At 46.4% G+C, this 71,035-nt stretch overlaps 2 protein-coding genes across 2 annotated transcripts in view; both read left to right on the top strand.

Moving 5' to 3' along the window:
- The first annotated feature begins 14,573 nt into the window (after positions 1–14,573).
- WNT6 (Wnt family member 6) lies at positions 14,574–43,847 on the top strand. The gene is made up of 4 exons (XM_056808273.1): positions 14,574–15,180; positions 39,337–39,557; positions 39,863–40,206; positions 42,862–43,847. The coding sequence occupies exons 1-4, from the start codon at positions 15,104–15,106 to the stop codon at positions 43,321–43,323; spliced, it is 1,104 nt and encodes a 367-aa protein (XP_056664251.1). The 5' UTR covers positions 14,574–15,103; the 3' UTR covers positions 43,324–43,847.
- A 7,711-nt stretch (positions 43,848–51,558) lies between these two features.
- The window catches only part of WNT10A (Wnt family member 10A), a 21,591-nt gene continuing 2,114 nt past the window's right edge, over positions 51,559–71,035 (top strand). The window contains exons 1-3 of the mRNA XM_001364515.4: positions 51,559–52,262; positions 53,599–53,861; positions 68,425–68,804. Of these exons, the coding sequence (XP_001364552.1) occupies positions 52,144–52,262; positions 53,599–53,861; positions 68,425–68,804 (762 nt within the window). The 5' untranslated portion in view covers positions 51,559–52,143. The remainder of the gene's footprint in view (positions 52,263–53,598; positions 53,862–68,424; positions 68,805–71,035) is intronic.

Genomic DNA, 71,035 nt, shown 5'->3' with positions numbered 1-71,035 from the left:
TCCTTGGATACAGTACACAGAAGGCCCTTAATAAATGCTTGTCAATCAATCCAGTAATTGATCATCAATTAATAATCAATCCAATAATTTAAAAAATCAATAAATATTTAGTAAGTGCAAAATAGCATCTTCAACCATGGAACAAATAACTTTAAAAGTTTCATTCTATTCAGCTCTAGAGTCAGAATGAACCCTAGATTCATAAAATATGAATTCCTTTCCAGTGGGTTCCTAGAATGAGGCAGACAATGCCCTTCCCATCTGCTGGTCCCTACATTCTTTCCTGATTCTCTTCCTCCCTTCTCCAGAATTTCCTTTGTTTTATTTTTATCATCATGCAAAACACACATTCATATTGGTCACTGATGTAAGAGCAGATTCATACAAAAACCAAAATCCCAAATACACTGTTACAAAAGAGAGTAGGCTTTGATATACATCCATCTGATTCCAACAGTTCTTTCTCTGCAGGTGGATAGCATTCCCCATCCAAGTCTTTTCAGAATTGACCCAGATGATTGCATTGCTGAGAGTGGCTAAGCCTTTCACAGTTGATCATTGTACAATATTGCTTACTCTGTACAAAGTTTATCTGGTTCTGCTTATTTCACTCTGCATCAGTTCATGTAGGTCTTTCCAGCTTAAAAAAATCATCCTTCTCATCATTTCTTTTTCTTTTTTACATTTTATTTTTATTATCATGCAAAAGACTCCCATATTAGTATTGTTGTAAGAGCAAAGTCATACATAACCAACCTCCCCAAATAAAACCATAAACACACTGATGTGAAAGATAGGAAGCTTTGCAATAGCACTGCTGGGTTTATACCCCAAAGAGATAATAAGGAAAAAGACATGTACAAGAATATTCAGAGATGCATTGTTTGTGGTGGCAAAAAATTGGAAAATGAGGGGATGCCCATCAATTGGGGAATGGCTGAACAAATTGTGGTATATGTTGGTGATGGAATACTATTGTGCTCAAAGGAATAATAAAGTGAAGGAATTACATGGAGACTGGAACAACCTCCAGGAAGTGATGCAGAGCGAAAGGAGCAGAACCAGGAAAACATTATACACAGAGACTGATACATTGTGGTACAATCAAATGTAATGGACTTCTCTGCTAGCAGCAATGCAATGATCCAGGACAATCCTGATGGACTTATGAGAAAGATGCTATCCACATCCAGAGAAAGAACTGTGTGAGTAGAAACAGAGAAGTAAAACAACTGCTTGATCACATGGGTCAAGGGTATATGGCTGGGGATGTAGACTCTAAATGAGCATCCCAATGCAAACAACAACATGGAAATAGGTTCTGATCAAGGACACATGTAATATCCAGTGGAATTGGGCATCAGCTACAGGAAGGGGGGGGGAAGAATATGATTCTTGTACTAAGGAATAATGCTCTAAATTGACTAAATTAAAAAAAAAAGATAGTAAGCTTTGGTCCACATCCATCTGACTCCACTTTCTCTGGAGGTATATAACATTCCCCATCTTAAGTCTTTCAGGATTGCCCTGGATCATTGCATTGCTTAGAGTAGCCAAGTTTTCACAGTTGATCATCACTCAATATTGCTGTTATCATGTAGAATGCTCTCCCAGTTCTGCTTATTTCTCGCTACATCAGTTCCTATAGATCTTTCCAGCTTTTTCTGAAATCATCTTGCTTATCATTTCTTAGAGCACAATAGTATTCCATTACCAACATGTACCATGAGTTGTTCAGCCATTCTTCAACTGATGGATTTCCAATTCTTTGCCACTACAAAAAGAGCAGTTATAAATGTTTTTGTACAAGTAGGTCCTTCCCCCTTTTTATTATCTCTCTGGGATACAGACCTAGTAGTGGAATTGCAGGATCAAAGGGTACACACAATTTTATTGCCCTCTTGGCATAGTTCCAAATTACCCTCCAGAATGGTTGGATCAGTTCATAACTCATCCAGGATTCCCTCTTGAAAGATATGTTGAACTTTGGCAAACATTTTTCTTAGTCTCCTTGTTGAACTATTCAGTCAACAGTTACAAAGAAACAATTAAAGATATTTTCAAAGCAACATACCAAGAAATAGCATGGTGACTTAGAAAGAAAGAGCACTGGAGTAGTTTAGTGGAAGCACTAATTGTTGTGTGACCTTGGACAAGTCAATTACACTCTGATGGTTCTCAAATTCCTCACCCATATAGAATATGCATCTCTACCACCTTTGTGACTTTGAGCAATCCACTTCTTTTTTTTTGAGTCTCAGTTTCTCTTTTTGTAAAAATAGAGGGTTGTGTTAAATGCTATCTAAGATCAATTTCAGCTCTAGATTCTATTATCCCTTGATGAGATCATCCTCAGAAGGTCAGGGAGGGGGTCAGATTCTCAAATATGTCTATCTTCCCCCAAGTGAGGACAACTCATCAAGAATCATAAAGAGAGTTAAATGGAGTCCATCTTAGAAAAGAGGTATCTTGATTTGGGTTTGGAAGGAAGGAAGAAACAGTGGCTGGAAGAGAGGAAGCAGGGGAAGATATTTCAAGGATGAATGGCACAGATTTCCTTCCAGATGTTGTTTAATTGTGCCCAACCCCTTGTGGCCCTATTTGGGGTTTCCAATGCAAGGCTGCTGGAGTGGTTTGCTCTTTCTTTCTTTAGCTTGTTTTGGAGATGAAGAACTGAGGCAAACAGACTTAAGTGACTTGTCCAGGGTCCCCTTGCTAGGGAGATGAATGTTTCTGATTCTAAATCCAGCGCTCTATCTATTATACCACCCACCTAGCCGGAGGTAGCTCTGAACTGAGCTGATGGGGAGTTGGAGGACTCATAGGATCTCTTTGGCACTGCCCAGTTCTTCCCTACATCTCTTTGCCTACTGGTGAACTATGTGGGAGCTGTGGCAGGGTTTGGATGCCCGGAAAGATTTAAAGGAATCTCTCATTTTCACTCAGAGACTGAACTGGGGGCTCAGATCAGAAGTACAGTGAGGTGAGTACAATAATACGAGGCCAAAAGGGGAATGAATATAGGATTCATCTTCCCAGGACTTCAACTGGTACAGGGTCCTTTGATCTATGGCCCTTCCATTCAAGTTAACTAGGAATGGCCAAGTGGAAAATAGAGGATTTAAAAGCAGACAGGGACCTTAGAGATAATTTAGTGTAATCCCTTTATTTTATAGATGGAAGAAAAAGAAAGTAAGAAGAGCTTAGGCTCCCTCAAGGTTACATAGCAGCAGAGAGACTGGATTTGAAAACCTTCCTTTCAAAGTATTGTTTTCTTGGAGCAGCTAGGTGGCTCCATGGACTGAAATCCCAGCCCAGTGACAGAAGGTCTTGGGTTCAAATATGACTCTAAAATGGAAGGAAAAGTTTTTTTTTAATAAAACAGAAACATCGTCTTTTTGCCAGGACTTCTTTTGGATCCTGTTCATAGTTCTGTTCAGAGAAATTGGGTAGTATTCTGGAAATCAACAGAAAGTCCTTCTTTGAGCCAGTTTCTCCCAGCTGGGTCTGCCTTACACCTTTGAAGATACTAGGGAGAGTCCTTTCTCTGACCTCCTGTGATCTGTCTGTATTCTTTTTTTCTCCCTTCTTATAAACCCTTCCTTCCATTTTAGAATCGATAATGTGCATCGGCAATAGGGGTAAAGTGACTTGCCTAAGGTCACACAGCTGGGAAGTGTCTGAGGTCAGATTTGAACCTAGGATCTCCCAGATCTGGTTCTCAATTCACTGAGTCAACTAGCTGCGACCCCCTCTCCATCTGTCTTTTAAACCCCATCTCCTGTCAGGTTTCAGAGGAAGATGGTATGCTTATCATTGGTTAGCAAGAGCTAGCTTATATTAGATTCTCTTACTAGATTGTAAAGTTGCACAACAGCCAGGACAGTCTTATCTTGTCTTACTGTTGTAGATCTCTCATCATGGAGTCACATGCTCTACAAACAATAGATCTATATTTTGGTCTGACTAGTGATTACACTATTAAAGCTCCCAGGGAGGAAGCTGGCCCCTAGCAGTGCTAATTTGTAACTGCTCTGAAATCTTGCTGTTCATTCTTCCTTTCAAAAAGGATATCATGGAGGGATTGGACTTAAATGAGGCAGAGATCTAAGTCATCTAAGTCCACTGGCAAGACAAAAAAATCAGAGGACAGCTAGGTGGTTATAGAGTCATGCTTGGAGATGGGAGGTCCAGAGTTCAAATTTGACTTCAGACACTTCCCAGCTGTGTGACCTTGGGCAAGTCATTTAACCCCAATTTCCTAGCCCTTACTGCTCTTCTGACTTGGATCTGATAGTATCAATTCTAAAACTACAGGTTTAAGGTTAAAAAAAAAAAGGACAAAATTCAGGACACTGGGCAATGGCTCAGGATGTGGTGTGTCCTTGACCAAGTGTGTGTCCTCTGACCAAGCTTTAGAGAATTCATAGCACTTGCTCCTGTCATCTTCCTGGCTGTTAGAACAAATTGTCTGCCCATTCTTCTGGGGAAAATCTTCAAATGCTTGAAGTGGACATCCCTGTAACTCACTGACAGTCTCAACTCCACTTAGTTTACTTATCTGCAGAGACCGTTTTGTTTTTGTTTTTAGCAGGGTGTGGCCTTTGCTACAGCTTCTTGGAGTCAGAGGGGAGAAATCTACAATCTGAGAGAATTCCTGGGAACCTGGAGAAGCTGGATAATTTGCCCAGGGCCACACAGCAAATACAAGACAAAGAAGAACTTGCATTCAGGTATTCTTGACTAGGAAACTAGTTTTCTTTTTGCAATGCCTCTATGTACAAGAAGTATGTAATATTGATTAAGTAACAATAATAGCTAGCATTTATAGTATGCCTACCATGTGCCTTAAGCACGTTACAAATTTATCTCATTTGATCCTTACAACAACCCTGAGAGGAAGATGCTATTATTGACCACATTTTACAGTTGAGGAAACTGAGGCAAACAGAAGTAGGTGACTGGCCCAACTCTACCCAGCTACTTAAGTGTCTGTAGCTGGCTTTAGAACTCAGGTCTTCCTGACTCTAGGCCCAGTAGTGTCTCCACTGCTCTACTGAGCTGCCAATAATAATGGGTCAGCAAAAACCAGAATCTTACTACATGTTGTGTGAAGATTGGATTTAGCTATCTCCTGATTGTAACAAGGAAGGTACTTAGCTCTTCCTTTATTGGGAAGATTGAATTGTAATCCACAATCTATTTTTAGATTTTAATCCCCAAAAGGTGATAACTCAGCATTTTAAGTAGATCTACCCAATTTAACTACACAAAGGTGTTAAGTAACTACAAAAGGGGAACTAATCAAAAAAGGTGTTAAGTAACCCCAAAAGATATAATCTAACCAAAGAAGGTGAGAACTAAAGAATGGGCAGTCCTGGAGAAAAGCGTCTGCTGTGATTGGTAGATGTGAAACTTAGGGGAGGTGGCATAAGGGAAAAAGATCTTAAAAAAAAGAGGACCAGAGGCCAGAAGAGATATTTGAAGAGCTCTCTGACTCAGAGGAGAGACCATGGAATTGGACCCCTGAATGAGCCTGTGCAGGAGACCTCAGACTTCTTTCCATTTAGATGGTCACTGTTGGTGAGTGAAAGGCTGATTTAGTGATCCCACCTTTCTGGAGGCTTGAAGCCTCCAATCATCTTGAGACTCTTTTCCCTATTTAGGGCCTTAGTATTTCTACCTGGCTCAGAGGAAGGGGAAGTTTCCTCTCTCTCTCTCTCTCTCTCTCTCTCTTTCTCTCTCTCTCTCTCTCTCAATCTCTCTCCCTCTCTCTCTCCCCCCCCCCATCTCTCTCTCTCTCTCTCTCCCCCCCATCTCTCTCTCTCTCTCTCTCTCTCTCTCTCTCTCTCTCTCTCTCTCTCTCTCTCTCTCTCTCTCTCTCTCTCCCTCATTCCTCTATTGTAAATAAACTACCATAAATTCAATTTACTTTAGTAATTTATTTTGGGATTTAGAAAATTAAATCCCTGGTGACCATATATATAAATATTCAGAGTCCAACCACAATTAATTTTCACAGCTGTTTACAAGAAACATATCTGAGACAGGGTGACACACACACAGATTAAAGGTAAAAGGCTGGAGCAGAATTTATTATGCATTATCTAAAGTAAAAAAAAAGCAGGAGTAACAATCATGATATCAGATAAAGCTAAAGTAGAAATTGATCTGAATAAAAGAGATAAGGAAGGAAATTACATCTTGTTAAAAGGTAATATAAACAATGAAATAATATTAGTACTTAAAATTTATGCATCAAATGGTATATCATCCAGATTTCTAAAGGAGAAACTAAAGGAGCTTAAGGAGGAAATAGATGGTAAAACCATGTTAGTAGGGGACCTCAACCTTCTCCTATCAGAACTAGATAAATTGAACCAAAAAATAAATAAGAAGTAAGGAAAGTGAATGAAATGCTAGAAAATCTAGAGTTAATAGATATTTGGAGAAAACTGAACAGGGATAAAAAAGAATATACCTTCTTTTCAGCAATAATAATGGGTCAGCCTAGGGATATAAATTATTGGGTAAGTTATGAGGGGAAATTCCCTTGGGCAGAATTATTTCCCCATATTTTAGTTTCCTTCTCATTTCCTCTAAGACTACAACTTCCAACTGTGGTTGTTTTAACCTGGCAAGGGAAGGAAGGAGAAAGATTGCAGAGAGGAGAGGAAAGAGGAAGAGAATCCAGATGAGAGATCTTGGGCTGAGGGTGCAGAATGAGACACATTTTTTAGGATGCAACAAATGAAGGAATTTGTTGTTTGACTATGCATATGTATGTATATAAGGATTTTGTTTTTCTTTTTTCCCCCCCTGTGGAGTGGGAGAAGGTGAAAGGGAAATAAGTTTTTTGTTCACTTAAAAAATAAAAATTTCATTTTAAAGAGAAGGAAGAGGAGATTGGGGAGGAAGGAATTGAAAAAAGGGAGAGGAGGAGGAAGGAGTAGAGGGAAGGGAATTAAAAAGGGATGAGGATGAGAAAATGCCTGGAGCTTCTGGTGCCCTTGGGCTAGCTAAACCTTGGGCACTTTTCTAGTTTTGCCACAAGGTTGCGCTGTGACTCTGCTTAATTTCCCAGGGAAGGGTGGAAGGAGGAAGGGGATGGGTTGGGGTGGGGGATCCTTGACTACCCTCAACTGCTCTAGTTACCAACTGGACTCAAGAAGGGCTTACTAAGTGATTAAAGCCCACCATGATCTCCCCATGCCATCTCATATCCTCTTTCCAGGGCAGAGTCCTTTATACTTTGCCAAATTCCTTAATTTCTACCTTCCCTGGGCAAGAAGCTCCAAGCCTCAGTTTCCCCAGATCTGCTTCTTTCTACCTTCCTGACACCTGAGATGATGTTAGGTGTTTGTCCACATCACCTTCAGTGACCCCAGGAGTTAATCTCAAGGGAGAAATCTCTAGAGAAGCTCCTTGAGTTCAACCGCTCCCATTCCAAGCCTGCTGGAAAGTGAGTTAAGCAGAAACAAATGTTCCCTGGCTCCCAACCCAACCCAGCCCTGGTGGGTGGCCCCTCCCTCCCTTCTCTGCAAGCCCTTTCCCTCAGCCCCTGCCCCACTCTCTCTTCCTTCTCATCCCCCTCCCTCCTCTTTCATTTCCTCCTCCCTGAGACTAGCTAGGTATAAGATGATGAGAAAGGGATAAAGAGTTAGGGGAGACTAAGTGAAGGGGAAACTGAGTCTCCCACTAAGGTCTTCCACTGGTTTCAGTGGGTATAATGACAATAATAATAGCTAACACTTCTATAGCACTTTAAAGTTTGAAAAGTCTTTTATAAATATTATCTCATTTGAGCCTCACACCAACTGTGGGACGTAAATGATATTACTCTGTTTTATAGATGGGGACACTGAGGAAACCAGAGGTCAAGTGCTTGCCCAGGTTACACATCCAGTAGGTGTTTTAAGAGCAGACCCTAGTGTATTCTACCCCAGCCTTCTTCTGGTTTGAGGCCTTCTGATAAAGACACATAAACCTAATGAGCAGGGATAAAATGATGGCCAACAATAGGCACAGAAATCCGCATGTCCCAGTTCCTGTTCTTGGCTGGTGGGGTCACATTTGGGGATTTGGGGGGACCAGACCCAAGGCATACACTGACACTGGGCTGAAAGTGGTGTCACTTGTGATGAAGAAAGGGCAAACAAGTGAACTCTTTCTCCTTCTCTATTCCCTTGGGATCTAGAGACCCAGGATCCCTTCAGAATTCCCAAGCCCTGTCTAAAAGCAAAGAGAATTAGGGCCAGTCACAGGATGGAAAGAAAGGGAGGGAGGAACAGAGGGGGAATATTGGGAGGAGAAGGGTCACAGACCCAAATTCCCAGGCTCTGGCTGCCTTAGGCATTCTGGGAAATAGAGACAGATTGAGAGCCCTGGAGGCAGAAATGGGAGCAGAGAAACTGAAGAATTATGGAGACCAGGAGACAGAGAAGCAAGAAAAGCATCAGAGAAGATAAAAAGGAGAAAAACAGAGAAGAGAGCTCTCTAGAGAATGAGCCTGAGGGTTTTACTTTCAGCCTGGAGCAACCCTGATGTTATCTCACCCCTGCCTGTTGGCTGCTTTCCCTGAACTGGCCCTCCTCTCCTGCCCTGCTATCCATCCTCCTGGCCTTCCCACTGCCCTTTCCTTCCCACCCACCCTCCCAGGAAGGATGGACAGGTTCCCAGGGAGAGGGGCAGAGAGTAGGGGCTGGACTCCCGAGGTAGAGACTCAAGGGGGTTCGGAGCTAGCCTGTCCAAAGTTCCCTTCTGGGCCATTCTGTTCCATGCTTGCTCCCAACCTTCCCTTCCTCCAGCTGCTGAGAATCTGCCCATGTGGTCAAGGGTGTGAGTGTTTATCTCTGTGTGACCCACTCCCATCTGAGCATCTGAGTGTCCATCCGTGTACATTCAACTCCATTTGACAAAAAGTGGTTTTGTTTGTATTCTGTCTGATGCCTCATCCTGGAATGGAAGTGGCCCTGGGTCCTTGATGGCAATGCCAGCCCAGGACAGGCTCTGATAGGTCCTGCCAAGCTTTGCAACTCCCCTGAGGGTCTGGTGACAGGCTGTCACTCAAGGACCAGCTTCGAGGGGTACATTACCGGGAGGTGATGAAACTTTTTGGCTATTTCAACACATGAAACCATCTACAGAGGTTTGGAGGGGTTTCAATCTGACTCAGTGAAGGGAGTACCCACACTGAGGAAATTAAAAAAGCCTTTCTTAACCTGGGGTCCATGAACATGGTTTTTCAAAATACATTTTGATCATTGTATTTCAGTATAGTCCATTTCTGCTGTAATACTAGATATTTTGTCGTTTGTTTAAAAAGTCTTAACAAATTAAAATTTATTTTATTTATTTAAAAAATAGAATGAATTATTCAAAGAAGTATATAGGCTTCATTGGATTCAGGAAGGATCTTTAATACTGAAAAGATTAAGAACCTAATGCAGAGAGCAGCTAGGTGGCTCAGTGGGTAGAGAGCCAGGACTGGAGGTGGTAGGATCTGGGTTCAAATTTGGCCCCAGATACTTCCTAGCTGCATGACCTTGGGCAAGTCATTTAACCCATTGCCTAGCCTTTACCACTCTTCTGCCTTGGAACCAATATACAGTATTGATTCTAAGAAGGAAGGTAAGTGTTTAAAAACCCCCAAACTTCCATCTTAGTCTACAATACTGTGTATTCTCTTGGCCTGGCTCTCAATCCACTGAGCCTCCCACCTGCCCCTGACTTAATATATTCTGAATATAGCTAACATTTATACCATGCTTTAAGGCTTACAGAACACTTTCTTCAGGATAATCTTAGACATCAGAGCTGTAGGAAAGGTTCCAAAAGGAAAGGATTCCCTCTAGCTGGGGGAACCAGAGGGCAAAATGGCCCCTGAAGGCAAAGAAGGATATCCAAAGGGGATTGTTGGAAGTGGGGGAAGCCATAGGATCAGCCACTCAGAATCAGAAGGGACCTTAGAGACCAGGGAGTTGTTAGCCCATTCTGCGGATGAGGAACTCTTCAGGTGAAGTAGCTTGTTCAAGGTCACACAGAGAGCCAATAGCAGCTGGAGTTTGATCCTCTACTTCTGTGCTTTCAGAGGATTCACAAAAGCAGGAGAGGGCTGAGCTGTGTTTACACATGGGTTAGTGGAAATGTCTGACTCAATGTACACTCTAGGCTCTCTTCATCACTCTGTGGGCATCACTCTGGGGTTTTTCCCCATCTCCTTTTTTTTGCACTCAGAGCCAAACATCCTTGTTTCTTCCTGGCACCCCCTGCCTCAGTTTCTCTTTCCTAGTCCACCTGGTTAACTGGTCCTGGATCTGTCCTCTGGGGTACATTTGAACTTGGCTCCCTGAAAGCTTTGGGGAAGGAAGTGGAAGGATACTAGGCAAAGAAACTCATGATGGTAAAGATGGTGGGGAAGGATCTCCCTGAGATCAGGGACTGACTGACTTCTCTATTTGTATCCTCTGAATCTAGCATAGTGCTTGGTATACAGTAAGTGGTTAATTGATGCCTTTTCATTCACTCATTCATTCATCGGGGTCTGGAGAACATGGATCCTCGCCCACCCTCTGGCCAAGATCCTTTCTTTCTCTAGGCAGATGAGTGAAAACACTGCAACAGGGACCCTGGATGGGAGAATGAAGAGCAGGAACTTGAGTGACCCGGGACTACTCAGGTCTGACTTCTGGAATGCAGTCCCATACTCCTGACCCCCCTCCCCAGCCCCCTCAGCCTCCCAACTCTTCTGCTCTAAAGCCTAGCTCCATGTGCTGCCGGACTGGTGCAGTGTAGCAATGTGTATTTTAAAGGAAGGGGTGGGGGAGAAAGGGGCAACAGAAAGGCCCCCTGCAGAGGAGAAGGCTTGTTGGCAGGAGCCCCAGTTTCCTGAGCTGATCCCCCTTCCCTGCCACCCTCCCCCATCTTTGTTGTTTCAATAACATCATTTCTGTCCCCCCCCCCCCCACAGAGAGGCCTGAGAGCCGGAGAAGGAAGCCGAAGGGACTCAGTGGTGGTGATGGTGGGGGGCAGGGGCTGAGGGTTGTTGGAGGTGAACAGGGGATTTGGGCCATTTGGAGTTTTGCTCTTCCCTGGGCAGGTTTGGGGTGCCCTGCTGCTCAGATTGGGGCAGGGCAGTCCCTGAGCCCTGGTCCCCTGACAGCAAAGACAAATATATTAAAATTCTTGCCGAGGAGAAGAATGCAGAATGGGGAGAATGTTTCATAATCTGCAATAACAGCGTCAGGGTGGGGGCAGGGGGCAGGCAAGGAGGACTCTGGACAGAGGGAGGAGGCTCAGTCCACCTGGGGCCTTCCCTTAGGGGTGCTGGTGCTAGTAGGGGCCACCCCCCAATCCCCTCCCATCCACCTGCCCTTCTGTCTGGGTCTATGTGCTCCTTTGTTTATGTCTGATTGTTGGTGAGTGTGTGTGTGTGTGTTCTGGGGCATGCATCAGGCTGTCTCTTTCTGTGGATACTGCCCTACCAGAGCAAAACATTTGTTAAAAATAATCTGTCCGGGTGGGTTATTTTGCATTTCATTTGAATTCTGTTCATTAAATGTTAAAATTCATCCCTAGCTGCCTGCCTCTTTCCCCATGGCCCTCCAAACTCCTGCCTTTTCCTCTAAGTATCCACTAGCTCCTGACTCGTAAATTTGCCCAGGCTTGTGCACCTCTGCTTTGGTACCCCCTTTGCTTCTTGCTTTTCATGTCCTTCTTTTCCCATCGTTTCCCTAGTCCCTGCACTTATGATTCTTGGCCTCTGAACTTAGTGATCATCAGCCTCTGCCCCTGGGCCTCCCCTTTAGCGGGCCCCAACTCCTCTCATGCTCCTTTCCCAGTGTCCCCCCCCCCAGCTCCCACTCAGTTCCGTTTGTAAGGGAAAGAGATTTTGCATGTATTAAAGGATGATTATGTGCCTAGTATTTTGCCAAGAGCTTTACAAATATCTCATTTGATCACTTGTACAGTGGGGTGAAATCTTCTTGGAGTTAGAGGACCCAGGTTTAAATTCTGCCTCTATTGCTTTCTACTGGTGTGACCTTGGGCAAATTACTTAAGTCCCTCCCCTCCCACCTTAGTTTTCTAATTTGTAAAATGAGGGGATTGGGGCGATGATTTCTGAGGTCTCTTCCATATGTGACCTTGGACAAGTCCTTGAATATTCTTTGGCCTTATGAAGGGATTGGATTGGGTAACATCTAAGGTCCCCTCCAGGTCTAGACTTATAGTGCTCAGTCCCTATTTGTCTACCAGTCTTCTCTCAGCTCTTCTCTCTTCAAAGTCCTCCAGAGGTCGGGCTTCTTCCTTTGGTCTCAGTAACTTGTGACCCTTTTTCCTAATGCTCTTGTCAGTCTCTGCCCCTTTCCCCTAATATTCACTGTCCCTTTATCTGCCCCTTGTCTCCTCATTCTCATGATAATTGTAATAATTTACCTGTCCCTTTGCTCTAGATTCCCCCTTTCACTGATATCCTGCTTTCTCAGTTTCCCCTTGGCTTCTACTCAGCCTCTCAGTGTCCCCTCAGCCCCTCAGCCTCCTCTATTTTGTTCTTAGCCCTTCTCTTTCTATTGCTTCCCCACTTTTCCCCAAGGATCAACCCTGAAGTACCTATTCCTCTTCTCCCAGAGTCTTCCCAGCTCTTGAATCTCTTGAGTTCCTAAAGAGCCTTTCCTTCTCCCCCTCTATCCCTCCTTGCCCCTTCCTCTGACCCCCCAACGTTCCCCGACCCATGATCCTTTCCCTTGGTCATCTCCCAGGCCTCATACCTTGCTCCTCTTCCTCTGTGCCTAACCCCTGTTTCTTGTTTCCCAAAGTCCTCCTGGAGCCAGGTGATACTCCTCCCACATCTCCATATCTTCCCAGGGTTCTTTCCCCTCCCTATCCTTTGTGCCTCCCATTCTTTTGCTCTTTCCCAGTTCATTAAAAAAAAATGGTACTGGGAACAAGCTGCTGTGAATCCAGCCACCCTGTTCTTTGCTTTTGTCTTTGTTGTCTCCTTCCTCTTCCTCCCTCCTTGTGCCTGGTCTTCCCTCATTCTCCAGCTCTCTCTCCTCCCTAGTCATGCCTTTCCCTCCCACCTCTTCTCCTCTGGATTGCCAGTTCTTCTTCACTGAATTCCCCTTTGCCCTATAGAGTTCTCTGATCTCTCTGTCCCTAGGCCAGTGGAGGTATCTCAGTCCTTCCCACTCACGGCTATTTCTTCCTCTTTCTCTAAATGAGCTGCAGAGAGTTCCTCACTCCTCCCCTCCCCCACTGTCCTTCCCTCCTGAAGCTGCAATGAAGATTCCCTGGATCTTCCTCCCACCCGTGTTGGCTGAGGTCTCTCCTCTAAGGGCTCTGAGCTACTCTGCTTGTCTCAAACAATGCTTCCCGTCCTGAACCCCGCCCCCACCCCCAAACCCCAAGGCACCTTAAAGTTGGGGTCAGGGCGGACAGGGATTGCTGTTCCCTTCTTGGAATCCTGATCTCCATCCGTCTCTCGGCACCCGTCGGGGGGCAATTTGAGGGACCCCTGCCTGCAGGGGGAGGAGGTGGGTCCTTCAGTGCCCTCTCCTGAACCTAGGTGTGATGAATGGTGCTGTCCCCCCCTCCTCGCTGGTTGCTGGCCCCCTCCCCACAGGGCCCTTTGATCTCCCCCAGTGGGGAGGGGGCCGGGGGCATCAAAGGCATTTTTGTGGCATTAGAGAATCAGATAAACGCGGTCTCACCTGCAGCTGGGCTCCCCCACCCCCACAACACCGCCCAGTCGCTGCCAGGGGCGGATGCTGGGTGGGAGAGGAGGTGGAGGCAGGGCAGGCTCGGGGAACCAGAGACCCGGAGGGGCTGAGCTGGGGTTCACCCCAACACTACTAGAGAGAGTGGGAAGAATGAGCTTTGGGCTACCCCCTAGCCTCTGGACGACCAGCAGCCCTTCCCCTTCTTGAGTGAAGTCGGGAGAGGGCAACGGGGCTATCAGGGCATGGTCTCAATTCTCAGGAGGGAGGGAAGTTAGGGGAACTTCTTTGGCAGTGAAGACCGTGGAACTGGTTGCTCAGAGGAAGCTGGACTTGGAGCTCCGGGAATTGAGTTCGAGTTCGGACTCTGTTACCCGCTTTCATGTGATCTTGGACAATCACTTCATTTTTTGGCCTCGGTTTCTTCATCTGTAAAATAGGGTGGTGGACGACTAGATTATCTCTAAATTCTTTTCCATTTCTAAACCTATGAATCTTTCTCCCTGGGGATGCTTCTGCAGGGGGAGAGATTTCTGAGTCTTGCCTAGCAAAGAGGTCAAAAAGTCTGGAGGCAGAGGGAAGCCGCCCATGACCTCGGCAAGGAACAGCTAGCCTCGGGTGGTCTGCGACTCTAAGTTAGGCACCCCCATCCTGATAGGCGCCCCCCCCACCCCGTCTCCTCTCTTGGCCCCTGAGGCTGCATATGCTTCTAACTCTCCCCCCACTCCCCCCCACTCCCTCATTCCTGGGAAGTTTTCTCTCTTTACAGTCAACAAACCTGTCAAACTTCTCCCCCCCACCCCCCATCTCTCCTCTCCCCTTCCCTCCTCTTCTTGGCTCTTCCCCGCCCCCCTTCCCACACAGTTTTATCCCGAGCTCTGAGCTGGGGGCAGACAGGGCAGCTCACGGAACCAGGAGATAGCCAGCGCTCGGGGTGGCGGAGGAGGGACCTGCCCCACTGGACCGGGAATTCACCCCGGCCCCGCCCAGAGACCCCGGCTCCCCGCCCCTCTCCGCCCGAAGCCCCGGGGCGCAGGGCTCGGGAGATCTCCGCCGCCTGGCTGTCGCAACTGCCACCCCCCCCCACTCTTCCCCTGCCCCTGTCTCCCGCCCCCGCCCCGGCCCCCCTTCCCTCCCACCCCCGCCCCCGGCTCTGATTTCGTCTCGGGAGTTCTGGAGAAGGCAGAAGCTCTGGCTCGCCCCGTCCCTCCGCCTCTGCCTCTCCCTTCTCTCCCGGGATGGGGCCGGGAGCTGTAGCCGCTGCCGCCGCCGGGCTGCCCCTGCGCTCCCCTTGAAATCCCGGGCTCCCCTCGCCCCGGCAGCACCCACTCGCCCTCCAGCTGCCATCTTTCCCGCCCCTCCCCGAAAGCCAGACCCTAGCCGTCGAGATGCTACCGCCCGCTCCCACCGGACTCGGACTCGTTCTGCTTCTACTCTGTCCCGCCCACGTCGGCGGGCTCTGGTGGTGAGTGGCGAGAGGGTTGTAGCTGGAGCTCTCTACGAGACCTGCCTGGCTCCCGCGGAGCGCAAGGATCGGAGACAGGGGGACTGGGGACGGGAGGGAGAGTGGTTGGGACTGGGGGACAGGGACTGGGGATCTCCGGAGGAGAGGGGCAGGAGTGTGTGTGTGTGTGTGGAATCCGATGTGGTCGAAGGAGGAGGAAAGGTTCAGAACCCCTTACCCCCTTGCTCAGTCCTTTGGCGAATCCTTTCTCATCTCCCCAGCCTTCTCGTGCCTCCCCGAAGGCACCCAGGCTCCATGTCTCAGCGGAGACCCAGAGGGATGAGCTATTGGTGAGGGAGGAGAAAGCAGCAGGGGAGAGAGAAACCGGGCGAAAATCGAGATGGGAACGATGAGAAGCCTAGGCACATTCTACAGCAATTGTGGATGAGCTGCTATGTAGTTGTCATGTTGTTTCATGTATGGTTTTTATGCTCTACTAAATTGGACGTTCCTTCAGGGCAGAGAGCAGATCTCATTTCTTCCATCTCTGTACCCCTCCTTCCCCCGCCTCCCACATCCCTCCACCCCACATACTCCCCTCTCCTCCTTCTCTCTCCCAACACTTTGTCCAAAGCTCCAGTACAGTTGGGATTCAATCAATGGCACGGAAAAGAGAGGTGAGGAAGCCATCCGACAGGAAGGAGAAGATGGTGAGGGAATGAGAGCTCAGGAGAGGGTTGGGGGAGGAGCACCTTTTTTTGGGAAAGAGATGAATGGGAGGAGCTAGGAAAGGAGGGAGAAGGGGTAGAGGAGCCTAAGTGGTAGCAAACAAGATTCATTCATTCATTCTGCAAACACGTATTACCATTAATAAGAGTGCAGCGTGTTCTGCTAGATAGATGTTGGGGCCATACAAAGCTTATGTAAGGCGGCCCTTTTGGAGTCAAGGAGGGGAATGAGACATAAACAGATAGAACAGTACATCTACTAAATGGGTACAGAGTTTAAAACCAAGAACCACATTTGAAGTCAAATTAGAATAGCCCTCTACTGTAGTGTCTTTGATGTCCCACTCTGGAAGGGGAAATAATGGATTTCTTATGACTTCACCTGCTTCCCTTAGACTACAGAAGACTGCTTGCACACTATTGGGGAGGGAGAAAGGCATAACATAAGAAATTTGGAGCTTGGAGAGAGAATCTCAACAATCTAGTCCAAACCTCCCATTTTTGAGATTGCAAAATTGATGTCCAGAAAGGTTTAGATATTATTCCAAGGTTATATAGATATGACAAAGATAGGATTTGAACCCAAAGTCTCTAGACTCAAAGTCTAGTGTTCTTACCAATGGTCCTTTCTTAAAAAAAAAAATTCCCCGAATACAAAAGAGCAAATCATAAAGGCATTCCTTGGTCCAGATGGATTTACAGTTAAATATTACCAAATGTTTAAAGATCAATTAAAAAATGTCACAAATTATTTTCAATAATTAAGAAAGAACTATTAAATTCCCTTTATAAGACAAAAATGGTCCTAATCCCTGAACCAGGGAATGATAAAGCAGAAAAAGAGAACTGAGAACATAGTATGGTACAATGGAAAGTTTATCAAAAGGGTGGCAGTATGCCCCAGTAAAGAGATTGATGGCCTCAAGATTAGGAAGATGTAGATTTAAATTTTGCTTTGGATAGATACTGGCTGTAGGAAAGTGACTTAACCATAGTATTTTTCTTTTTCCCCTAAATACTTGCTTTCTGTCTTAGTAACAACTATAATATAGAAGGGCAAGGACTAAGCAAACTGGGTCAAGTGACTTGCCTAAGGTCATACAGCTGGGAAGTATCTGACTCAGATTTGATACCAGGTCCTCCTGACTCTAGGCATAGCTCTCTATCTGCTGTGCCATCTAGCTATCCTATCTCTTATTATTTTTTTTTTTAATCTTTACCTTCTGTCTTATTGGTTCTAAGACAGAAGAACAGGAAGGGCCAGGCAATGGGAGTTAAGTGACTTGCCCAGGGTTATACAGCTAGTAAGTATCTGAGGCCAAATTTGAATCCAGAACCTCTCAATCCACTGAGACACCTAGCTGGGCTCCACCTCCTTCCCTCCATCAATTCTCTAAAAGCAGATTCTGATCTACACTGGAAAAAATTCCTCAATAGAAACAACATGATGAATCATAAGTCGGTTTAGGAAAAAAGGAAGAAAAAAAGCTCTGGAGTAGCCCAGAGTCAGGGGACCTAGGTTCAAATCTTGCTTATGATTGTTCCTCTCTGTATGACTTTGAGCAAATTGTTTAGCCTCTCTGGACTTCAGCTTCCTCATCTACAAAAATGAGGTTGGAATAGATGATTTCTAATGTCTTTTGGCTTTTTTATCTATGATTCTATTATTAATGAATATGGACACAAAAAGGTTAAATAAAAATCCTAGCAAAAAGACTACATGTAAGTATACATAGCATGTACATACGTGTATGTAGAAATATAAATATATTCACTATGACCAAGGATTCCCTGGTTCTTTTTGTCCAAAGAAGACAAACCATTCAGGAAAAGAACCCAGATCACAACCTAGGGCAAAGGATCTAGAGTCAGAAGACCTGTATTAAGATCCTGACTTTGATAGTTATCTAGATTTCAAACTAGGAGGAATCTAAGATAATCTAAGGACCTTACTAGTTTTAGCATCTTGATCCTAGACGTCTCCTCCTGGGTTTCCTTCCTCAGCTCGTATCCTATTACCCCCTTGGAGTTTGAGGTCAAGAGGCAAAGCTAAAAGGCCAGAGCCAAATCCATACCAGGGAGCATCGTGTCAAATAATCATCCAATCCTGGATACGCTTTTAGGGATCAGGAGTGTTAATGAGGCTAGATTGGCTAGCTAATCTCTTGGGTCTCTTCCAGCAAGAGTATTCCATGCTCTCATGTTCTGTGTTCCTTGTTGCCCCAACATTCTGTGTTCTGACATTCTATGCTTTGTTCTTTAAGGGTTCCTTTTAGCTCTTCAATGCTCTCTCTACGTGTTTTCTTTCATGATCTATTCTGAGACCTTGGCCAGCTCTGATATTCTAAGAGTAAGACCGAGTCTAGATTGTATTTCCTCTCTTACTGCTTTGCGGATTCTTGGAATGGCTCTCGAAAGTCAGAGGAAGCTTCTATCTCTATAGTTCAGGGTTAGTCAGTCTCACCCTGTGGAGAAGGCTGAGAGATTAGGGGTCCTGCATCAGTTTGGTGCTGTGATGAGGACATCTCTGAGGTTCAAGAGGATTTTTCCTTCTTCAGTGGAAAGGGGACAGTTGAGTTTCTAGTTTGAAGGGCTTCTAGGACACAGTAGGCCAGTCCATGGACTATAAGCTCTCATTCATTTGTAAACCACCCTGTCATTGGTTGGAATGTGGTTCTTTTTGACCCTCCCACCCTCTACCTTGATGGTTTGGGGTTGAGACAGGGGCAGATGCTCCTTTGGGATAGAAGTCTGCAATGCCCCAAGGGAGAGCTCTCAGGTCTGTGACCCCTCTATGATGCTATAAAGAGTCCTCTCTTTTGTTGGGGGGGAGACAAGGTTACAAGGGGGTAAATTAAGGAAGACTCAGAGGCCCAGAGTAGGGAACAAGAAACACAATTCATATTGGTATAGTGCTTTTAAAAAAACAAAACCCTTTCTGTATATCTTAGAATCAATACAATGTCTTAGTTCCAAGGCAGAAGAATGGTAAGGCCTAGGCAATGGGAGTTAAGTGACTTGTCCAGGGTCACACAGCTAGGAAGTATATGAGAAAAGATTTGAACTCAGGACTTTCCATCTCTAGGTCTGGCTCTCTATCCACTGAGCCACCTAGTTGCCTAGTTTTATGGTGCTCTAAGGGCTACAAAGCCATTTCTTCATAACAACTTTGTGAAGAAAGTGGTGCACGTATTTATTACTTGTATTTTACAGATGAGGATACCCAAGCAAAGTCACTACATCAGGATCACAGCTGCTTAATTGTTAGAACGGGGACCTCAGCTTGGGTTTTCTGACCTTTCTGCTCTTTTCCTTACACCAAGATTCCTGGTCAGTGCTTTGGTTCTCTTCTTAGCTCAGCCACGGACTGTGTCTCAGTTTCCCCCAAGATGATCTGCTCAGGATCCCCAGAGGCTAGGCAGGATATGGTGATATAAATTTAAAATCCAGGACTCCAAGAAAAATCTTGCAAAGGGACTTCTCCCTCCACCTCCTTAGAAGGTAGGCTTTGGAGCATAGCCCCCACCCCCACCCCATTTAGCAGAAAGGACCCGGAAGTGAGAACTAGGCTTGTGGAAGGGAGGAAACCTGGTTATCCAGAGGGCACAGAAACCTTAGTGGGCTCCTAGTCAGGGGAGCAGAGCTCAGTCTGGGTAGCCTTATTTATCCCTGAATGCCTGGAAAACTGGAGGAGTTGGGGGAGTGGAAGATGATTGGGAGAAGGGGATGTGGGGGAGGGTGGGATGAGGTAGGAGAGGCAGGTGTGGGGAGAACAGAGAAACCTTCACAGCTGCAGCTGCAGGGAGAGAATGGTGAGGACAGAGGGGCTGTGGTGATAAGGGGACTGGGCTAGGGAACTCAGACACTCCTCAGAAAAAGAAAGATCTAAGAGAAATGGCCTGCCCTCCTCCTCCCCTTCCCCCCCCAGAGCAGCCCTCTCTGTCTCTGCTTTTTCTCTTTCTGTCTTCTCTCTTTCTCTGTCTTCTCCCTCATTTCCTTCTTCCTCCCCCCCCTTTTCCCTCCCTCTCCCTCTCTGTCTCTGCCTCTTTTCTTCTTTCTTTCTTTCTTTCTTTCTTTCTTTCTTTCTTTCTTTCTTTCTTTCTTTCTTTCTTTCTTTCTTTCTTTCTTTCTTTCTTTCTTTCTTTCTTTCTTTCTTTCTTTCTTTCTTTCTTTCTTTCTTTCTTTCTTTCTTTCTTTCTCCTTCCTCTCTCTCTCTCTCTCTCTCTCTCTCTCTCTCTCTCTCTCTCTCTCTCTCTCTCTCTCTCTCTCTCTCTCTCTCTCTCTCTCTCTCTTTCCCCTCTGTGTATCTCTTCCTTCTCTCTCCCCCACCCTTGTTTTTCTCTATCTTGTCAGTCCTTTGGGGAGAGCTTGGCTTCCCTTTTTCTCTGCTAACTGTCCTACCCTAGCATCTTTCGCCCTTTCCCTCCAAGATCATTCCTAGGCCAAGTGGCAGTCTCCATGGTACTTGATGGCCCAAGTTATCCATGATGTGACACCCTATACTGCCTTGTTCCCCGCCCCCCCCCCAGGTTCCAGGGTGGAGATAGGGAGGCACCTCTCTAAACTACAGTCAGGACACATTCGTCTGTATGAGTTAGGGGGAAAGTGCCCTGGCCTCCAGTGGGCTCCTTCCTCATGGCTTTTGGAGTTCGGGACTTAGGTTTGAGCAAGGAGCTGAGGAGGACAGTGAAAGGTCATCTACAAAATCTAGAATGAGACAGATTTGTCTGGGTTTGGTGGAAAGAAGCAGTCTTAGGAAACGGGTCAGCTCTGGGGCGATGGCCCCCTGTGGATGGCCTCATGTGGGAAGCCTCGGGGCACATTCTCAGCCCGACCTCCAACCACCTTATTTCCCACCCAGCTCGCCCAGTAGTATGATTCAGCCTCAGGGACTGTCTGCCTTTTTCCTCTGTGACTCTATCTCTGTGAATCTGAGAATCCCAAATTCTGGGAGGCGGGCCAGGCCACAGAGGGGTCATTTTATCCAGCTCCCTGTCTCCAAGCTGGCCTGCCCAGACAATGCCTCTCCCCCACCGCTGAGAGATGGGTCCTAAGGCCTGGGTGCCTTGAGTTCCCATCCCATCCTCCGGAGGCTCTTGCCCCGTTATCTTTGTGAAGTACTTTCTAAGGTCTCAGTTTGAATGCTCAGGCCATTTCCTTGAGCAAGAATGATGAATTTCATTGCTGCCTCCCAGAGGAGAAAGAAAACAGCTTATGCTCAGAATATCCTAACTCGCTTTTCTTCCTCTTTCCTTCCTTCCTGATTCCTTCCTTCCTTCCTTCCTTCCTTCCTTCCTCTTTGCTTCACTCTTGTTTCTCTGGTACAAACTAGCCCTCTCCCTATGCCACCAGAGAAAACAGAGAGGCTGCTCGAGTTCCCCTCTTCCATCCTCTTCCTCCTTGATTCTCTTGTGAGAAGAAAATCTGAACCAGAAATACAGAAGAGACAGATCTCATCTCTGGCCTTCCAGGGAGCAATGGAGAGAAGCCAGGCATCCTTGTTCTCCTCTTCTCTCCCCACCCCTTTTTGTCATGCCCTTAGTTTTTCCCCTGCTTGACCAGGCCTGGTCATCCCTTTCATATCCTGTCCCAGCTTGGGGCCCCTGGCACGGCATGGGTAGCACTGGTGTTAGCCCCACCCAGCCTGGATGGTGGGGGAGGTGGCCATCCTTCCCCCCCTCCCAGCATTGCCTTGGCAGCTTCTCAAGGAGGGAGACAATGGGGCTGTGAGCAGGAAAGGGCAGGGTCGGGAGGGGGCAGCCAGAGCCTGGCCAGAGCTTGCCCTATGCCCACTAGAGGCCTGGCACTGTGACATTGCTAGAGGGAATGGGCTGGGCCCCCTCTCATGCTCCCCCAGCCCTTCTCGGAGGAAGCTGTGGAGGTGGCTGGAGGGGGAAGGCCCCAGGGTGACAGGAAACACCAGGGCCCAGTGAGGGGGATTCCAGAGTATGGATATCAGCCGAGAGCTGCAACTGGGTCTGAGGGGCATTTGGGGGACTTGGCCAGGCTGGCTGGATGACTCACTGCTTAGAAGCACACATGGCAGAACAGGGGAAGACACATTTCTTGCATCCTCTGCAAACACATACATTAAAAGTTTGGGCTCTCAGTTTCCCTAGTCATAGGAGGAGTTGGGGCTGCCCTTCCCAGCCAAGGATTACATGGACCAGAGGGAAAGAAGATGAGGAAGAAGACAGACAGACAGACAGACAGAGGCAGAGTCACACACAGAGAGAGAATTGTTCTGTTCCTGCTCTCCCTCACTGATTTTTGGTAGTTCTAGGACCTTAGACCGGAGCCCGTCCCTTCTATTTGACTTGTTAAGGGCTACATGCTCTTCTTTCTAGAACAAGAGGAAGTGGTGGGGGGCTCATAAGGGGCTTCAGATTTCTGTGTGACCCCGGGGAGAGAGCAGCTTCTCACTGTACCTCATCACTTCAGGTCATTTCGGGAGGCCACTGAGTCTAATTGACCTCTAAAGGTCTTCTTGGCCTTTCCTCTGCCTCAGGGACAAGACTGCTCCTTCCGGTGTGTCGGGGATCTTCTCTTCTGGGGTCACAGACCCCTTAGGCCATCTGCTGAAGCACAGGGACCCCTCCTCAGGATGTTAGTGCCTGTACTTGTACTTACAAGAAATATTAAATTTCAGTTGGACGATGATGAAGATAAAAGGGTCGTTTTCTCCCTCTCCACATTCACAGACATCCTGAAATCAATCAAAAGGCCTCTTGGGTCTTGGGTTAAGAACCCTGGACAGGTGATCTCTCAGGAGGTGGCCAGGGAAGGGGACTGGAAGTCCCGGAGCTGGAAGTTGACCCATTTCTCCCCAAGTCAGCTGAGTCTTGTAGGACATGGGATGCTCCCCTGGAAGAGAGAAGGGAAGGACAGAAGAAGAGTAACAAGGACAGGGGCAACGAGTGACTGTACTAGGGGCATCATGGGACAAGTTAGGCTTGGGGAGGATAAAGGGAGGGAGAAACTATTGCCAGGCAGGTGGGGAGGCAGGCAGGGGTTAATGGAGTCCGGGGCATTCCTGGCTTTAATGTGGTGGTTGAGGTGGGAGTGGGGGGGTATTGAGGGGCGTGGGGGAGGGGGGCACTAGGGAGCAGTAATTACTGTGTTACTGAGCAGGACAGGATGGGCGGGTGGGCACAGGCCCGGGCCCAGCCTTCTACTGCCGACACTGCTGCTCTTACTGCCTCCACAGCAGTCAGGCAACATTTTTCTGCCCCTTCTCCGCCCCCCACCTCCCCCACCCACACCCAGCCCCCACCCACAGCCCCGGGGCTCAGGGCTCCCTCTGCTGGCTCCAAGTTGGTGGGGGCCAGGGAGGGGACCCTGGGAGGAGTTGGGGGGAAGGGGAGGAGGTGGGCAGTTGAGTTCCTGGGAAGATTATAGATTGAGAGTTGTAAAAAACCTTAAAGATCATCTAGTCCAGCCCCTTCATTTTATAGCTGAGTAAACTGAGGCTCAGAAGGGAGAAGGGATTTGGGGAAATCTGAGTCAGTCAGTGGTATTTGGAAGAAGAGTGCCCACCACCTATTTCTTCATCCTTCTGTCTTGAAAGAGAAGGGAATGAGCCAGGGACTGTGCTAAATATTTTTCCAATATTATCTCATTTAATCTGAACAACAACTCTATTATTATCCCCATTTTATAATGAAGAAAATGGAGGCAAAGAGACCTTAAATGAGTTTCCCAGGTCACAGCAGTAGGAAGTATTTGAGGATGGGTTTGAATTCAAGTCTCCTTGACCCCAGGCTCAGTGCTTTATTCCCTGAGTTAATAGCTAATAGTTTCTAAGTTGTTAATGGGAAGAAGAAAGAAGGGAATCAGAAGATCTGGGCTCAAGTTTGGGCCATGGAACTGTTTGAGTGGTGTGACCTTGAACAAGTGACTACTTCAAAAGGATTCCGTTTAATTGTCCATAAAATAAATGAAGGGGCTGACTGGAGAAAGGTGTCCCAAATATCCCATTGCTCTTGGTTCTGGTGAAGCCACACTTAGAGTGTCATATACAATTCAGGTTGTTAAATGTTGTTAATTGTTAAAAATGGAGGAAGACAGTCAGGATGGTAAAGGAAGGGCTCTAAGCCTGGGACTGGGGACAATTAGCCTAAGGAAATGGCAGTGTTCAGATCGTGACAGAGAAGACTAGGGAGTTCCCAGTAGATACTTGAAATAGGAAGGGCTCTCCCATGGAAGACAGATTGTAAGATTTATTCTGCTTGGCTAGAGATGGAGGCACTAGGAGCAATGAGTGGAATTTGTATAGAAGCTGGAGTAAAGAAATACTTCCTCACAATGAGAGCTGCCCAGAAGTGGAATGAACTGCCTCAGGTTCCTATTTAAGCAAAAGTTGAATTTGAACTCAAGACCTGAGGGGCTCAAAGTTCAGTGCTCATTCTATTCTACCAGGCTGCCTTTAAGGATATTATGGTCTGTTTGGGAAGATAAGGCTCAGATACATAAAAGTAAATATACTGGGTTGGAGAGGGGGAAGATGGGAAGACTCTTTCTTAGGTATTGTTGACTTGGATAGAGTAACTTCTGAGGTCCTGACCCTCCCAGAGAATATATAGTTTGGGGATTCTCTATGATCTCATTCATCTTCAAAATTATAGTATTCTGAGAGTGTGTGGAGGACACTCTCCATCACTGGTATCTTGGCAAATGATGAACAATGGGCTCTCCAAAATGACATAACACAGGTTTAAGTTTCACCTTCATTATTAACATTTTCTTCATCACTTTCTTCATTCTAGATAGGCAACAAAATAGTCAATCAAGTCCCAATTTGTAGCATTTGCTGACTTCCAAGATGGAAATGCTCCCACGGAAAGTTCAACCATGGGTGGTTCAGAGCCTGTACAAACTGGCTTCAGTTTGGCCCGTCAAATGTTCTCCTTCCCTTGTAGGGAATACTTGGCTGGATAGGAGAAGTGGAAAAAGAGAGATGAAAAGATCTGCTCGAGAGAGGATCTATCAGAATGACTTAAGTATTCACTTGTATATTATAATTCCTAGCAACAAATATTCTTGAACTGCCTACTGTGTGTGAGATACTCTGCTAGGCAGGTGTGTCTGTGTAGAATAAAAAATCTTGGCCATAAAGCCAGAAGGGACTTTAAAAGTCATCTAGTCTGAGTCCTTTGTTTTACAGATGAAGATGTGGAAGCGCACAGGTCATACATTTTGCCCAAGGTCATACATGTAGTATGTGTATGAGCTCATATTTAAACTCAGGACCCCAGTGACTCTATTCTATCATGCTGCCTTTAAGGATGTAATGCTCTATTTGGGGAAATAAAAATGAGATATATGAAAAATTGATACCACAAATCCCAAATTTTGTTAATTTATGTTAAAATAATTTCCTGAAAGGGAGCAGTTAGGTGGCTCATTGAATTGAGAGCTAGGTCCAGAGACAAGAGGTCCTGGGTTCAAATCTGGACTCAGATACTTCCTAGCTGTGTGACCCTGGGCAAGTCACTTAACCCCCATTGCCTAGCCCTTACCACTCTTCTGTCTTAGACCCAATACACAGTATTAATTCTAAGATGGAAAATAATGGTTAAAAAAAACCATAAAACTTCTGAAAGGTGAGAGAAAGGAGAGGGCAGATTAAAAAAAAAATGTTTTGTTGCTGCTTCTTGACTTTACATGACAGTTATTTCTGGGGGGAAAAGTTCTCTTCCCCTACCAGATTGAACCCTCTCATGTAGTAAAGATAAAGAAATAAAGACAACAGATACAATAACATCTGGGGGTGTGTAACAGTCTTCCCTACTAGCCTCCCACCTTCCTGCTATTGGTTTTCTAGGACTCTTTGGTTTTTCTTCAGCTTCCTTTAATCATTTCTCTCTCTGCATTGTCTAGGCTTTGTATAATATTGGTCTCTAAATTTTAGGGTACCATCAATTCTCACTCTTCTCCAGGGAAGATTTCTTAGAGAAATGTAGATTGAGATGGGTTTGGAAAGATGGGAAGAATTTGGATAGACTGAAAGCCCTGGAGAAGAAAGGAAGACATGGAGAGATGGAGTAGATAGGAGAAGGAAGGAAGGAAGAGATGGAGGGAGGGTAAAAGAAAGGAAGGAAGAATTTATTAAGCATCTACTATATGCCAGGCTCTGTGCTTTGTGAAGGAAGAATGAATTTATTAAGCACCTACTGTGTGCCAGGCATTGTGTTAAGTACTTATTGAAGGAAGGAAGAATGAAATGATCAAGCACCTACTATGTGCTAGACATTGTGCTAAGTGCTTAGTGAAGGCAGGAAGAATGAATTTATTAAACACCTATTATGGACCTTGTGTTAAGTGTTTTGCAAATATTATCTCATTTGGTCCTCACAGTAATCTTGGGTATGAGCTACTATTACTTAAAAATTGTGTAAACTGAGGCAGACAGAAATGAATTGGCAAGGTCATAGTTTGAGTCAGTGTCTGAGGCTAGATTTGAACTAGATTTGGAGCAAGTCTTCCAACCTGGAGGTCCAGGGCTCCATCAACTGTGCCACTTAGCTGCTAAGCAGGAGAATGAGGATGAGGGCTGGTAGTGGGCATGAGAGCAGAGGTTCAGGTTCAGGGTTAGGAAAGCACAATTTCTATCCTGGAGATAATGAACAGATCAGAGTAGCTGGAGGGGAAGGTTTGGGTTCATAATCCCTTTCTACAACAAACATTCTTCTTACAAGTATTAGAGTTCTCATTCCAGAACCCAGAAGGCTGGGGTTGTGCTCACACAGCAGTGCTGGAGCAGGATTTGGACCTGGGTCCGACTATGCCAACTTCTCCAATACACCGATTCTCATTTTAAGGACTACCAGGGGTAGCGTGATCTCTTAAACTCTTCTAGATGCCTATAAACATCTTCATTCAGCTACTTCCTACGAGCAATTTAGGATGCCCAGGATTCATATTTCTTTTCTCTTACTATCCCTCTCTCATGTCTCTTACAAATAGCTCCCTGTCTCTGGGTCTCAGTTTCCCACAGTATTGCTGTTCAGGCATAGACTGGAGAAGGTGGCCTTGGAGCTTCTTTCCAGCTGTGCTCTTCTGTGACTCGATGACTGATAAAGTAAAGATAATCATCTCTTTAGAGCTAGAAGGCATTGTAGAGGCCATCTAGTCCAAGACTCTCATTATAGAGATCAGGAACCAAGTCCCAGAGAAGTCAAGTGATTTGCCTAAAGTCACCCAGGTAGTAAATAGTTGAACTGGGATATGAATCCAGATGTTCTGATGCCAAACCTAGAGTCTTTCCACTGTTCTGCACTGTCATCTATGTCTAGATTACCTCCAAGTTTCCTCTATCGATTAAAAAAAGCACCCTTCCCTTCTGTATTGTTATTCATTTTAGATAGAAGAGCAGCAAGGGCTGGGCAATAGGGGTTAAGTGACTTACCCAGGGTCACACAGCTGGGAAGTGTCTGAGGACAAATTTGAACCCAGGTCCTCCCAACTCCAGACTTGGGACTCTATCCATTGTCTACCTAGTTGTCCTTCTTTCTGTTTTATGACTAAGTGTGGGAAGTCATAAAGGAAAGCAAATTGGTGACCTGTGAAGGGCCTTGAACACTGAGGTTAGGAAGTTTGGATTTTTTCTTATAAGAAATAGAAAACCATTGAGGTATTTTCTCACATATATGTATATGACTATTTATATATACATAATACATAGATTATACATAGATAAATATAGGTCTATATATTTCATGTTTATAATATGCATATATGAGAGAGAAGAAAAGAGAGAGAGGGAGAGGGAGAAGAGAGAGGAGTGAGGGAGAGAAATGGAGAAAGAGACAGAGGGAGAGAGACAGAGGAGACAGAGAGAGGAGAAAGAAAGGAAGAGAGAGGGAAAAAGAAAGAGAGAGGGAAAGAGAAAGAGAGGGAAGGAGGGAGAAAGGGAGGGAGACAGAGAGAGGAGAAAGGGAAAAAGAGACAGAGGGAGAGAGAAAGAAAGGGAGATAGAGACAGAGCAAGGGAGAGGATAAAGAGAGAAACACCGAGAGAGAGAGAGAGAGAGAGAGAGAGAGAGAGAGAGAGAGAGAGAGAGAGAGAGAGAGAGAGAGAGAGAGAGGGATAGAGACAAACAGAGGGAGGCAGACAGAGAGAAAAGGAGAGACAGAGGGAGAGGGAGGGAGATAGAGAGAGAAGAGAGAAACAGAGAGAAGAAGAGAGACAGAGATGGGGGGGGGGGAGCCAGAGAGGGTGAGAGAGAGACAGAGATTTTATGACATAATGCCCAGAGAACTGGCCTTAGAGTCAGGAAGACCTGGATTATGTCTTGCTTTTCAGAATATACTGATTATTGTGACTCTGAGCAATCACTTAACTTCTCATTGCACCAGGTAGCTCCTAAAGATTTTTTGTGTGTAGGTTTTACATTTAGAAAGATAGATATGGTCAGATAGATGGTAGCTTTTTTCTGTTTATAAAATACTTTCTTCACAACTACTTAGGATACAGGCATCATTAATACAGTACATATATGTATATCATATATATATATATATATATATATATATATATATATACACACAGTATCATAAACCTGATTTTCCAGACGAGGGAAGGGGCTCTTCCAAGGTCACAAAGTTTAGTAGGAGTCAAGAGTTGAGATTTGAAGGAGCAAGGTCCCATTCCTGGTCCCATGATCTTTTCACCATGCCCTGTACATATCTTTCTTGCTCCATCTGGGAGTGAAGATGGAGAGGAAAAGGGCACGACCATACCTGGATATAGTGACCATCTAATCCTGTCCTGACTGCCTTTTATCTCTTTTAGGCTTTACCCCATTTCTTCTAGGTCCAAAGCTGGTTGGTTAGTTGGGCTCATTAGACCTTGACCAGCACCCTCTCCTCCTCACAAAGAGACACTGACTTCTCTGAGATGGTGGGAGTCACCTGGCCTCTGCGCCTCAGTTTCCTTATCTGTAAAATGATGGCCTTTGAGCTGGAGGGCTTTGGATCTGTGATTTGGACCCTATGCCTTCTCAGTCTAGGATCTGTGTGGCTGCAGAGTGCCTTCTCATTCACCACTTATGGGGGATGAAGGAAAGTTTCGAGCATTCATCAAGGAGGTGGGAAGGGTAGAGAGAGTGGATAGCTGAGGAGAGGGGGCAAGGAAGAATGAAAGGATGTCATTCCTTCCTAGAATAGAACAAAACCTTGTGGTGGAGGGGAAGCCCTAGGGATCAACTAACTCAAGCCCCTTACGGCCACAGGCATGGCTAGTGAGCCTTGGAGGGGTAAAGTGACCTGACCAAAGTCATTTAGCTCCTTACTGGTAGAGGCAGAGCCAGACCCTGGTTCTCTCCACTCCTAGATAGGTTCTCTCCATTGTAAAATACTGCCTCTTCTCTACAGTTTCACCTCCCTCCTGTGACTGTAGAACGAGAGAGAGGAGAGGAAGGCCAGGAAGGCAGGGATCATGTCTATCTGGGGGTCCTGGAGGGACTGAACAGTCCCGTCCTCCCCCAGGGGCAGCACTCTCCCTGAGCAGCCTCTCCACTCCTCCCCCAACCCCCAACACCAACCCCAGGGCTCCACAGCTGGTAAACAATCCATGTTCTCAGGCAGCCGGCCAGCCAGTTTAGGGGGCAGGACCAGGACTAAGCGTGGCCTCTTCCTTCCCTGCCAGGGCAGTCTCCCCACTCACCCTCCTCTGCCCATAACCCCCAGAGAGCTGACGCGGTCATGGATTACTCCCTCCTCCTTCCTACCTCTCACATCCTGATTCTAGTTTGGGGAAGACAGGAGAAAGGAGGGGAGAGTCCGGGCAGTGTGACCTTGGAAAGATAAGACCATTTAACCTTGGGAGAACAGGGAGTTTGGTGGGGGTTGGGGGGGTGGAGCAGGGGAATAATGAGGAACTGGAGAAAGGAGAGTGCTGGTGGGGTGGATTGAGGGGGTGAGGAGAAGCATGGCCACATGGATGGACTATCTCAGGCATAGACAGAAAATCCAAGAGACCATCTCCTGGGCTTTTTAACGTCCAAATGAGAAGGGTGAGAGGCCAGAGGGTCAGGGAACAGGGAATGTCAACAGGGACCAGATTGGGAGGAGGACCTTCTCCATAAATTCTCCCATTTCCACAGGAGACAACCCTGACCATTGAGGATGTGGTCATTAGGCTTTCGAGGCCTGCTTTAATTCTCCATATTCACTGCTCCCTAAAGTTAGGGCTAAAATCCTCAGGGATGTTCTAGGGATCAGGCGCTGACCCCATCTTTCTGCTCTTCAGACCCATTTGTCAGAGCCATGGAGCATCTATGGGCTGCCTGGGTCCTCCAGAAATCCTCCCTTCCTAAGCTATGAGGCACCATGGGCTGCACACCTACGTCAGGCAATATAGGGGTTTCTTTTCTGCTGAGAGATGTTTCTCTGGGGTCTAAATGGACTGGGGGGGGGTGGTAAGAGTTAGTCTGGAGAGGAGGTCTGAGGACCGCAACTTCATGGCTTCCCGAGTCCACTTCTTATAGCATCTCACAGTGTTAAAAAAAAAAAAAGACCTGTATTCCTTTCTATAAAAACTAACTCTACAAACACTAACTCCTTTCTGTTTTCAGTGGAGAAATCCATAGCTCTCATGCAAATGATTGTTCAGTGGCTATTAGTGAAGACACACAGTTGCTAAGCAAAAAAAAAAAATGTCTGGCACCTTCTCACTTACTCTCTGTGTCTCTCTAACTTCCTGGAATTCCCTTAATCACTCAGCTCTCTCCACTGCCCCAATTCACCCAGATAGGTGTCATCTTAAAGTCTTTAATTCTCAACTTCCTCATCTCTAAAAGGGAAATAATAATGTAGGCTACACTTACCTCACAGGGATGTTCTGGGAAAAATGTTCTGTTAATTGGAAAGATCTTTCTATCTATCTATCCATCCATCCATCTACCCATGCACTATCCATCCTCCATGCATCCATCCATTCATCCTTCCATCCATCTATCCATCACCTATCTATCTATCTATCTATCTATCTATCTATCTATCTATCTATCCATCCATCCATCTACCCATCTACCATCCATCCTCCATCCATCTTTCCATCTATCTATCTATCTATCTATCTATCTATCTATCTATCTATCTATCTATCCATCCATCCATCTACCCATCTACCATCCATCCTTCCATCCATCTATCCATTATCTATCTATCTATCTATCTATCTATCTATCTACCCATCCATCCATCTACCCATCTACCATCCATCCTCCATCCATCTTTCCATCTATCTATCTATCTATCTATCTATCTATCTATCTATCTATCTATCCATCCATCCACCCACCCATACACCATCCATCCTCCATCCATCTTTCCATCTTTCTATCTATCTATCTATCTATCTATCTATCTATCTATCTATCTGTCCATCCATCCACCCACCCATACACCATCCATCCTCCATCCATCTTTCCATCTATCTATCTATCTATCCATCCATATGTATGTATACACACAGTCTTGTGATAATGGTGATTATTATGATGACCATGCTAAGCTTCCAAATGACCTCTTAGCTCCCAGTTTTCCCTCCTTTTTCTGTCAAATCTCCCATTCTCACTGTGTAGTAATTTTCAGCCATTAGTCTGAGAGTGGGGTGATATCTGATTAAAGTAATTCATATTAGGATGTGAATGAGGAATAGATTTACCCATCCTGCCAGTTATATTTTATTTGTACTTATTTATTTAAAACCCCTACCTTCTGTCTTAGAATCAATACTGTCTTTTGGTTCCAAGGAAGAAGAGTGGTAAGGGCTAGGCAATGGGAGTTAAGTGACTTTCCCAGGGTCACACAGCTGGGAAGTGTTTGAGGTCAGATTTGAACCTAGGACCTCCTGTTTCTGGCCTGGCTCTCAATCCACGGAGCCTCGCATTTACATTTTAAAATAAATGCTCTTTAAAATTTTTTTTAAAATAAGGAACTTAGATTCACTGTAGTCTAATTCATAGAATCTATATGAGAGATTTTTCTACATACAACCAACCTTCGTGGAGCCTTGGGTATGGAGGTATGGTCAATGTGTACTTGGACAAGTAGAATACCAATGAGGCAGTGAAGAGATCAAATGAGGTGCTCTAGAGCCATCAGAGAGGGGGTAGAAGTACTAACAACAGAGGTTCTGGGAAAAGGAAAGAGGATGACCTCCAACAAGTCTTTAGCTGAAAGGTCAAGATGTTTTTTGTAAGTGGAATAAAAGGTTCACCGATAGAGACTGTTAAGCCTGACTTTCATTTTAGAATTGAGGAAGCTGAGGACCAGAATGCTACTGACATATAGCAATGGAGCATCATAGAGTCCTAAGATCTACTTCCTTTTACAACCATTTTTTGCTCTTTTCTGACCTGCACATCTAATGAGGTGAAGAATGGTAGGTGAGAGGATGAGAGGAACCAGGGGAATTGTTACATATGCAGGGAGGTAAAATTGACAGTAAGCAGCAGGGATTTGAACCCAAGTCCTCTCATTCTGAAGGCAATTCTTTATCTAATGTTCCAAGCTGGTGTCTAGAGAGTGGTATAAGATGGGAGGGGCACGAACTTGGAAAGATTCTGAAAGTGGAGAAAGAGGAAGAAAGGGAAGAAACAAGCATTTATGAGGTGCCTACTATGTGCAAGGCATCTTATAAATATCTCATTCAATTCATGGGAATTGGATGTAATTATCATCCCCATTTTAAAAGTGAGGACACTGAGGCAAAAAGAGGGAAAGGGACTTGTCCGAGGTCACACAAATAGTATCTGAGGTTGGATTTGAATTCATATCTTCCTGACTCCAAGACCAGTGCTCTAACCATTGAGCAACCTAGCTTCCCCTTAAGGAAATCACTTGGCTTTTCTGGAAATGTTTCCTCAACTGTAAAATAAGGGGGTTAGACTAAGTCCCTTTTAGCTCTAGATCTATGATACCCTTTGACACTACTCCTCCCTTCCCTATCATCCCTATCTTTCAGCTAGAGAACTGTTGGAATATCTCTCTGCAAGATAGTAATTGAGGGACTGTAGCTTCCCTCTGCCTGTTACTATTACCCTTAGGCTTCTCTTCTCCAGACCAACTCATCTCTCACCCTACTGATCCACATCTGCTTACCTCATTGGATGTGCAGGCCAGACCTGGGCTTCTGAACCAACAGGAGATGGTCATAAAAGGAAGTTAACCTCAGGGCTTCCATCTCCTCCAGACATGTGCTCTTTCTGTAATTTACTTCCTCTTCCAATTTCCACCCCACTCAGTCCTAACAGGATTTAGGAAGGGCTGCAGCAAAGGATCAAGATTTAATTATTTGAGAATATGACCTTCAACAGACATGTGCAAAGCCACAGACCTCTGGGTGGTCCTGGGTTAAGCTAGAGCCACCATTGGCACAGGGAAGACATGGACAGTGATTGGTAGATGTGAGAACTGAGGGGAGGGAACTTGGATGGTTTCCTTAAAGATAGAGGGGTCTGAGGACTAAGGGGTGGTTGGTTGGAGAGGTTTTTGGTCTGAGAGGGGGTGCTTTGAGAGTTGGCTCTAAAGGAAGCTGGAGGTGGAGGCCCCTGAGACTGTTTCTCCATTTTGGTCATGTGAGTAATAGGGACTGATCTCCTTTCTTTGCCTCAGCTATCTAAGGGCTTGGGCCTTTTGGCCCAGCCTAAACAGAAGGGGGTATTTAAGCCCTATTCCCTTCTCTCCCCTTGCTCTCTCCCTCTCTCTCTCTATCTCTAATTCCTTTATTCCTCCTGTTTGTAATTAAACTCTATAAAAGGTTGACGGCTGACTTGAGTTTTCATTTAGGAATTACATAGCTGAATTCCTTGGCGACCTTAAATTAATATATATCAGTCTTTTAAAGTGATTTCCTTGTCACAATCTTCAATCACTTCTTTTCTACTGGCTCTTTCCCTATTGCCTATAAACATTTCCAAATGTCTCCCATTCTTGAAGGACCTCTGACTCTAGCCACCCCGTCAAGCTCTCACTCTTCCCTCTTTCACCATCAAATGCCTCCAATAAGGCCTTGCTGCTTTCCTGTCTCCATTTACCTTCCACTCATTTCTTCAATACCTTGTAGTCTGGCTTCCAAACCTACCACTTAATGGAAACTGTTCACAGTTATCACTGATCTTAACTCATTTTCCTGCTCATCCTTTTTCCAGTGGAGATCCTTCGAGACATCTCTGTAGCTTCTGAAACTGTCAGCCATTCCCTTCTTCGAGCCATTTCTCTTCACTTCGTTGTTCCTTCTCCTTTGCTGAGTCATTTGCCCATTTCTTGTCCCCTTCCTGTAGATTTCCTGGATCTTCATCTCTCTCTAGGCTCTCCCTTGCTGACTTCTTCCGCTCCCACGGTTCATCGTCTTCTACAAAGAAGGCTCTCAAATCTGTTTCTAGCCCTAAGTTTTCTCCTAACTCCAACCTTGAATGGCCAGCTGCCTGCTGAGTATTTCTGGCTAGGAGATATTCTATCAGGAACTCAGTTTTAACAATCCTAGCTCACTTTGAAACTTCCCCAGTTTCTTAATTGGGGGCATGAGCTTCTTTGTGTCACAGAGGTTCAAAACCTTGGAATCATCCCCGAGTCTTCCTTTCCCCTCATCCAATCAGTTGCCAAGTCTTGTCAGTTCTTTTCTCCATCTCTTTGATGGGTCCCTTTTTCTCCATCCACATGGCTACTGCCTGAGTTCAGGCTCTCCTCACCTCTTACCTAGACCCTTCTAGTGGCCTCCTAATATGAGTCCTCTCTTGCTTCTAGCCTCTGCCCTTATCTACCTTTTCTTGTCTTCACAGAGCTTTCCTCTTTCACAAAATCTTCTGTGGTTCTTTTTAAGATAAAATACAACCTTCCCACCATTGTATTTAAAACCTTTTCACATTCCATCTCCAGCCTACTTTCCCAGATATTTCACATTACTTTCCTTCAGCAAACCCATCTACTTGCTGTAGAGTTCCCAATTCAGCATTCCAAATCTTCTTCTTTCCCATACCTGGAGAACTTTGTCTATTTGGAGACAGCTAGGCTGTGCAGGGGGATAGAGTGCTGGACCTGGAGTCAGGAAGGTTTGAGTTCAAATATGACTTAATACTGTTAGGTGGCTCAATGGATAGAGAGCCAGGATTGGAGATGGGAGCTAGGTTTTGACACTTCCTACCTGTTGATCTTGGGCAAGTCACTTAACCCCCATTGCCTGGCCCTTACCACTCTTCTGTCTTGGAACCACTACACAATATTGAATCTAAGATGGAAGTGAAGAATTAAAAAAAAACTTACAAGCTGGGTGACCCTGGGTAAGTCATTTAGACTGTTTACCTCAATTTTTTCAATTGTAAAATGGGATAATAGCATCTGTTTTTTGAGGTTGTTAAGATTGAATGAGATAGAGGGCAGCTAGGTGACTCCATGGATTGAGAGGCCTAGAGACAGGAGGTCCTGAGTTAAAATCTGATCTCACTAGCTGTGTGACCCTGGGCAAGTCACGTAACCCCCATTGCCTAGCCCTTACAGCTCTTCTACTTTGGAATAAATAAACAGTATTGAGTCTAAGACAGAAAGTAAGGGTTTTTTTTTTTTTAAAAAGAGATCAAATGGGATAACATTTGTAAAAACACTTAACAGTGCCTGGCACATCGTAGGCACTATAGAAATGCCAATTTCCTTTCCTATTTGATCAATCAAACATTTATTAGATGCCTACTATTTATTCAAGAGCCTGAAACATAGGAGGCATTCTGCTAGGTGTTGGGGGTACAAATAAAAAAAATACAGTCCCTGACCTCAAGGAGTCTACATTGTACTTTTAGAATCTATAGCTTCTTTCAAGGCTCAGCACCAGTGCCATTTCTCCTGTGAATCATCCTCTGATTCATTAGCAGTCTCTTCCTCCTCAAATTATTTTATATTTATTTATTTACATGTGGTGTTGTACAATAGAATGTAAATTCCCTAAGGGCAGAGATTGTTGGTCAAAATTTTAGTTTTTCTCTGCCTTGTACCATGCCTTCAAAGTGGTAGGGACTGAATATATTTTTTAAAATGGTATCAAACAGGACCTCTTCTTCAGTTTGGATGATGTTTGAATTACTTCTCTTCATGTCCTGCCCTTTGCTCCTACCGACTATCTTAGTTAGCTTCTCCCACTTTCCCCCCTCATACTGGTTTTGATGAGTTCAGAATCTGATCTCTCTCATGCCATTTAAACACTGAACAACTACTGTCTGCCCAGTGTTGAACTATATTTAGTGGAAATGATAAAAATAATACACTATGGGACAGTTAGGTGACTCAGTGAATAATCAGGTCTGGGTTCAAATTTAGCCTCAGACACTTCCTTGCTGCATGACCCTGGGCAAGTCACTCAACCCCCATTGCCCAGCCCTTACCACTCTTCTGCCTTGGAACAGATACTTAGTATGGATTATAAGCCAGCAAGTAAGTGTTAAAGAAATTAATAATATTGTAACTTCAGGGCTGATTTATAGAACTAGACTTATATATGAAGAAATCAGAAAATATATTTTATATTGATTTGTGATTGAGGGATCATAGTATTTAGAGCTAAAAAGGATCTTAGAGATAAAATAGCAGCCCATTCTTTTTTGGTTTTTGATCATGGCCTTTATTTTTTATTTTGGGGGAAATTTTATTTAATTAGTTAATTTACAATATTTTCCCATGGTTACATAAGAATTGTGTTCTTTCCCTCCCCTCCCCCTAACCATGTGCAATTCCACTGGGTTTTACATGTGTCACTGATCAAGACCTATTTCCATATAATTGATATTCACATTAAGGTGATCTTTTACAGTCTATATCCCCAATCATATCCCCATCGACTCATGTGATCAAGCAGTTCTTTTTCTTCTGTGTTAATATTCCCACAGTCCTTCCTCTGGATGTAGATAGCTTCTTTCTCATAAGACCCTCAGAGATGTCCTGGATCATTGCATTGCTGCTAGTAGAGAAGTTCATTACGTTCGATTGTACCACAATGTATCAGTCTCTGTGTACAATGTTTTCCTGGTTCTGCTTCTTTCACTCTGCATCACTTCCTGGAGGTTGTTCCAGTCTCCATGGAATTCCTCCAGTTCATTATTCCTTTGAGCACAATAGTATTCCATCACCAACATATACCACAATTTGTTCAACCATTTCCCAATTGATGGCCACCCCCTCATTTTCCAATTTTTTGGCACCACAAAGAGCGTATCTATAAATAATTTTGTACAAGTATTTTTCCTTATTATCTCTTCTAGCAGTCCATTCTTTAAAAAAAAATAGTGTTTAAAAAGGAATATTTACTTTAAAAATAAAGAACAGAAGTACAAATATTTCCTTTCAGCACATTGGGGGAGGTACACTTCACTTCAGTCTCTGGGGACAGTGGGTTCAGACTTAATGACATTTCTACTTAACATTGATTGGCCTATGTTATTATATATAATGTATGTATGCATATATAATGTGTATAAAGTTTCTGTTACATCCAAGTGCAACAGATATGAGTTAACCGAGTCTAGCATCTACACATATTTTTTTACAGATCAGGGAACAGGCTCAGGGGGATTAAGTGATTGGTTAAAGGGTTCAAATCAAGGTCTCCTGACTCCAAAGTGTTGGGTCCTTCTCTATTGGCAGGAGTATTGAAGTCATCAGACAAAAGAGAAGTAATCATCTTTGTGCCGTTAACCTCACAGAGTTGTGAGAGAAATGCTTTGGAAATCTCAAAATGCTTTCCAACGCTTGGGTTACTATAGTTACTATGTGAATCAATAACCCTCAATGCTCTCAAATCCTGTGCTATTCTCATCCAGGACTTCCCATCGATACTATGCATGCAGGATCCATTCAGTGTGTCATATGGGTCAGGCTGGATCTTTTTGAATCTTTGAGATGCTGATGTAGCACTGGGAAATGACATCTGCCAATTGTCATTTTCTGATGATATGAATGACTCACCTCCTTTTCCTGTAGTAATTCCCCAACCATTTCTTTCATAACACTTCTCCTGTGTAGGGCATCCTTGGTTAGCTGCTGGCAATATACTTCAGTTCAGTCAATCAATGAGCAGTTCTTTGCTTATTATAAACATTTCAATATCGACACTATATGCTAGACACTGTGCTGGGTGCTGGGCACTCAAATACATGTGAGACAGTCCTCACCCATGAAGAGCTTACATATTTTCTAATAAATACAGGATATGTTCAAAATAAAGGCACACTGGGTTGGAGGGGCACCAACAATTGTGGGAGTCAGGAAGGAAAGAAACATTTGTTACATGCCTATTACGTGCCAGGCACTAGGCTAAGTGCCTTACAAATATATCATTTGATGCTCACAGCATCCTTGGCAGGGAGGCACTGTTATTATCCCCAGTTTATAGTTGAAGAAGCTGAGGTAGACGGAGGCTAAATGTTTTCCCAGATTCATACAACTAGTAAGAGCTCAAGACTGGATCTGAATTTGGATTTTCCCAGACACCAAGCCCAGTGTCCTAGCCACTGGACCTGGAGAAAAGTCTCTTGAAAGAGGTGACCTTGAGCTGACTCTAGAAAGGATAGAGGAGTTGTGAGAGGTTGGAATGAGGAGGGAGGGAACATTCCAGGCACAAGGGACAACTTGTAAAAAGATCAGAGATGGATGGAAAGAGACAGACATGGGGATAGGTGAAAGGGGAGGGGAGGACAGAGGGATGGTCAAGGGGAACCTAGGGAAGAAACAGCATAGACATGGGAAATAGGGCAATGTGAGAAGGGGGAGCAGCCAGGAAGATGAAGGGAGATAACCATGGGGATATGGGAGGAGAGAGAGAAGCAGGGAGAGCCAAGGCATATATGAGATAGGATGGGATAATCGGGAAGGGAAGACGTGGTGGGAGAGGGAAAGAAGAAAAAAAGAAGAGACACTAAGGGGCACATACAGGAAGGGGAAGAGATACCAATTGGGGGTGAAATAAAAAGAAGATTGGGGACATGAAGAGGAGGATGTAGTGAAAGTCGGTGACAAGAAAGTGGGCAAAAGAGAACCATAGAAACACACAAAGACACATTTTGACTCAGAGAAGTAGACAGAAAGGTTATGTGGAAAAAAGAGAAGACATAAGATGGGGGAACCTAAAGAGAGGAGAGACAGGAGAAAAGAAAGTAGGAAAATAGGAAAGGAGAGAGTTTAAGATTAGAAAAAGAATGGAGAAGAAAAGGAATAGAGGAAAGATGGAGGTGCAAATAGATTGAGGGAAGAGACATGGAAGAAAGCAGAAAGGAAAAGAGAGGAGGGGATAGGTAGATAAAGACAAACAAGAAAAGGGATAGAGAAGAGAACCAACCAGTGATGAAGAGAGAAAGGATTACTGTCTATGACATGATCCTATGAGAGGAGTGTGGGCCTTGGGGGGCATGGTGTAAGAACTGCCCTTGCTCCTCCCCAACTTAGCTGCTTCTCTGCCCCCCCAGGGCTGTGGGCAGCCCCCTGGTCATGGACCCCACCAGCATCTGCCGGAAGGCTCGGCGGCTAGCGGGACGGCAGGCAGAGCTGTGTCAAGCTGAGCCCGAGCTGGTGGCGGAACTGGCACGGGGTGCCCGGCTAGGTGTAAGGGAGTGCCAGTTCCAGTTCCGATTCCGACGCTGGAATTGTTCCAGCCACAGCAAGGCCTTTGGGCGAATCCTGCAGCAGGGTCAGTGGGAGTCCTGGGCCTGGGTAGGAGGGTGGGAAAAGGGGGGGGGGAGGGGAAGGGAAGGGAGCTCTCTCCCCCCAGGGGCTAAGATTGATGGAACTGGAGGGTTTAAAGTCTGGGGAGGAAAGAAAAGGGCCTGACCAGAACCTTATCTCCCAGTCCAATTATGGTGGACTTATGCCCCCTGACAAAGTAGGTCCAGACTGCTGAACCCCTCCTCCATCCTACCCTAGTGCCCTGAATCCAGCCTCCAGAGTTCTTACCTACCCTTCCCTCCACCCCCATCCCCTTGGCTGTTCCCTCAGATATCCGGGAGACAGCCTTCGTCTTTGCCATCACAGCAGCTGGGGCCAGCCATGCAGTGACCCAGGCCTGCTCCATGGGAGAGCTGCTGCAGTGTGGCTGCCAAGCCCCCCGTGGGCGAGCCCCACCCAAGCCTCCTGGGCTCCCCAGCCTCTCTGGGACTCCGGGTCCTCCAGGCCCTGGGGGTTCCCTAGATGGCAATGCAGCCTGGGAGTGGGGGGGCTGTGGGGACGACGTGGACTTCGGGGATGAGAAGTCCCGGCTCTTCATGGATGCTCGGCACAAGCGGGGACGGGGTGATATCCGGGCATTGGTGCAGCTACACAACAACGAGGCTGGACGGCTGGTGAGGCTTCCAGGAGGGCCTGGGGTGGGGCAACGTGGTGGGGGGGAATGGCATGCCAGGGAACAAGGGGTGGGAACTGGGGCAGGGTGTGGAAAATGAACTTGGAGAAGCTGGGATGTGTAGAAGGGATGAAAGGACTGGACTCAAAAAAGGGGTGGTGGATTAGGGGTGGGACCTGGGAGGAGAAGGATGAGGGATAATGGGTAGGACCTCGGGGCTGGGCTGAGCCAGTTGAGGAGTGACAAAGGGCTGTGATATTGAGCAATGGCTTTAATCCTAGTCAAGCTAAGCTTACTTTGATGGAAGCAGTCAACTAGTCAATCAGTTAGTCAACAAGCATTTAATTGAGCTAAGCATTGTGGGTACCAAGAAAGATAAAAGTGTCCCCCCAAACCTATGATGGTTCCTGTTTTTAAAGAACTTGAATTCTGATGGGGGAGCTAACATTATATATATGTTTATACAAGATACCTACTGAGTGTAGTTCTTGTTTCAGTCATGCCCAATTCTTTTTGACCCTATTTGGGGTTTTCTTGGCAGAGACTGGAGTGGTTTGCCATTTCCTTTTCTAGTTCATGTGGCAGATGAGGAAACTGAGGCAAACAGAGTTAAGTGACTTGACCAGAGTCATACAGCTAGGAAGTGTCTAAGGCCAGATCAGATCTTCCTGACTCCAGGCCCAGTGCTCTATCCACTGTGCCACCTAGCTGCCCCTACAGAGTGGGCAGAAGGTAATCTGAAAGAGGAAGGCTTCCCACTGAAGGTGGGCTTTGAACTGAGTCTTGAGGGAAGCCAGGATTCACAGAACAGTAGAAACAGCACACAATCTGGAGTCAGAGAGTAGGGTTGATTTCAATACTGAATCAACTACTTATTACTTATGAGACCTTAGGCAAGTCACCTAAACTGTAGAATGAAGCAGCTAGGCTAGGTGACTTCCAAGTCCCTTCCAGTTACATGATCAAATCCATCCAAATGTCACCTTCACTTAATCAGCTTCTCCCACACCCCCTAGGCCTGGTCCTCTACTCTAACATTCCTAGCTTGTTTCTTTTCTCTCAACTGTTTGTCCTGTTCCCCTTCTTCCATAATGGGAATGCCAAGGGACTATCATTCAATCAGAGAAATGAAATATTGTTTTCTGAGGAACTTGGGTTGGGGGCAGAAACAGCAGGACTTCACAGCTAGAATTCCTGTGCAATCATCTGACCTTAGTCAAACTACAGTTTCACACCATGTTATTGCCCTGCTCCCCCCCAAGTCTCCCATCACTCAACAACTTCTGCCCCCCCCCCCCAACTCACAACCTTTAGGCCTCTGATATAAACATCTACCTTAGGAGGACTAGAACTCTTGGGTTTCCATCTCAGCTGTAGGTTTCACTCTTACTCCATACCTCAGTTTCTCCCTGTGCAGGATGCCCTGGAATTTCCCCCTACACATTCATCTTCCATTCCCATTTGTGACAGCTGGGCCTCTTGTGGTCCTGAGAAGTAGGGGATGGGGTGGTGGGGAGGAACTGGAGGGTGGTGTTGGGACAGGCCCACATATTTGTTTGGAAGGGTGAGCCGCCCCACCAGCCTTGCTCCAGCTCTGAGTCTATGATCAGTCTCTGCCTGGGGACATGAGGGACTGGAATGAGAGTCAAAATGGGAGGAGGGGATGGGGGTGACTGACATCTTATCACCTCCCCTTCCACTCCCAACTCTAGCATCTCATACAATCTCATCTCTTGTTTTTTTCCTCTTTACACCAACCCCCATGCCCCTCTCCACCTCCCCAACACTCAACATCTGCATTCCTGGCTCTTTTCATCATTGGTTCATGTCTCTTCTCTGTCCCTTCCCTTTTTGGCTTTATCTGCCTACCCCCTCCTCTCTTTTCCTTTCCTTCTTTCTTCCATGTCTCTTCCCTTATTCTGTTTTCACCTCTATCTTTCCTCTATTCTCTTATTTGCCATATTTTACTAATTCCCTTTTCTTTCCCATTTCCCTACTTTCTTATGTTTCTCCATCTTATTTCTTCTCTCTTTCCGCTCCAACATATCTTTATTTCTTTGTCAAAACGTGTCTCTGTGGTTCTCTTTTGCTGTCTTCTCTTCACTGGTTTTCACTCCATCTTGCTCATCATTTCCCCAACCTTCTTTTTATTTCACCCTCCAACAACCTGATGTCTCTTCTCCTTCCTGGATGTACCACCTTGGTGTCTCTTCTTTTTTCTTCTTTCCTTTTCCCATCCCTCAATGTCTTACCGTACTGATTATCTCATCTCCCATGCCCCTTAACTGCCCTTGCTTCTCTCTCACCTCCCATATTCCTATGGTTATTTCCCTTCAATCTCCTGGCTGCTCCCCCTTCTCACATCGCCGCGTTTCCTATGGCTTTTTCTGGCACTCTCCAACATCTTTTCCATGTCCCCCCTGACGCTCCCTTTCCCTCTCATTTCACCTATTCCCATCCCTGCCTCTCCCCTCTATCCCTCACCTCCCGTGTCCCACTGGCTCTTCCCCCTCCCATGCTCCCTTCCGGCTTTCTCACCTCCTTTACGTCCCCACTGCTTCTCCCCTGCCCCTCGACCCCCTGGGCCGCCTGACCTTCATGCCCTGCCTGACTGTCTCTCTCCTGCCCCATCCCCGATGTTTCCCCGCCCCCGCAGGCGGTTCGGAGTCACACTCGCACGGAATGTAAGTGCCACGGCCTCTCAGGCTCCTGCGCCTTGCGCACCTGCTGGCAGAAGCTGCCCCCGTTTCGGGAGGTGGGAGCCCGGCTGTTGGAGCGCTTCCACGGCGCCTCCAGGGTCATGGGGACCAACGACGGCAAGGCCTTACTGCCGGCTGGCCACACCCTTAAGCCTCCAGACCGCGCTGACCTACTCTACGCCGCGGACTCGCCAGATTTCTGCTCGGCCAACCGGCGGACGGGCTCACCGGGCACGCGAGGCCGCGCCTGCAACAGCAGCGCCCTGGACCTGAGCGGCTGCGACCTGCTGTGCTGCGGCCGGGGACACCGACAAGAGAGCGTGCAGCTTGAGGAGAACTGTTTCTGCCGCTTCCACTGGTGCTGCGTGGTGCAGTGCCACCGCTGTCGCGTGCGCAAGGAACTCAGCCTCTGCCTGTGACTCGGACGTGCCCTTGCCTCGCGCCCCTGGCCCGCAGAGGCTTGAGCCTGTGTCTCAGGGCCGCTAGCGACAGCCGGCTAGACCCTGGCGGAGAACGTGGCCTCCAGCTGGCCCCAGCTTCGGGAGTATTTATCCTCTAACCGAGAGCTTGGGCAAGGGACGCCTGTGTTCTCGAATCCTCGTGGCCCATCGATCGAGGAGTAGAGACCAATGCATGCAGGGAAAGGGACTATCGAGAGACAACGAGCCACCTGGGGACCCAAGATGGTGGGTGATGCTCTGGATGGCATTCCCTGCCCCAATTCGAATTGGCTCTTCCACCAACATCTCCGGATAAAGATGGAAAGTGGAATGGGGATCAGGGTAATCTTCCAGCACTGCCTGGGGAATGGGAGGAATGGAGAAAGCAAGAGGAATGGCACTGGACAATCGATGGGAGGACCCTAACGACAGGGGCTGGGGAGGGTGCCAAGAGGTGTCAAGGGGGGTGATTTTGATACTAATAAAGTTATTTAAAGCAAATAGACTCACTTCCAGGTTTGGGGAGAAAAGCTGTGGCCAGCCTTTCCAGGTCAAAACTCTGGGAAGGGACACCAAGGATCATGGTGTGGGGCTGTGAAGGGGGAAGGAGGAGAGAGGGTTGTAATGTTTAATGAAGCCCTTGAGGGTTACTGCTTTCCGGTGCTCCAGGGTGGTTCTTTCCTTTGTGAGCTGGATAAACCTTTTCAGAGACCACCTAGTCCAACTCCCTTAGTCTGCAGGCTTTGAGTCTCAGATAGGTGAAATCAACTGCCCAAATCCCAGCCAGAGTTAAGATTTGAATCTGGATCTTTTGCCTTCAAATCCATTCTACCTTCATTGCCTCTTTCCTGGCAGTACTAGTCAGAGGGCTCTTAGAGTGGCATTTTATTACTACCCTCTGGCTTGGTACTTTGCTCAATGTGGCACAGCCACTGAAGTTGGGGGTAAGGGAGAGTAATCTACAACTTGACTTCACTATAACTTATTTAAAGAGTTCCTGGGAAAGGGGAATATAGAGTGTTACACTTTAAAAAAAAAAGACCAGACTAGGCTGGCTAGTTCAACCTCTTTATTTTATAGCTGGGGAAACTGAGCCTAGGGAGGTGAACTCCTCTAAATTCCCAAGTTGCCTTAAATTCCTAGTTCTTAGCAGTAAGTCCTCCTGGTCTTAGTATTTGCCATTTGGGATTATGATTTTTATCAATGTAGGTGATTCCCAGTGAGGGACTTCCTCTGTCAATAAAGTTCAGCACCTCAGTAACTCCTTTTTAAAACCCTTACTTTCCATCATAGTAGCAGTTCTAAGACAGAATAGCAGCAAGGGTTAATCAGGGTTAAGTGACTTTCCCAGTCACACAGGGTCACACAGCTAGGAAGTGACTGAGGACAGCTTGAACCCAGGTCCTCCCTACTCCAGTCCTGGTGCCTTATCCATTATACTGCTTGGGTGCTCCTGTCCCTCAGTACAGTGCTAGGACTTGGATGCAAGGTTTTTCAATTCAGTACATTTGACTTACTATTTATTAAGGACCTACTACATTGTCCTAGGCACTGCAGATACAAAGCTGGAAGGTGACCCAATTCATGCCCTCAAGTGGGAGGGAGAAGTAATGTATACAAATGAATGTGGTGGAAAGAAGCATGTAATAAGGGGAAAGGAAAGGTACAGACATGATGCTACTTCTATATTGATGGCAAAGGAGGCAGCTATGACTTCCCACAACCATCTTTTTGTACCCTAGTTAGAAATGGAAGACTAAGCTTTGTGGATAATGGTCTTGCCCATTGTGGTATTTCCTATGTTCTTATGGTTCCTCCCTCCCATCAGCCATAAAACCTAAGCCACAAGGAGGAAACCTAGTAAGTAGGGATGGAGTTAGGCTCTTTCTTTTTCTCAGTTGGTTTGTTCTTAGACTATATTTGATTTAATTCAACCAAAATTCATAGCCTTCCTTCTCCTTTGGGGAATCTGAGGTACCCTCTTAACCTCTCAAGATTTCACAATGCAATAGCATCTCTCTCTCTCTCTCTGAATTTTAAGACAGAAAAACAACAAGGGCTAGACAATCAGGATTAAGTAACTTGCCCAGGGTCACAGCTGGCCTCCCAACTCCAGACCTGGCACTGTATCCACTGTGCTACCTAGCTACCCCAACAGCATCTCTCATGATCCAAGAAGCTGTTACAAGTAACTTTACCCACTACTACAACATGCTTAAAATATGGACCTGCAGTAAATGATTTTCATTCACAACCAAGTGGGGGGGGGGAAGGATATATTTTATCACAAGGCTGACTAACTCTTTGTATTCACACTCCTTTTCCTTCCTTCTGGATCCCTCTATACTCCCAGAAATGAATCCACTACAAGACCTACTTGAGTTGGTGAAAGAGTTGAGGGAAATGGTTTGCCAGAAATCAGGCTCTTGGACTCTGATGGTTAGTCCAGGACTCTTTCTCTCTTGACAATAAACATGAAAAAGAAAAGAGGCTGGCCATTGGAAGATGGCATTCAAGATTCCTGATTTTGGTCATAGGATCAAGCAGTTTGTGAGGGAGAAAGAAGCGACAGGAGAGTGGAGTCAAGAAAACCAGAATTTGAATTCTGCTTGAGATATTTACTGGCTGTGGGACTCTGAGAAAATCTCTGGGCCAGCTTCCTCATCTGTAAAATGACTTGATGATCTCTAGGACCTCTTTTAGTTTTAAGTCTATGAATCTAAAACAGCTAGGTGGCTGCTAAGAGAAAGGAGAAAAGACTTTTAAAAATCTATAATTCTGTGGCCTAAAGATCTTAATAAACACCATGAATGAAATGCCAGGCCCACAAAGTAAATGATTTTTTATTGCATTAAGACAGAGGCCATGGGGTTCAGAATGAGAGAAGTGAGAGCTTTGCCTCTTGCCTTGGTCAAACTAAGTGTTCTGATCTGGATGCTGCATTTTAAGGTGAGACATTCACAAAATAGAATAAATATCCTCAGTAGGGCAGACAGGATATTGAGGAAAATGGAGATAATTCAGAAACAGTTAATGGAACTGGCAATGACTGGGAGGTGGAATGAGTGGGGCAGACATATGACAGCTATCTTCAAGTATTTGAAAGGCTGTCATGCTGAAGAGAAATTAGACTTGCCCTGAAAGGCTCCATAGAGAACTACAGCAACCAGATGTAGTTGTAGAGAAGTCACTTTCTCCACTGGTGAGAAAATTTCCTAACAATTAGAATTGTCCATAAGTGGAATGGTTTTTTTTTGGGAAGTAGTGAGTCACTGGAGAGTTTCAAGTGGATACCACCTCTTAGAAGTGCTGGAGATAGTACTAAAAAAAACCCCTTACTCCTGTCTTAGAATTGATCTCAAATATTGCTTCCAAAGCAGAACAGTGGTAGGGACTAGGTAATTGGGGTTAAGTGACTTGCCCAAGGTCACATAGCTAGCAAGTAGTATCGAGGTCAGATTTGAACCCAGGACCTCTCAACTTCAGATCTGGTACTCTATCCACTAAGCTACTTAGCTGCCCCTGAAGATAGTGTTAATAAATCTTCAGGTTCATGTTGGGCTAGTTCATTCCAACTCTGAGTTCTGGGACTTTGATTAAAAATATCTCTTTATTTATTTTACAGAGGAGGAAACAGCTTCAGAGGGGGGAATTGTCTCCTTCAGTCACAGTTGACAAATTATAGAGTTAGATTTGAACTCAAACCTTTTGAGTCTAAATCTAAGTGCTCTTTCTACATACAGAACACTACTACTTTTCAAATGGACATCATCTCCAAAACAGAACTGGATATGAGGGATCAAGTTCTCAGCCCTTGTTCAGCATCCATCTGGTACCAGCCAGAATAGTACCATGTATAGTACCATTCTGGTACTATACAGAAATCAAATGGGCCCCAGATTCAAAGGAGTGGGGAGGGGGGAAGCGAGAGGGAAAGGGAAAGGGACAGACAGAGATAGACAGAGAGAGAGAGAGAGACAGAAGAAGTCAGAAGTATCATTTGGATAAAGTCAGAAGAAAAGAAGAAAGATATTCCAGATAGGGGGTTCCAGAAACCTTCCTGTCTGGACTCTGGATTGGCTATTAAGGTAGTTGGATCTATTAATTCAAGATCCTTTACAGGGAGGGGTTGGTTCCTCTTCAACCTTAGGCCAGAGTTCTGTGGGGACACTGGTTTCGGTTCCCCACTGAGTGGAAGAGGATTCTGCCCCCTCACTCCAGATGTTTAAGCCTTCCTTAGCCCTAACTCCCCAAGGGAACATTTGGCCTTGGGGAAAGGTTAGGAGAGAGGCCAAGGAGGGGGTGGAATCTGACATCTCTTCCTTGAGGGGTCCTTCCTCCACCCCACGATGGCAACCATTCCTAATCGGGAGAGGCCACCAGCAATCTGGCTGTGCAAGAGAAAGAGGAGCAAATAAAAGTTCTGCCAGTGGCTCATTTCCTTAACCTATTTCCTGCACCTCCCTTTGGTATCACCAGAGGGAGCCCTGACCCAGGTTTCCCAACTGCTGGGTCCTGAAGAGAGAAGAGAGGAGCAGATTCAGGGGAAAAGACAACCTACCCACCATGACCTGGGCTCCAAGCTGCATCTGGCTCCATTCTGTTTGGTACTACCATGGCCCTAGGATTTAGGGAACCTCTTCATTCCTGGACTTTTGTTGAACTCTTCTCTGTTGTCTTTCTCCCAGAGAATCCTAACCTGCTCAAGATCCTTCACTGTTCTAAGGAAAGAAAAGAGTTGAGACCCATTTTATTTTATGTATTTATTTTAACCCTGACCTTTCATCTTAGAATCAATACTGTGTATTGGTTCCAAGGCAGAAGAGTGATAAGGACTAGGCAATGGTTAAGTGACTTGCCCAGGGTTACATAGTTGGGAAGTGTCTGAAGTCAAATTTGAACCCAGGACCTCCCATCTAGATCCATTTTTATTAATGTAGAAGTGAACCCAAGAGATTCAGGTAAGAATCTTGGCTCCTGCACCATATTTTCCACTATTGAGGGAAAGGGAGAGAGAAGTTGAAGAAGCTGGAGTCTCGTGAAGAGTAAAAGCTGGCCATCCCCTAATCCCTTAAATGTGAAGATGGAAGAGACCCTGGGCTAACTTTCCCTCTGCTGTCTGGGTGGAGGAAGGAATTAGATCTCCCATCTGCCCCTCTATTCTATCTCTCAGTTCTTCCCACCTCCCTACCCCCCCCCCCACCAATAAAACAACAACAGTCTGATGTATATTCCCAGTCCCCACTGGCTGGGGGGGATGAGGGAGGTGAAGGGGGGTGAAGAGAATAGAGCAGCCCCAGATGTGTCTGACCACATCATGAAGAGCAGAGAATGCAAGCAGGCGGGGGTGGGGAGGCCAAGGCACTGGGCCAAGGACATGAATGAGGCTGAGGGCCCAGGGGGTAGTTTAGGGAAACAGGAAGGTTTGGGGCTCAAGGACATCCCTACTCCCTCTTTTCTAGTGTCTCTTAAGAAGCTTTTCTGGGAGGCTATTTAGAAGCTAAAGTAACAGTCTTCCAGGATCAAAATGAAGTTGCCTTCCTCCCCAGGCCATTGAATTTATACCCCAAATCTGCAGGGAGAAGGGCAATGGCTCCGTAGCCCAAGAGAGGACTGCCTCCCACTCTCATCTCCAGTCTGATCTTTGCTCTGGGATGGGCTGGGTACAGGGGGACTACTTTTCCCACCTGTTTCCGCTTCCCCTGCCTCCCTGCTTTGCCCCAGAGTACCCCAGCATACAGTACCCTCTCCTCCCATTGAGCACAGCTGGAACCATTCTCCTTGCTGCCTTTCATCCCTCCTGCCCCCACCCCCAGCGGCCCCTGTAATTGTGGTCTCAGGCGGTGGCTGTTGCTGCTGCTCTGGGGGCTGGAGTTGGGACAGGGGCCAGAGCACAAGGCAGGGACAGAGGGTGGGGATGTGATTGGGATATGGAATAGGTTATATAACATTAGGGGGGTCCTGGGCTTGGGATGCCCTAAGTCTTCCTTCCTGTCTTTTCTGATCTGAGTCTATATGACTCTAGGGGCACCCCAAACACCTCTATTTATATCAAACTCTTCCCTTCTTGGGGGTGAGGGTGAGGAAAAGGAGGCAAGGGAATCCCCAAGAGACTCCAGGCTCTAGCACATCTGTGGATAAGGGTTCAAGGTTTGATGTTGGAAGTTGTATATCATGAGTGGAACCTCAGAGGAGAAATTTGACAGCCCCCCACTTTAGACTCACAAGGATTATTGAAATAGAGCAAAAGGGACTTTTACCTATCTCTAGGAGGAAAACAGAAACAATGAGGTGACCTCTCTCTTTCTGAGGTACCCAAGAAAAGATCTGATCTCAGATTTTGGCTTTGCTTCTAATAGCCATGTGACCTTGGGTAAATAATTTCCCTTCCTGGGCTTTAATTTTCCCCATTATATAAGGAGCAGGGTGGATTTGAGACCACTTACAGTGGCAAAAGTCCATAATAATAACTCATATTCATCTCACTACATTTTAAGATTTTTAAATTATCTTTTTCTCAGTCCCATGAAATAAATGTAATCCCACTCTCAATCATTTTACATTTGAGGAAACTAAGGTCCAAAGAACCTAATTTTTTTAAAAGGCCACCCAGCTAATAAGTGAACCATGATTCCATGTCTCCAGGACAAAACCACATTGCTTTTGCCTGGATCAGAGAAGCTTAATTGGGACCGTTTCTCCCTCTCATTGCTCCCTCCCAGCCTGGAAGTATACCTTTTATTTGAATTTTGTCCTGCAGGGCTCTGTCTGTCCTGGATTGGCCTTTCTGTCTGACACTGTAGCTCCTATGCCTAGCCCAAGAGACATGGAAGCCCCTATGCCTAGCCCATGTCTTGGGAGAAGAGGTAAGTGGGGGTCTGCAGAGAGTTGGGTCAAGGTCAGACAAGGCTTGCTGATGCAGACTACTTCCAGCCTCCAGCTGTTTTCCTGCTGTCCAGCCAGACTTCTCCCTAACCACTGCCCCCCACCACTCTCCCCCTCTGCCCCTACCCCTTCCAGCAGCCTCAAGCCCTTAATTCCTGACAGCTGCTGTGGCTGGAGGGCCTGATTGGGGGGGGGGGTGGAGAGAAGGGGAGGCTGGAGGAAACTTCCCTGCTCATGTTGCCCTTACCACCTGATGATCTGGATACTCAGGAAGGTCCCTCCCTGTTTGTCCCTCCCCTCTTCCCCCAACCAGTTCCCTAGGGAGGGAGATTCCAGGAATGGGCCCCTTTTGTCTCGGAGCCCAGAGACTCAAGCAGTCCCTTCCCTCAGCGAAGAGGGGCTTCTCCGAAGAAGGGGATGGAGATGTTGGGAGGGGTCAGGAAGGGACAGGGAATGGGTATGGTGGCTCATCCTTATTTAAAGAGCACTCGGACATCCTAGTCCCCACAGTAAATGAAGGACAAAGCTGCAAATAGGAGCCCGGGCTGGCTCTTGGCCCCCTTGCCCTGAGATCCTAGGGAATTGCTTCCTTTCTTAGCTCCCTAAACTCCGAGGGACACTCACGTAATCCAGAATACTGTACGTGGAGGACCTCCATGGAAAGGAAGAAAGAGTCCACCGTTCCCTTTCGGCTCACGGTGCTCTGTTCCAGAGATTCCCCCGGACACCAAGCATTGTCAGCCTGCCTCCTCGACCGAAGAGGGGTCCCAGCTGAAAATGAGGTCGCTCAACGTTTTCCCCCTTCGGGCTTCCAAGCTTTGCCCCGTCCCGCCCCCCCCCCCCCCCAATTTCTCGAATAAGACCGTGGCTGGCCTGGGGATTGGCCTCTGAGCAACTTCTGTTCTGTTCTCTTCGGACCTCCTGCTCGGGCTGCAGGTGGCTGGGGGAGGCTGATCTCGGCACACGTGAGCACATCCACGACCCATACTGACAGCACACTCCCACCCCAAAACACAGCACTCCACACAACTAACGCACACACTGACAGTCAGAAATGCAAACACAGGCCCTTCGGCCCACAAACAAACGCCCAAACGCCAACCCCCGCCGCGTCTCTGCACGTGCACTCAGTCCACCCTTCCACCAAAGCCTTAAACCGACTCTGTGGCCTTCGGACACACACACGCCCCCCTCCCGTCCCCGCCCCCCTCCCCCAATCCCGGTCCGTGACGTCACCAGGAGGTAGCGCCGGAGCACTAAATGCTGAGGAGGGAGGGGGGAAGGAGGGGTGGACGGAGTGGGGGGAGCTGTGTGGGGGAATGGGGGGGGGTTGGGGGGAGGAGAAGGCTGAGGCTGTTGAGTTCTTCTGGGCCAGGACAGTCACTTATACATTGGACTTCGAGACAGAGGGACGGAGGGACAGGCAGCTACGCCCCTGGGAGCTGAGAGTTCAGAACCATTAGCAAGTCCAGTTTAGGGCTTCCAGCCTCCAGCTCTTTGCCGGCTCCCAGCCCTTTCATTCTGCCACCCTAAGCTGTGACTCGCGCCCCCCCCCCCTCAGGCTTCGCCAGGAGCCGCTGGGAGGGGAGGGGGTAAGGGGGAAATCCCCTCGTCCACCCTTGCCAGGAGGTGCCCCGCGCGCCCGCCCCCCCGGAGGGCGGTGCCCCGGGGCGCTGCCCCATGGAGCGGGGAGGCGGGCGGCGTCTGCCCCTGGAGCCCTGACCCGAGCTGGAGCCAGAGTTCGAGCCCAAGTCGGAGCCTCCAGAGGGTCCCAGCAACCACCCGCCGCCCAGGCGCTCGCTCCGCTCACCGGGTCCGCCGCCCCTGCCCCGGCGGACCATGCGCTGCCGTCCCCCGCCCGCGGAGCAGCGCGCTAGCCCTGCCGGGCTCTAAGCCCTTCACTCCGGCCCAGTCATGGGCAGCACCCGATCTCGCCCCCGGCTCCGGCCCCGGCCCCGGCCCCGGGCCCGGCCTCGGCCGGCTCTCTGCGCGCTCCTGCTGCTCCTACTCCTGCTGGCCGCTGCTGTGCCCAGGTGAGACCCCCGCCCCCTCTCTCCCTCTCTTCCTGCCTCCCTCTCATGCCCCGCCTTCTGGGGCACCAGGGATTGCGAGAAAGCTTCGGAGACCCTCAAGGCTGGGCTAGGAGACTGGCATTGCTAGGAAGTGAGCTATGTGCCAAGGCCAGGGGACAGTCACCTTATACTTAGACTTGGGGGGTCGAGTTACAGGACTGGAGGGGATGTCATCCTGGGGAGTAGGGTAACATTGAGAGAGGACCAATTCAGTGGGACAATGACAAAAGCAGTGAGAGAGCAATTGCCAAATTCAGTCTCCTACTCATGCCTAGTTAATGTCTTCCTATTAGGGGGACTCTCGGAGAAGACACCCCTATAATTCCACCCTGCCGATTGCAGAGATCTCCCCCATGGGTGGGATTAGTAGATAGGGGTGGGTGGAAAGGGGGTGGCCCTAGGTGGGGTTAACAAGGGGGCACAGAAGGGAGCTCTTCCCTTTTGAGTGTGGCTTGGCTCCCTGGGTTTCTGAAAATAGATGTCTGTGAAAGTTTCTGAAAATGTGTAAGTACTATATTATTCATTACTTGGAGAGTTTCACTGTTTCTATCTCTAAATGCGTGTGTGAAAAACTGATTTTAAATGATGGATTCAAAGTCTGGGCAGGGTACTGACATTAAGAAATGCATTACCCCCTACCCCTCCACTGCCCCCCATGTAAAACTTCAGGTATTTTTAGAGGTGTGTCAGGGAATTGTATTCTATTTACAGATGTGACAGGTTAAATTGTGTGAATCAGTATGAGTTTCTGTGTATGTGTGGAAGGCTGGGTTTGTGTGTCTTCTGCATTAGAGAAAGTGGTTATAAGAAGGAAAAAATCAGGGAGGGAGCTCTAAAGCAGAATGGGGGGCTACATTTGGGATTTTGATGAAGCTTGATTCATTCTTGAAAGCATCATTTATTAGACACTGTGTGAAAAGCACCATTTTAGTTAGCATTGGGATTTCCTGGAAGAAAACCCAATTTAGAATAAGACATGCTCCCAACCTTCCCTTAGTCCCGAGGGATGACCCCAATACAAATAACTGTAACATATATTTGAGATGTGAGAACCAAAGTTCTATGTGAGGTTGAGGTGGAAAGTTCTTGTCATTTTGGAAATAAAAATGGGGAAAAGAATGGAAAGAACTGAGGAGAAAGAGAAGGAATAGATGGTATGTGCATGTGTGTATGTATATATTAATATGTGTGAGATAAGTTCAGGAAATGATTCATGTCATTGCATTCCCAGTTCTTCAGCTCAAGTACTAGACCTTAATTAATGATCTCTACTTTCTCCCTTCTCTCCTATCTGCAGGTCAGAACCAAATGACATTCTGGGCCTTAAACTGCCACAAGAGCCTATACTGAATGCCAACACAGTATGCCTGACATTGCCAGGACTGAGCCGACGCCAAATGGAAGTGTGTGTGCGCCATCCGGATGTGGCAGCCTCTGCCATCCAGGGCATTCAGATTGCTATACATGAGTGCCAGCATCAGTTTCGGGACCAGCGCTGGAATTGCTCCAGCCTGGAGACCCGAAACAAAATCCCTTATGAAAGTCCCATCTTCAGCAGAGGTAAACTGATCTATCTTTCCTTCTCTCCCCCAGCACCACCCCACAGCCTTTGTAGCTTTCACACCCTTTCAAAAATACTCCACAGGCCATCTACTCTTTAGCCCTTCCCTAATCCTGATTTCCACTGGTTCAGGTCTTCTAGCCCCTGGGCTCTCACATTCTCTCCATTCTCTGTTTTTCAAAACCTGTTCCTGTTTCCCTCCCGTCTTTCTCAACTCAAATCTTTCTCTTCTCCCAGGTAGTTCTGTCCTTGGGGGCAGGGGGTAAAAGGTGGTCTTTTAACCATGTCATGAAGGAACAATCTGAGTTACATGGAAGGGAGAAAATATGTCTAGAGTGTCCAGGGTTTAGGAACTGAGGCATCCTGATCCTGGAGGGAATGAAGCCAACTTGGGTTGTTTAAAATGTGTGCAAAGAAGGTAGGGTACTGGAAATTTGGTTGCTATTGCCTCAGCCAGCAGATCTTAGGCCTATGTGGATCACATTTACCATTTAGGACTAATAAGGGAAAGAGAAGGTCTTTTTGCAAGGGGAGGGGACATAGAATGTAAAAGGAGGCAGGTGGAAACTTTGGCTTGAGCTATAGAAGGCTGAAATGTGGTGATAACTTCCTATTCATGACTTGGAGTTGGATAAGAAATGGGGGGAAGGCTTGAGTCTCTATATTCTGGCCACAAGGCCCATCCATTTAGCACTTCTCCCACCCTAGTGTACAAATAAAGCTTTGCTCCAAGACACCTACTTTGAGAAATTCTCTGGATTCGGAGGGGTTGGGAGAGATGACTACTCTGATTACTACTCTTCTGGGGATTTCCATCAATGCCAGAGACTTCTCTGGGCTGGACAACATCCCTCTCCTGAAGAGCAGGACCCCTCTGACAGTGGATAGAACTTCAATGCTTTGTGGGGACCAGAAGTCAGTAACAGAATTTAGAAGTGGAAAGGACCAGAGAGATTGGGACTAGGAAGTTTGGCCAGGATTCCCACCCAGATTTCTGCTTCCAAGTCCACTGACCTCCCTGGGAGGGGCTTTAATGATTTTCTTTTCACACTTGCTTCTCACACCCGATGGATTTCTTTCAAGTTCCTGTTTTATTGGGCTGGCTAGTTAAACTGGCCCTCTTCTCAGCCAAAGGGCGGATTGTATGTCAGAACCTGGTGGATTAGGACAGGTCAGGTCTTTTGCCAAACTAACTACCTTGGATCAACAGAGGATGAATGCTCCCTAAAGTTAGAGTGGAAAAACTACCCCGTGGAGGTATGGTGTAGACTAGACTGGACCGTGGAAGGGAGGCCAAGCTTTAGACTTTCCCGGTCTCGATAGTTCCTGTGCGTGGACGGTCGGTCTAATGAGCCAGTTCCCTCTTGCCATTCTCGTACTCATTTTTCGACCCCTAGGATGGGGAGCAGCCCTAGCCTCCCCCAAGCCCAGCCCCGGGCCCCGCCCGCCTCCCTCCTCCTGCCCCGCCTCCCTCCCCCGCCCGCCCGGGGCTGTGTTTCTGCCCGGCTGAGCCCAGCCCGACACGCGTGTGGCGGCATGTAGCCGCGATCTAATCCCCCCGGGGCCGATCCAGACGGCTCCCTCGCTCCAGACGAGCTGCTTTCAAAGGCTCCCCCCCCCCCCATTCCCTCCCTCCACCCGAACTTAACCCGCACAAGCGTAGCCAGGAACCCCACTGGGCTAGTGAGGAGGACTTGACCCCTCACCCCACTTACCGCTTCTCACTATTCTGGGCCTTCACACCCCGCACGGCCCTTCTTACGGCCAGGCCCCTCAGGCCCCACCTTCCTGACCCCCTCCGGCTTCCCCACCCTTCTCGGCCTCTGCTCCCCAACACGAAGTGACAGGTTCTTCAGACTTTCCTGTCTTTGTAGCTACTCACAGCCAGGCCTCTCTTCCCACTCCAGATTTTCTAGGTCAATTTCTCTCTCGATCAATGTCAGTCTTTGTCCCCCCTCCCCTTCCCCTCGTTGGGCTTCGTTGCTAGTTTTTCGTCTGTCTCTGTTTCTCTATCTCTCTTCTATCCCTTCGGCCTTTCTTGGATCTCTCTGTCTCTCTGTGTCTGCCTGCCTGCCTGTCTGTCTGTCTCACCCTCTTCTTCCTTTGTCAGGAGCTTCCCCCTCTCTTCCCTGTTTCCCCCTTCTTCCCCCCCCCCCCCCACTCCCCCGGAGCCCTGGGGAATCTTTGCTCTGTCTCCTTTGACAGCCCCCTTCATATTATACTGATGGCCTGGGAGAGCCCGGATGGAGACATGATTTCTCCCAAGCCACCTCCCGGGCTGCTTTAGGCTCACTAGCTCCACCTTTCCCCATTCCCCTGCTCTTCTGCCCGTCCCTTAGTGCTGGGTTTGCCGAAGAGGCGGGGCCCAGGACGTGTGGGGGACTGAGAGGAAGCGGAATGGTGATTGTCTTTAGTCCCTTCGAAATCTGCTGAGGGAGGGGAGGAGGAGGAAGAGGAGAGAGGCAGGCCCAGAGAGAGAGAGAGATGAACCCAGGCATCCTGCTTCACTTAGACCCAGCCCATATGGCCTCTTGGGGGCGGGGGCGCAGGGGTCTGGGGGAAGCGGTGGCTTTGAAGCGTGGGGGCGAGTCCGGAGCTGCGGAGTCGGGCGGGGGCTGGCGGGGTGCCAGATGCTGCTGGGTTCACCTGCAGTTTAATGAGCAGGAGGCAAGCTGGGGTGGTGGTGGTGGGGAAGGTTAAGGGGGTGTGTGAAACGTGCTGGGGCTGGCCAGAACGGGGGGCCGCACCCAGGATCGGGGAAGGGGTTGGACAACCAGCTGAGAAGCGGGCAGGAAGCGGCTCCCTCGGGTGCCCTCAGTCCTCAAGACCTACCTCAAATCTTGAGCCTTCGGCCCTCAATTTGAGGCCCCTTTTGACTCCACCTTGGACTTAGGGTGCCCAGGAAGAATTTTGGGAGAGGAGATTCTTGGGGTTGGAAGAAGGCTAAGAGGTCTTTGCTCCTTTGTTCTTCCTCCTCTTCCCTTCCCTGGTTCAGGTTCCCTGAAAGTCACTCCTGACCAAGCCTAACTGAGGCTTTCTTTGGTAGACATCTGGTGATTTATCACCAGAAGCTTAACAAGGGGGCCGTCTCTACTACTTCTGAACAAATCATTTCCTATGGGGAAGCTGCCAATGGCCAGTGGGTCTGGGAAGCTCAAATTTGAAGCTCAGAGAAATGACTCCCTCAAGGTCCTACTTCCTGTCTATTTCTCTTGTTTGAATATCTTCCTTTTTCTTTTTGTGACTTTGACTATTTCCTGAGCTCTTCACCTCTGAAGGGATGAAATGAGCAACTCTGGGCCCCCTTTTTCCCCATGTAAAATTTAAGGCCTATCAACCACCTTCACCTCAATAAGAATTACTGTAACACCTGAAATTCATTTGACAGGGAAAGCCAATTTGGATGATAGGGGAGAATAGGAGAAGTATAATTTCGGTGCACAGAGCTTGGAGGAGGGCAGTCTGTATACCACAGGGTACTGAAATGAGGGTCTGGAGTAGCCAGAGAGAAGCTTGAGGATAGGGAGAGATCAATTACTAGAAAAGAAGCAAAGAAAAGGAGGTCTCAAAAGCCTTGTAGGAGTTTGACTACAATGAGACCTTAGATACCTAGTTCAAACTCTTAATTTTACCCTTGAGAACATAGAGGTAAATGACTTGTCCAAGGTCATCACTAAAATTCACTTCTGTATTTGTTCTTTGGAATGCATGCTAACTTGTGCTAGCTGCTGGGCAGAACATGATATGGGACAAGAGGTGACTATCTAACTTGAAGATCAGGCTCTTTTTTTTCCTGCTTAATCACCTGCTTTATTCCTGTAGGCCAACTGTAGCTGGAGTTTGTGCTAGGAGGGAGTGAGGAATGAGGGGAAGCTATGAGGAAAGAAGCATCAGTCAGAGATAGTCTGTACCCAGAATCCACTGGAAGGAGCAGGTGTGAAGGGAAGATAATAAGATCTGAGAATCAAGGGAGGAAAGATTATGAGGAAACAGACCCCAAAATGGAAGGGCATAGGCCAGAACTATAATCATTCAGGAGGGCTTGTGTGATAGCAGAAAGAGCAAGCACTACAATTGGAATTCAAATAGAGCTTTGACTTCATTTTGCAAATCATTTAAAGAAACTGAGCCCCATTTTTCTCATCTGTAAAATGAAAATTTTGCCACCTGTTCTATTTGCTAGAATTTTGATAGAGCCTCTGCCTCAGAGGGAGACAAAGGTTCAAGTGGTACCTGCAATACATCTTGGTAGTATGAGTTATTTAACATCTGTGCCCCCAGGAAACTCTCTAAGACTGGGAATTGCAGCCTTGCATTTGGAGTTCACTACATCAATGAAATCACAGAGCCACCTGCTTGTGCTCCCTGCTGAAAGTGGGTTGTTGTGGGAAAAACCAGGTCTAAAAGTTTCAAGCCTTAGATATAAGTGGGATGGGGGGGGGCATTATCATTCTCCTTTTAAAAGCCTTTGCCTGGCTGTAAATACTTCCCTCGAGCAATCCCCCAATTACATATGTGTTAAAGTTTCCCATAATTATTACAGGGACCCCTTTACTATTACATTTTCAGCACAAGGCAGCATCATATCCAGTCTATGTGGGGGGCTTTCTTTGGCACTCTTCCTAACAGCTTTGGCTCTTTTTCTCTCAGCAGCTATCCTAAGAACTCTGTTGAACCCCTCTGTCCTCTATAAAAGCTGGTGAACCTTCTGGGGAAGGGAAATTGAGGTACAGGAAGGATTTCTTGAGGCTCAAAGTAAAGGTACCTTGGTATTGGGATGGTCACAGAGAATCACAGGTCAGGGAGAGAGGGAGAGAATATGAATATTTCAACAGATGAGAGAAGACAATTGTAAGAATTTTTTATGTACAATTGAAAAAAAGTAAAAGAAAATTTAAAAAACGAGAAAGAGAATCATAGATGAAAAGCTATAAAGGACTGAAAGACCATCTAGTCCAATCTCTTCATTTTGCAGATCACAGACCTCAGGCTGGAAGGGATTTCCAAGGCCATCTAAGTCAGGCTTTTCATTTTATAGACAAGAAAACTTAAGCCTGGGGAATTTAGAGGAATAAGTCAAATATTAAGTGACAGAGGTAGAATTTGAACTTGGGTCTTCTGCCTCCATATTTAATGCTCATTCCTTAGGATAACAGAGGCTGTGGGGGTGGGGGGTTGGGGTGGTGGCATCATAGTGCAAAGAACACTCTCCCTAGGTTAGGGAAGACCTGAATTCAAATTTGGTCTTAGACACATACTAGCTATATGACCATGGGCAAGCTACCTAACCTCTGCCTCAGTTTTCTCACCTATAAAATAATAGCACTTAATCTGAAGGGTTGTTTCAAGGATCAGATAATATCTGCTTAGCAAGGTGCCTGGCACCTAGTAGGTGCTCTATAAATGTTTATTATTCTTATTCCCTTCCATTCCCCCAACAGAAAAAGAGAACATTTCTGTGTGCTTAGCTACATGTTCAGTTCCTGACACATAGTAGGTGCTCTATAAATGTTTATTATGCTTATTCCCTTCCATTCCCCCAACAGAAAAAAAGAACATTTCTGTGTGCCTAGCCACATGCTCAGTTCCTGACACATAGTAGGTGCTACATAAATGCTAGCTATTATTAGCTAATTCCAGATATGCAAGAGAAGAATCAGAGATGTGGTCACACACATTCATACATGCACGAATTTGTGCATCCCTCCACAGCTACATCAGCTGTTTTATGCCTAAGTATCCCCATGTGTTGGACACACAGACATACAGGGGAAGGACACCAAGCTTCTGTCCAGGAATGGGAGCAGACACCCCCGGCTCCTTCCATCCTGGGGCTGAGGCAGTAAGGTGAAGGCAGGCTCTCCCCTCCCTGACCCCCTCTCCCCAGCTGGTCATTCCCCGTCCCCTCATCTCTCCTTACTTCCCTGTCTGCCCCCCTTCCTCCTGGCTATTGGCTGGGGCTAGAAGCTGCAGCTGACTTTACTTAGATCCTGGCAGTCCCTGTCCCAGATCAAAGGCAGGACAGCTAATTGTGCGTCTTAACGAGCTCCCCCCCCCTCCCTCCCGGCAGCCCAGCTGGCCACCCTGCCCCACCCCTCTCCCCCACCAGCTGGCCTGCTGGCCCTCTGCCTGTATCTGCCCCAGACAGTCCGGGCCCAGGACTGGGGCCCAGGGACCGGAGCTGGGGCAGACTAGCCAGGCTGTAACATCAGACTCTCCGGTGGAAGACCAGGAGGGAGACCTCACACACCCATATGGAGACAATGGGTCCCTCACACTCCCTGACACCTGAATAAGTGGGGCCATGCCCTCCAGGAAAGGGAGAAGCCCAAGCCATAGCCCTCAGGATGGGGTTAAATCCCAGAGGCCAGAAGGGACGGGTTAGGGAGGAAGGATCTTGGAGAGGAAGCTTCTCCCTGCAGTTTGGGGCCTCTCTGTGGACTTGGGGAATTTCTCACTCCCGCTCCCTCGTTTTCCTCACCCTGTCTCTTTTATCTCTGTTTATGCCTCTCAGTGTCTGCTTCTTTGTGATAGTCACCATAATTCTGCCCCATTCTCCCTCATGGAGTGGGAGAGGGTCATGTAGCCAAGGTCTTAGGGGTGAAATTTCCCCCTCACTGCTTTATTCTGCTGCCTCTCATATTATTCAAGTTCCATCAGATCCCACCCAAAGGAGTATATAAAAACGGGGTTGAAAGTGATCTCCTTCATTTCATACTTCCAAGCCCCCTTCAGCTACAGCTACTTACTGTCTTCTGTCCTCAGTCCTATGAAGCACATCCGTGACATCCAGAGACACAAGCTGGGATTCCCAGCTGCCTGGGTTCCATACTCAGCAGCAATTGTGTGAAATATCCCTAGGACTGAACCCAGGCTATCTGAAAACCCTGAGCTTCAGCTGTTTCATCGAAGTGGAGAAATATTGCAGAAAGAATATAATCAATAAACTCTGGGTGTTCCCACATCCTGGGGACACCTGAGTTCTCTCCCTCAGCACTTTATCTTTCTGATCTTGTTTCTCTCATCTGTAAAATGAGGGGGGCTGGATTAGATTAACTCTAAGGTTCTATCCAGCTCTCAAAGTTTATGTTCTGTGATTCTCTGCCTGTCAAGCAGGCTCACGATGCCCGCCAGCATCCAGGGGAAGGTTCTTTGAGAGTGACAGATGAAAGCATGGGAAAAATACTAGCTCGTCTGGGAGTTAGACTCCTCCAGCCCCAGCACCCTAGGGCTAGTTTCCTGAGTAGCCTTTTCAAGGAAGCTCTCTGACATAGACCTTTCCCTTACTTCCCCTCCCTGTTGGCTGTCCCTTGTCTTCTCGTGAGAAAAGAAAAAAAGAGCTGGGATTTCTTTTTTGGCCTGGAAGAAAAAAAAAGATTGAAGAATAACTGAATAAAGGTTTCAAGTCTTTGTTACTGTTCAGGATTTAATGTTCAGAGAAGACAGAAGCTGCTGGAAGAAAAAGGAATGAAGTCAGAGAGGAGGAACATCCTCAGAAAATATCGGGGTCTTATGGGTAATAAAAAGGCAACATAAAATCTTCACAGGGATGCCTCGAGGGGTGTCCTATCTGAACAATGGGGGCCATCCTGTCTGGAGGTAGAGGGAGGGGTGGGGTGACCCATCCTGTCATCATGGGAAAGTCTATAATTCTAGGTCTCAGTAGTTCCTCTCTGCTGATCTTTCCCAGGCTCCTGTGAAGATCTGGGAGATTTGAACCTGGGGCAGGGCTAGAAAGTTGCTCTTGAAAATAACAAGAGAGACAAGATTATGAGCAATGTGGAGGTGTGGGAGCCATCAGGTCTGTGCCATTCTGACCTCTGGCTAACTTTGGTCCCTCTCTGGGAATCACTTTCTTATTTCCATGATGTTCTCAGAGATATGAGAAGATGGGAAAGACTCATTTCAGTGCTAGGTGGGGTAGCCAGAGCTACTGAGCAATTCATCAATGCTTGATGAATGAATGGCTGGATGGACGGATTGATTTATTATGTTTCTGTGGAGTTTTGTGTGCCAGTATCCCTCCCTTTGCTAGCATCCTACCACTTTTCCCCAGAATTGGGGCTACTTCAGCTGACCCATTCTCCATCACCTCCCCCTCAAACATTTGACCCTCTCCACACTGTTTCTCTGTTTCCTATCGAATTTGATCCCTGCAATTCTGGAAATACTGGTCAGTTGTTGAAATCTCAGAGCCTACTCTGAGCTCAAAATAATTTCTCAGTTACAAAATTAAGGAAGAAGTCGACCTTGGATTTAGAGTTTGGTCCCCTTTCCATTCCACTTCTCTCTTCTAGCCTTTCAGCTTCACCTGAGGGCTGAGGTTTATGAACTAGAAACCATCTCCCTTTGCCTCCTGCCCAGAATTAGGGAAACCGAGGTTGAATTCATGTCCGATTTCAAGAGGTTTTTGCCTCTGAGTCCATGACTATGTCTCAGACTCTTGGGGTATAAAGACAGAACCCCCCAAATAAACAAATACCAATCTCTGCTCTCAAAGACTTCATATTCTATCAAGGGATGCAATATGTAACATATATGTAGATGGAGGGGAAAAATGCAAGCAAATAAGATGTAAGGCAGTTTGAAAAGGGAGGATATAAGCAATTAGAAGTAGGATCACTTGGTGGGGACCACACTGGGGATCTACAACCAGCTTCTTTATGATGTGACTTGTTCTTTTTGCCAGCCTGACTGTAGATAGGGATCTTGGGTGGTTATAGGGAATGAGGGCAATGTTTTTCTCTCTGTGGGAATAAGGGGTAAAGGAACTCTGTAGTCCTTCTCTTTGCTTGTTAAATCTGACTATCAGGGACATGTTTTGTGGGTGAAGAATTGACAGGAGGGAGCCACAAAATAAAGACGTTGTGAGGAGTGCTGTAGGAAACCCAAGGGAAACCAAGAAGTCTCTCTGCTCAAAAATCCCTCCTCTACAGAAGACCAAAATTCCAGTGTTAGTGATTTGTTCTTTAGATTAAATGCTGCCTTCTCTTTGTTTTACTCATTTATTTTTTCTTTTTAAATTGTTGCCATAACTAGCATTCATACATAGTATTTTAAGGTGCATAAATATTATTTAATTTTATCATCACAACAAACTTGAGAGTATCTGTTATTATAATCCCCATTTTAGAGATAAAGAAGCTGAGGCAGACAAAGGTGAAGTGACTTGCCCATGGTCCCATAGCTGTAAATATCTGAGACTGGACTTGAATTTGGTTCTTTTTGACTCCAGGTCCAGAGCTCTATCCACCATGCCACCTAATCATCCATTGTAATGAAGAATTTAAAAAGGACAACCAAGTTTCCCCAAACCAAAAAGTAATCTATTGAGTCTTGATGATGTACACATATGTCACACCTATAGTACTCCAGAAGGGATTGCTTAAGTGCTTTTTTTTTTAACCCATATCTTCTGTCTTGGAATCAACACTATGTATTGGTTCTAAGGCAGAAGAGTGGTAAGGGCTAGGCAATGGGGGTTAAGTGACTTGCCCAGGGTCACACGGTTAAGAAGTGTCTAATTCCAGGACCTAGGACCTCTTGTCTCTAGGTCTGCTCTCAGTCCACTGAGCCACCCTTCTGCCCCCCTCCCCTTTAAGTTAATTATTCTAGAAAGGGTGAGTCCTTTCTTAACCTTGAAAAACCTCAAGGCTTTTCAGATGTCTGCTGCCTGTCACAGAAAACACCTAGTTTGTGTATTAGATATCTAGGTGTTGAAAAGTTGAGAAATGAGGGCAAAAATAGCCCTTTGGTGCCTTGCTAATGTATCTATCATGTAATATTATGTTTTATAGTTAACTGTGCTCCCAGGCCAGTGGTCATATCTATAATTCCCCCCATGACTGCCAGGGATGTGCCATGTTTAATGTTTGTTGACGCAAAGTATTTTTGTAGTTCTGGATTTATGTAGTTCGATCTTGGTGATTCAGCCTCGCAGTTTTCTCTTTGGCCTTTGCCCCATCCAGGGTTTCTCCTAGGGATCATTGATGACACAAGATAAAGACCCCTTAACTCTCCTGCCAACACTGGGGTGAAAAGAAACGTTGGATATAACATCTACTTTATTTCATTTTAATTGACTCACACACATACAAATCCATAGGAAAACCCCCTCCCTTACATCCAAGTCTATAAAGAGTCAGGATAACTTTTGTGCCCTCTCAAGTGATGCCCACAGTCCCCAAAGGGCTCTATAGTCTTCTAGACTTGTGGTACTCTTCTAGGGTGCAGCCCTCCCCTCCCAAAGCAGATTGTGCCACTATCCAACAAGCTTCCCCCTCTGATAAGCCTTACCTCTCTTGGGGACCTACACAGCCGCTCCACCCTTCTCTTGGAGCTCCTCCACAAAAGGAAAGAATCTGGGGTCACTAGAGAGTTGAACTGCATAGTCTTCATAACTCACATTGAAGAGCAAGGGCTGGGTTTGTTTCTTCACATCACAGACCTATTCCTTGTTGATCTTAAGTTCTAGCTCCCACTTGGTCTAGGCACTCTGGTCCAAGAACTCCATTGTATATGGTACCTTGGAATACATAATTTTCTGGAGAACTCTATTTACTCATACTTTTCCTTTGGGAATCAACCGATGTCTGCCCAGCTTCTTCCACTCTGTTTCCTTGACTTATTTTTAAAAATTATTAATTTTTTTTTCCTGAAAAAAAAAATCTTGTGACTACTAGGCTGGACAGATAGAGCACCAGACCTGGAGTTTGGAGGATCTGGGTTCAAATTTGATGTCAGACATTTCCTACCTGTGTGACCCTGGGCAAGTCACTTAACCCCAGTTTCCTAGTCCTTGCCCTCCTGTGTGTTTTGTTGTTGCTAAAAAACAGAAAGTAAGAGTCTTTAAAAATGTATTTTCTCTTGTTCCTCTCCCTCCCCACATTTGAAAAAAAAAAAAGAAAACCTTTTGACAAATAAGCAAAACAAATTCTTGCATTGGCAGTGTCCAAAAATATATGTCCCATTCTGCAGTTTGATTCCATCACTTCTCTGTCAGGAAGTGGGTAGTAGAAGTCTTGGTTGGTCATTGTGATGATCTGAGTTCTTAAGTCTTTGGAAGTTGTTTGTCTGCATTGTTTTGTTATTATATAAATTCTTCTCTTAGTTCTGCTCACTTCAGTCTGTGCACTTCATACAAGTTTTGCCAGGTCTCTCTGAAAAAGCCTCATTCATCATTTCTTAAACACAATAGTATTTCATCACATTCCCATATAATAGCTTGTTCAGCCATTCCAATATAGAGTTGATGGGCACCCCCAGAGTTTCCAATTCTTTATTACCACAGAAAGAGCAAATGTAAATATTTTCGTATGCACGGATTCTTTCCCTCATTTTTTGCTCTTTGGGGCATACCTATTGCTCTTTCTTTCTTTCTTTTTTAAACCCTTACCTTCCATCTTGGAGTCAATACTGAGTATTGGCTCCAAGGCAGAAGAGTGGTAAGGGCTAGGCAATGGGGGTCAAGTGACTTGCCCAGGGTCACACAGCTTGGAAGTGTCTGAGGCCAGATTTGAACCTAGGACCTCCCATCTCTAGGTCTGGCTTTCAATCCACTGAGCTACCCAGCTGCCCCCTCTTTTTTTTTTAAGCCCTTACCTCCCTTCTTAGAATCAATAATGTGTATTGGTTTCAAGGCAGAAGAGTGATAAAGGCTAGACAATGGGGGTTAAGTGACTTGTCCAGGGTCACACAATTAGGAAGTGTCTGTGGCCAGATTTGAACCAGGACCTCATGTCTCTAGTCCTGACTCTCAATCCACTGAGTCACCCAGCTGCCCCATTGCTGTGCCTTCTTAAAGGTCAAGTCTAGATATAGGAATTGACTGTGAATCCACTAATCATCCCCAATAGGATATTATTTGTTCAACTCAAGACAAGATGAGGAATGGGTACTTCATAAAGGAGTTCACCTTGTGATGGGCATTTCACACTTTGTTAAAGAGAAGACATCAGGTGTCTGAATAAAACCTTATTAATGGGTATGGTAGGACATATGGGACAAAGCCTGGCTAGACTCATCATACGGTATTTAAAATGTGCAGAAATGAGAACTTTTTACTAAAAAAAAAAGAAGAAGAACTAAATAAGGCATTTAGTATACAGCCTACTCCTCTTATTTTTTCTTGGTGATAGTTTCCTTACTCTAAGAAGCCTACCCTACATTTTATGGGGACAGCCCCATATCATTCCAATGCCTCTAGAACTTCTCTTGACCCTCTGGCTACCTAGATTCCTCCCAGATCTCTACCTTGAGTCAATGAACAAAAGCAAAAATAAAAATAACCCTGCCTTTCTTGAATCCCACTGAGATTTGGTAGAATTAAAACAAAACAAAACACACCACCCTTTACTAGGTATTGAAGTGGGGGAAAATGCCTCAAAACCAGAAATGGTCCAGTTCCGCTGGCCAAGTTCCCAAAGACAGAGAGAGTTCTTGTGTTGAACTCTCTTTGATCCTGTCTGTGGGGCCATGCTCTTTATGACGTCCTTGGTGCATGCCCTTTTCCTGGTACACCTGGACCAATCAGGCTCTGCCCATCCTGTGGTTTCTGTGGGCTACCTGATTGCTCTTCAGGGTTTTTCCCACTTCCTCATCCACCAAGCCTTTTCCTTTGGTCAGTTTCCAGCTCCCTGGTCATTCTGCCTAGAGGCTTCTATGGCTACACTTTTGCCGGTAGGGAAAAGGCTCTTAACATGAACTCTTGACTTCTCAATCATGGATCCCAGATTTAGAGCTGGTAGGGAATTCGAGTTTTCTAGTCCTCCTCCTTTATTTTATTGATGAGGAAACTGATGGCTGGAGTGATCAGGTAACTTGTATAGGGGTTACTCAGGCAGAAGGTGACAGAGGGTTCTTAGAACCTAGATTCTAACTTTAGAGCCAACCATCATTCCATTGCGCCTTATTGCTTTTGATTTTGTGAAGTCAAACAACTTTGTGCATTTGCAAATGGTGATGATTTAGGCCTTGTATTTTCTTTTGTAGTTATTATTTTCCCTCCTAACAATTTTTGGTTTTGTCCTGTCCAACTCTTTTGGCATTTGGAGTTTTCTTGGCAAAGCTACTAGAATTGTTTGCCATTTCCTTCTCCAGCTCATTTTACAGATGAGGAAACTGAGGCAAACAGGGTTAAGTGTCTTGCCCAGGGTCACCCAGCTAAGATCCTGTAGTGGTTTGCCATTTCCTTCTCCAACTCATTTTACAGATGAGGAAACTGAGGCAAACAGGGTTAAGTGACTTGCCCAGGATCACACAGCTAAGATTCTGGAGTGGTTTGCCATTTCCTTCTCCAACTCATTTTACAGATGAGGAAACTGGGGCAAACAGGGTTAAGTGACTTGCCCAGGGTCACACAGCTAAGATTCTGGAGTGGTTTGCCATTTCCTTCTCCAACTCATTTTACAGATAAAGAAACTGAGGCAAACAGAATTAAGTGACTTACTCAGGGTCACACAGTTGGTAAGTATCCTGAAAACTCAGGAAGATGAGTTTTCTTGACTCTAGGCTTGGCACCTTCTCTGTTGTGTCACTTAGCTGCCTTTATTAACTTAATATCCTTTTAACTCTGTTCCTTCTTAGCTATGTTAAAGGTGGAAGGTCTTTTTATTTATTCATTCATTTATTTGTTTGTTTGTCTGGACTAGCAGGACTCAAGGAAATAGGGATACTTCAGAACAGAGGTTTTTAACCTTTCTCTCTCTGTGTCTCTGTCTCTCACCCTCACCCTTTTGGCCTTCTGAGAAATGGAGGCATGGAACCCTTTGCAGAATAATGTTTGCTATCTAAATTCATGATCAAAGGAAATGCTAAATTTCAGCTAGTGGTTAGAGAAAAAAGGATGTAATTTTTTCCATACCAATTCCTGCATCACCTGACCTCCCCATGGGAGTCTGTGGACCACATATGAAATGCCCCTGCCCTAGAGGGAACCAGGAAGGGATGCATGGTAGTTAAATCAGAGGGGCTGCCACCTGAAGGCTACGGTTGATTAGAATATAAAGAAGGGCTTCTTAGCTTGGGATGGAGTTTGTAAATAGATCTCAAGGAGAGAGGGTCCATAATTTTATCTTTAAAATATTTTTATAATTACATTTCAATATAATGGCTTCCTTTGTAATATTATATATTTTGTTTCATTCATTATTCTAATAAGGGGTCCATAGGCTTCACCAGACTGCCAAAAGGATTCAAGCCACACAAAAAAAGATGAAGAACCTTTAGATTCAAGGGAACCTCTCTAAGGTTGAGGAGCAACATTTTGCTTGTTGTTGTTAATAACCCTCACCTTCCATCTTGGAATCAATACTGTGTAAGGCCTAGGCAATGGGGGTTAAGTGACTTACCCAGGGTCATATAGCTGGGAAATATCTAAGGTCAGATTTGAACCTAGGACTGATTTTTCTCTAGGCCTGTCTCTCAACCCACTGAGCAACCCCGCTGCTCCTGAGAAGCATTTTTTTTTTTGCAACGATGAAGACAAACTTCTTTCCTAATTTTGCCAAGGCTTCTGCCTGGGCAGTAATCATAGTGCTTTCCCTTCTTCCCATCTGAATACAGGCTTCCGAGAGAGTGCCTTTGCTTACGCCATTGCAGCAGCTGGTGTGGTCCATGCCGTGTCCAATGCCTGTGCCCTGGGAAAGCTAAGGGCCTGTGGCTGTGATGAGGCTCGCCGGGGGGATGAAGAGGCTTTCAGGCAGAAGCTGCACCGACTCCAGCTGGATGCTTTACAGAGGGGCAAGGGCATGAGCCATGGGGTCCCAGAGCATCCAGCCTTGCCCCCTGCTGCCCCTGGACTCCAGGATGCCTGGGAGTGGGGGGGCTGCAGCCCAGATGTCGGCTTTGGAGAGAGGTTTTCCAGGGACTTCTTGGACTCCAGGGAGCCACACAGGGATATTCATGCGAGAATGCGGCTCCATAATAACCGTGTTGGGAGGCAGGTGAGAAGCCCAGTTCTAAAATCCTGGAGCTCATCTCCCTAACTAGGATCCTTGCAGCCTTGTCTCACTCCTCCAGACCTCCTATCCTCGGGGACTCCAGGAGAGGAGAACCATTCTGCTCCCACTAACTCTCCTTTTCTTCCTCTTTTCTCTTCTGCTGTTCCCTTCCTCTCTGTTCCCCCCTGGCATGTTCCCTGGCTGGTTTGGTGGAAGAGCTTCTAACACTGGCCCAGAAGTCAGAAAATTTAGTTTCTAATCTGTTTTTTGTCAATAGGTGATATTGTCCAAATCATTGTTCCTCTCTTCCATTTTCATGTCTATCAGATGAGAAACTTGGATTAGACAAACTGAGTTCTCTCCCCATCCAAACCCTCAACTCATACAATATGCTTAAAAAAAACCCTTACCTTCTGTCTTAGAATCAATAGTGTGTATTGGCTCCAAGGCAGAAAAGTGGTAAGGAGCAGGCAGTGAGGGTTAAGTGACTTGCACAGAGTCACAGAGCCAGGAAGTATCTGAGGCCAGATTTGAACCCAGGACTTCCCACATCTGGGCCAAGCTCTCTATCCACTAAGCCACCTAAGCTGCCCCCACAATATGATTTTCACCTCTTTTCCCTTTGAGAGGATTCGGCTACTAAGTTTAGTGACTTTCCCCAATGGCAGGTCAGTAGGCAGAGTAATCAAGGTCCAGAAGTCCTTTAAGGATCATGGGAATTCTTCATTTTATGAAGTCTCAGAGAAGCAAGGTACATATCCACCAAATAGTAAAACTGGAATTCTAACCCAGGTCTTTGTCCTGCTGGATTCTACCCTGGTCCAGCACTTGGAGTGCTGTGTTTCATTTTGGTCACCACATATTAAGATGGATTTTGAGAAGTCAAAGTATGTGCAGAAGAGGGAAAAGAGGTTGATGAAGAGCCTAGATTTCATGCCACATAAAGAGCAGTTTAATGGACTGGGGATAATTATCCTGGAGAGAAAGGGTTTGGGAAGTGATATCTGGCTGCAGACACCCAAAGGGTTACAACGTGGCACCTGGATTATCCTTGTTCTTCTTAGTGCCAAAGTACCAACAGAATTAGGAGCAGCAGGCAGAAGTGACAAAAGCAGATTTAGCCCTGGTGCCAGGAATAACTTCCCAACAATTGAAGTTACTGAAGAATGGAATAGGCTTCTTTGGGAAAGAGTTGGTCAGCCTTCCCTGGCAAAGGTCAAGTGACCATGCATTGGTACATTGGTGTCTTGTTCAGGTATGGATTGGATCATATGGTCTCTGAGTTCTCTAACCACTCAGAGACTTTCTGGCTCTAGTTCCTGATCCAGTCTCCTTTCCACTACAACAAGGTATAGTGCAGGTCACCAGGCCCTACTGGCTTTTGGGGAAGCCCAAGTTCGTTTTCCAACCCAGCCTCTCCTCTCCCCCATCTTTTTTCTCCCCTTCTTTTCACCATTGTGGTGATCCCTGACCTCTTCGTTTTCCTGATTTCCTCTCATCTGGCTCTCTTCCCCTATTCCTGCTTAGTGTCACCTCCATTTCCTTCCCATTACTGGAAGGCTAATGTCTTCCCTTTTCCCTTCCAGAGACCAGAGAGAGTTAACTGAGGCACAGTAGGAGGGAGGGGGTGCACCCAAAGTTTCAAACTCCTCCTGAGCCTACTCCACCCAGGCATCTCTTCCTCCTCACTTTAACATCTTTGCCCTCCCATCCCCCAAACCAATGGCTTCAACTTCTTGTTAAACTGGTTAATTAATGGCTGCTGCTGGTGGGAAGCAGTTTTGGAATTGTTGGACTTGGGAGGCATCAAAGCTGGCTCTAACATGGCCTCAAAACAGAGAACTCTAGGGCATAGCCCAGCCCTAGAGCCCCAGTGCTGCTTTACTCAGCTACAAAAACTTCCAAGAGGGCTACTAGGATTAGAGCCTCCTGGCCCTGGAGATCTGAGGTTCACATTGGATATGGGAAGGTTTGGGAGTGGACTTTGTCCTCATACCCTTGCCATGGGTCCCTGCTCTTCTGACCAGGGATAATATTCTGGAATGGGGTGGAAGGAAGGTTATGATGCTTTTAAGTGGTCTAACATGAGGCTGACTGCCAGGTTCTCTGAATTTGGAAGTAGAATAGACCTTTGGGGTCACCCTATCTAAAACCTTCATCTTACAAATGAAGAAACAAACTGAGTTATTGAGTGACTCAGAATTTTACAGGTGGTAAGTACCTGAGCTGCTGCC

This window comes from Monodelphis domestica, chromosome 8 (genome assembly GCF_027887165.1).
Source record: "Monodelphis domestica isolate mMonDom1 chromosome 8, mMonDom1.pri, whole genome shotgun sequence".
Taxonomy (NCBI): Eukaryota; Metazoa; Chordata; class Mammalia; order Didelphimorphia; family Didelphidae; genus Monodelphis; species Monodelphis domestica.
Note: the sequence above shows the minus strand (reverse complement) of the source record. Positions and strands in the feature narration are given on the sequence as shown.

Bases quoted from the DNA above. Each gene is read 5' to 3' on its own strand.
- WNT6 (XM_056808273.1), top strand. From the start codon at position 15,104: ATGCTACCGCCCGCTCCCACCGGACTCGGACTCGTTCTGCTTCTACTC. The intron at 39,558-39,862 runs GTCAGTGGGAGT...CTGTTCCCTCAG, and splicing joins TGGGCGAATCCTGCAGCAGG to ATATCCGGGAGACAGCCTTC. The intron at 40,207-42,861 runs GTGAGGCTTCCA...CCGCCCCCGCAG, and splicing joins ACAACGAGGCTGGACGGCTG to GCGGTTCGGAGTCACACTCG.